The 72089-nt window shown below is 39.7% G+C and overlaps 2 protein-coding genes and 1 pseudogene across 2 annotated transcripts; 2 read left to right on the forward strand and 1 right to left on the reverse strand.

The window, feature by feature from the left end:
- Positions 1 to 12445: 12445 nt before the first annotated feature.
- LOC137288087 (glycine N-acyltransferase-like) lies at positions 12446 to 58254 on the forward strand. Its single transcript, XM_067820463.1, has 6 exons — positions 12446 to 12849; positions 51277 to 51362; positions 54337 to 54453; positions 54733 to 54847; positions 57006 to 57120; positions 57398 to 58254. Exons 1-6 carry the CDS (start codon positions 12762 to 12764, stop codon positions 57828 to 57830), a joined length of 954 nt encoding a protein of 317 aa, XP_067676564.1. The 5' UTR covers positions 12446 to 12761; the 3' UTR covers positions 57831 to 58254.
- LOC137286671 (uncharacterized) lies at positions 22478 to 23845 on the reverse strand (annotated as a pseudogene).
- LOC137287460 (uncharacterized) lies at positions 31650 to 33096 on the forward strand. The gene is made up of 2 exons (XM_067819769.1): positions 31650 to 32522; positions 32705 to 33096. Exons 1-2 carry the CDS (start codon positions 32070 to 32072, stop codon positions 33092 to 33094), a joined length of 843 nt encoding a protein of 280 aa, XP_067675870.1. The 5' UTR covers positions 31650 to 32069; the 3' UTR covers positions 33095 to 33096.
- Positions 58255 to 72089: the final 13835 nt, after the last annotated feature.

The raw sequence follows: 72089 nt of genomic DNA on the forward strand, positions 1-72089 counted from the left end.
AATAAAATGAGAATTAACGTTGATAAAAAGATCCTTCATTGTTTTAACTGTAAAATATTTATCCCTAGTGATGGAGAATTCAACACAGTCAAGCAGAATATGCTTGACCGTGACTCTCTCATCACAAGGGATGCAAAATCGAGGATCCTCACCTTTCAACAGGTATGCATGAGTATATCTAGTGTGGCCAATACGACATCGTCGTAGTATGACCTCTTCAAATCTGGACTGACAACCCAAGTAGGTATAACCAATGTAAGGTTTTATCTCATGTAATTTATTTATACCCACTTGGGTGTCCCACTTCTTCTGCATCAGATCACGGATATAAGATCTAATGATGGCTTTGTAATCACTGTAGGGAATAAGAAGCGGTGTCACAGACTTGTTTAGTGCTGCCTTGGCAGCAAGATCGGCCATTGTGTTCCCTGAAATGCCTACATGGCTGGGTAACCAACAGAAGACGATGTCGTATTGGCCAGTAGCAAGATTATTATATTAATTAATTCAATAATGTCAATTAAAAGTGGATGTTTACATGATAATTTTTTAATCGCCTGGAGACAAGAAAGAGAGTCTGAATAGATTATACATTGTTTACGTTTAGGGTGTCTTTGCATATATTTGAGAGCTGTTAATATGGCGTTAGCTTCAGCTGTAAAAATAGAACTACTATCTGGTAATCTAGAAGATATTGTTCTGGATCCAATGACAGTGGCACAAACCACAGCGCCACCATCCTTGGACCCATCTGTAAATATGGATTTATAATTGCTATATTTATGTTTTAATTGATGATATTTTTGCTTATATTGTAATTCATTAGTCTCTGATTTTTTAAATGTGGTCAATGTTAGGTCTACTTGAGGCCTGACCAACTGCCAGGGAGGAGAAGAAAGAAGACGGGAGGGGGCTATGTTTTCCAGCTGAATCCCAGCAGCAGAAAGAAAAGGGTTAATTCTATGTCCCAGAGGCGGTACAAGAGAAGACTTTTTGTTGTATAAATCCTCATAAAGGGGATTGAAAACACAGTTATATGCAGGGTTAGAATGATTAGAGTATAATTTAGCAATGTATTGTAAAGCTAACTTTATACGGTGCTGCTCAAGAGAAGGTTCATCAGCCTCAGCATAGAGACTGTCAATAGGTGAAGTTCTAAAAGATCCAAGGCAAAGTCTCAGACCTTGATGATGGACAGGATCAAGAAGTTTAAGATTGCTTTTGCAGGCTCCTACGTAAACGACTGAGCCATAATCAAGTTTAGAACGAACTAGTGATCGATAGAGATGGAGAAGGGTAGCTTGATCCCCTCCCCATTTTGAATGTGAAACAACTTTCAACAAGTCAAGTGCTTTCAGGCATTTAGTTTTAAGTGATTTAATAAGTGGTAAAAAAGTTAAATGTGAATCAAAGATTATACCCAAGAACTTGGCTTCCTTCACAACTTTAATGGGCGTCCCATCTAGAGACAGTTCAGGGTCTTTATGTGGTTTATATTTACGACAAAAATGTATGCAGTTAGTTTTCGATTTAGAAAATTTAAAGCCGTTTTCAAGACACCATTTATTTATTTTGTTTAAACAAAGCTGCAGTTGCCGTTCAATTGTATGCATATTTTTCCCACGACAAGAAATATTAAAATCATCCACAAATAACGATCCATCAATTGAATCGTTTAAAACTTTTGATAAACTATTTATCTTGATGCTAAAAAGTGTGACAGACAGAATACTGCCTTGTGGAACACCCTGATCCTGATTGTAATGATCAGACAGGGTAGAACCCACTCGAACTTGAAACTGTCTGTTATTTAAAAAGTTGGCAATAAATTGAGGTAAACGACCTCGCAAGCCGAAGTCATGTAAGTCTTTTAAAATACCATATTTCCAGGTTGTGTCATATGCTTTTTCGAGATCAAAAAAGATAGACACAGCATGTTGTTTATTAATTAATGCGTTTTTAACAAATGATTCTAAACGCACTAAGTGATCGACAGTACTTCTGTTTTTACGGAAACCACACTGTATATCAGTTATAAGGTTATTTGTTTCCAAGTACCAAACAAGTCGATTATTTATCATGCGTTCCATGGTCTTGCAAACACAGCTTGTCAATGAAATCGGACGATAATTGGACGGATCCGTATGATCACGTCCAGGTTTAGGTATGGGTACCACTATTGCATCACGCCATGAAGAAGGAAATTTCCCGGAAGTCCAAATATCATCAAATATATACAAGAGCGTCTCTAAACAGGATTCTGGTAAGTGCTTCAGAAGTTGATAATGTATGTTATCAGCTCCTGTAGCAGTGTCGTGAGCTTGATCAAGAGCAGTATGGAGTTCATGAATAGAAAATGTTTCATTATAATCTTCCCCATTATCAGAATTGAAATTAATACTTTTCTTTTCTTGTTGTTTTTGATACTGCTGGAATTTAGGTAAATAGTTGGAAGAGGAAGAGTGTTTAGCAAGGGTTTCACCCAGTTTATTTGCAATATCAGATTTATCCGTAAGTAACTGATCTCCATGTTTAAGATGATGGACAGTAGATTTAATACCTTTACCTTTAATTTTCTGCACCATGTTCCATAGCTTGGACATGGGTGTCCGAGAATTTATTTTGGATACATAATTTTGCCAAGATTGGCGTTTGTTCTGTTTAAAAGTACGCCGTGCTTTAGCATTTAAAATTTAAAATTTATTTAAATTATGCACCATAGGATGGCGACGGAAATAATGTTCTGCTTTTTTCCTTGCCTTCCTAGCTTGTTTGCATTCATCGTTGAACCATGGTTTTCTTATGTGTGGAACTACAGAGGACATTGGTATACACTCATCAGCTATGGAATTCAGTTCATCAGAGAAGCATTTAATAGCATCGGGAACGTCAATAAAAAGCCCAGGTTGAAGTTTTTCAGCACACAGTGTTTCATATAAAGCCCAGTTAGCCTTTTTAAAATTTCGCCTTGATGATGGAGGAACATCAGATGGAGTTACAGCTTTTAATACAGTAGGAAAATGGTCACTTCCACAGAGGTCATCGTGGACTGACCATTCGAATTCATTTGGTAGTTCTGAATTTGTGAGTGACAAGTCGAGAGCAGAATAGGTCCCTGTACCAGGGTGTAAATATGTGCTGGAACCATCATTATAAATACATAAATCATTGTCAGAACAAAAATCCTCCAATAACTTACCTTTAGTGTTTGTAGCTACACTACCCCAGAGTGGGTTGTGTCCATTTAAATCTCCCATTATAATACAGGGCTTCGGGAGTTGGTCATATAGAGCTTGAAGATCAGTTTTGGCAAACGCCGAAGACGGCGAAATATAAAGAGAGCATAGCGTAAACGCTACATGTAAAGTAACTCTCACTGCAACAGCCTGCATATTAGTATTAAGTGAAACATGGCTTTGAATAACGTTTTGTCTGACTAGAATGGATGATCCGCCAGTGGCCCTATCACCCGGAGGTGAAAAACAATGATATGCATTAAATTGACGAAGGTCAAATGTATCTGTTTGTTTTAAATATGTCTCTTGGAGACATATCGCTGAAGGTGTAAACTCTTGGACTAATAGCTGTAATTCATGTAAATTTGTCCTCAATCCTCTGCAGTTCCACTGTATAATATTATTAGAATAAACTATCTTTTGGGGGGATTTATTGGGGATCTACCCCGCACTCTTTTGTAGGGCGACAAGCTATGTGCCCTAGAATGGACGTTTTCAGAAATGTCCATGTCTTCAAGAGACCCGTATTTATTAAACAGTTGAATTTTGTTCTGTGATCCTTTAGGAGCTCTGCCACTTTGTTGTTTTGAAGCATCAGGCTTTGGCTTCGGTTTACTTTTCACAGTTTGTTGACTATCAGCTATCGATTGAGACTTTGAGTGTGACTGAGATGATGATTTGTGATCAGAAGAAGACTTTGAGGTACTAGGAAGTGATTCCTCAGTCTGAGATGATATGGCAGGGTACAAATGCTGTGGAGAATCACAACTGACCCAAGTCAAGGTAGTTTGGCAGCCTGTGGATGATTTTGTTATTTTAGGGGTAGACTCCAATGAAGTTTTTGCTACTGTAGCATAACTTTCTGGAAGATCAGACCTCTTTACCATTTTTTTTGCATCAGAAAAGGAGATATTTTGAGTAAACTTTATTCTGTTTATCTCCAATTGCTCTTTCCAAACAGGACACTGTTTTGAAAATGAGGAGTGGTCGCCTGAGCAGTTGGTGCATTTTTTTACGTTACTGTCACAATCTTCTGTTGTGTGTGTCTTTTCACTGCAGTGAGCACACACAACAGACAATGTGCAAGTATTGACACCGTGGCCGAACTTTTGGCATTTGAAACACCGAAGGGGATTCGGAATGTACTTTTCCACACTGATATTACAGTATCCAGCTTTAAGTGATGTTGGAGCACTAGGTGATGAGAAAGAAAACAGATAGGTATTAGTTTGAATAGTTGTGTTGTTTTTACGGGCTGTGAAACGTTTGACATATAATACACCCTGATCTTTCATTTCGGAAGCGATATCAAGTTCAGACATGTCTGCCAGTAAGCGATCTCGATCACGTACGATTCCCTTGCTCGTGTTCAGTGTTTTGTGGGCCGTGACAGTAACCGGAGTGCCAACGAAAGTGTCAGTGTTCAAAAGGTTCGTTGACTGTTGCCTTTTGGCGCACTCGATCAACAGTGCACCAGAACGTAATTTTCTAATGTTCTTTACATCACCGGCAATGCCTTGAATACCTTTAGACACCGCAAAAGGGTTTAACTTTAAAGGTGCATTATCTTTGGTCTCAATGACAATAAAACGTGGCCAGTAGTCAATGTGTTTAGACGTTCTGAGGTCATCAACAGGGTCATTTTCAAGAGGACGTTTACTCTTTTTAGTGGGGGTTTCGTAAGCCATGGTGAGTTATTTAGGTTTCACCATCCGAGTTCCCCACCCACCACGGAGTATCACAAGGACAATGCTAAAGCAAGCGGGCCTCCAGCCTGCAGCACCAAGGATACCCGGATGATATATTCCAGCAGAAGAATTATGAATAATTGATCCACCAGATTGGCCCATGAGCCATCGCCTTCTGGGCATACGACTCTAGGCAAAGTTTTGAACGTCAGAATTCAAATCAAACACGTTTATAAAAATAAAACCAAGACCAAAATTACATCAATTTCAAATTATACTTGTGCAATGATAAATATACATAGATTCCATGCACAGGGCTTGGCATGACCAGCCGATTGGTCGAACCGGGCCCATTCGACCACCCGTCTAGGCGAAGTCAGGGCCAAAGTGGTGTATTGAGCAACAGGAACACGGTTGCAAGCTCCTATTGCCCTCAACCACCAGGATCCCTTCCTCCGCCGACACGGGCCGCAACCCACGGCAAACGGGTTGGTGGACCAAATATCCCCCGGGTCCACTACGGGGGTGTCGGCGAGCTCTTAGCGTTACCCAGCACCCACCACGAGGAGGTGGCTCGCCACGGGTGCCGTTGCCCGTAGAGTTGGATGCATAACTTCCAAACAGTTGAGCTATATTGTTGCTTGATAGTTTGCTCTCGGTATGTGCGTTGATGGGCAATCACAGCAGGGTGGAAATTGTCCTGATTCAACTGCCCCCTTACTTCAAATAAGTGGTAGCGTAATTAACTGCCATCCCTTATTAAAGATCCTGAATGCAAGTCATCTGGTGTGAGAAGGTGCTATCTTGCATCTGAACATAGACGCTTAAGTCTTAGCCAGCTGAGAAGACTAACAGAGATCACCACGACTTTAGTCACCAGAATCACCATCTGATTTACTTTTGTCTAGGTACTATTTATATTTGTATGGTCAGCGGCATTAGGTGCTCTTGGTCCATATTACGTTTAATATAGCATAGTTTTCTCCCGAAGAACTATAGTTAAAGCACCCAGATGCTTATATACCTGCAAGGTTCATTTGTCTGCCCAACTGGAATGTCTGTTGAAACTGCAGTGTATGACTCAGAAAAGTATGTGTCCAATTCACAGCGGCCAGGTGCGAGAGCCATTCGCGTTGTGTGATTATTGTGTGATACGATATAAGCTACTATTAACTGTCGGGCTTTGCTAGATAAACAAAACAGGCAAAGGTGTTGTTGATATTGACATGACAGGTATGTATAAGAGCCATCGATTTACCACACCTGTATATCCTATCTGGTGGGCGGTGATACTACATGATTCCACAGCAACATGAAAAGGTTGGGTCATTCGTTACGGGGAGGTCTCAAAGTGAACCTTGTTGTTGCAGTACTTGCTGGCACTGAACGACAGTGTCCGGTGTAGAGGGGTTGGTAACGAAGACTTGTCACAGCAATGTCTGCATGATCACTGTCCAAATGTAAATTAATAGCTGTATCAACGTGCTCACAAATGAACATCTATAACTGCCTCAAGACTAACATTGCAATTTTCTCAGTTTTTTTATGTAATGGCTGTTGTTCTGACCAACCAGCAACTGCCCCGTCTTATGACGACTCTACAAAACATTCGGGTGGCGTATCAGGTGAGAAAGTTTTAGTCTACTTAGCCTTTTTTGTTTGTTTGTTTGATAATTGTACTTTTACTTTCTGAAAATATTGCACAATGGTCTACGATATGAAGGACTGTTTTTATATTGTCAGTGATGACCAGAATTCCTTTCATACGCATGTGTGTGTTTAAATGTAAACATTAAAGTACCTTGTTATGGGTCAACTGGCCTAAACTGAATATTTGAACTGAACTGAATTGAGTATTGCCAATGTATATCCTTTCAATAGATACAAGGTGAAATATTGTCAAAACTCCATTCTGTCATAACTGATTACGACTTCATCGTGGATCGCTGGCCAGATTACAGAGCACTGGTTGTGCGTGCTGATCCTGCAACTGCAAAGGTGACAGAAATTATTAATGTTCCCAGCAAAGCAAGATCTTTTAGCTTGAACACAGATGTGTGTTTATATACTGTCATAAACATGTATGCACTGCCCATTAAAGTTACAGTTTATTGTTTCATTTGAAAACTATACTTTAGACAAGTTGAATGACAAATTTACAGTTTCTACAGTCAACATATCGTATATCACGAAAGCTGAAAGCTAAGATATTATTCATCAAATTCAACATTCTCCGGATTACCTAAACCACGGCAGTCGTGACAACTTGAAGGCTTCATGCAGACCTGTGTTTCAGCACCCTGTCTTCCTAGGCAACCGGACACATGTTTATACCACAGACAAAGACGCCCTGGAAGTGATGCTTCAACAGCCTGGCGTCGCACAGTGGTCAGACAAAAGCACTTTTTCATGTGAGCGCATTCTTTTGCCTGTTTCTTGTTTGTTAGACAAAGCAATATTCCAACAACTATATGACGTCGGGCTGTAAGTAATCGCGTCTGGACCAGACAATCCAATGATGAGCAGCATTAGCATCGATCTAAGCAATTGTGATACGGTGATAAGTGTTAATCAGCGATCCTAGCAGTGCATGTGATCGCTTAATGAATGTGTGACTGTTGGGTGGTACCTGTAGGGTAGAGCATAAGCAGCTACAGGTGATAAATGAACGTTTACTCTTTTTGTTCACTGTGTGATTGTTGGCGAGTCCCTACCTGTAGAGCAGAACGTGAGCGCATACAGGTGATAAATGAATTGTAAATCTGTATGTGCATTGTGTGATTGTTGGCGAGCCCCTACCTGTAGGGTAGAACGTGAGCGCATACAGGTGATAAATGAATTGTAACTCTTTATGTGCATTGTGTGATTGTTGGCGAGCCCCTACCTGTAGGGTAGAACGTGAGCGCATACAGGTGATAAATGAATTGTAACTCTTTATGTGCATTGTGTGATTGTTGGTGGGACCTGCTGGGTAGAACTTCAGTGGCTACAGGTGAGTGAGTGATTTTAGTTTTACGCCACACTCAGCAATATTCCAGCTATAATATAAATAATCGAGTCTGGAGCAGACAATCCAGTGATCAACAGCATAAGCATTAATCTGCACACTTGGAAACCGATGACATGTGTCAGCTTAGCCAGTGAGTCTGACCACCCGATCCCGTTAGCCGCCTCTTACGACAAGCATAGTCGTCTTCTAAGCCAAACATGGGTTGCTGAGTGGCTACAAGGTGATAAACAAACGTTTACACTTTGGGTTGCTGAGTGGCTACAAGGTGATAAACAAACGTTTACCCTTTATGTACCTGAAGGATATAACATGATTAACATCATGCCATCGCTGATTTGCAGTTATCCTTTCAGATAAATGTTTGCGCATTGATGCTTTATGTTTACAGGAAGAGGCGTGAACAATTTTAGATTTTATTGACGTTTACGTACATAATGTTCACAGATACATCTATGTTTTAGGCTTTGGCGCTGATGCTTTGTCAACAGTTGTCGATGTGATATGTCAGAGTAACATGACATATGTGGAGTCGTATATTGTCATGAGAGTTACAAAGGACACGCTAAAACTAAAGTAAGATATGATCCTCTTTTGGTGACTTTGGATAAATAGAGGAAATTATGAATTTAGTATTGTTAACATTCTCTCATATGCCAGAGGAGTCTTTCATAATTCTCATCTTTATATTTCGGATATGTATGTTTTGCGCTTATGCCTTCGTACTCCACTTGGACACACGAACATATGACATGACTGTTTTGGATCTTCTGTAACTCAAGGGAAGGGAAAGGGAATTTCGCTGAGCAGGAAAAGAAGTAAGCAATCTCGTTTAACAAAAATCAAAACAATAAATAGATTTCACTAATCTGTCCTTTCTTGTACAAACTGTCCATGGAATTCAGTTTCAAATAGTTGAATAGTGAATAATTCAAAAATATCATTGATAATCAGCGTTTGTTTAAACAATGTGATCGTCCCCAAACACTCCTGTTTCCCCGACTCCCAAAAGCAAATGGCAGCCCATTTTTTAAATCATTCGTTTTGCATGTGCCACAGTGGGTTGTGCTACAAAATATGAAGCCTTCCTTCATGTTGCAGAAACATTCCAACGGCATATACGATGACAAGCCTTGTTCCAGAAGACGCACATCACGTCAACCGCAGGTGGCCACACAAGGACGGCGAACACTCGGAGACTTACATTAGAGACCTCATCAGCAAACAACCATCCCGTTGCTTGTACAACGACAAAGGTTCCTTGATAGGGTACGCCCTGAGATACCAGAACGGGACTCTTGGCTTTCTGCATGTCCTGGAAGAACACCGAGGGAAGGGGTACGCCAAGGTGATCATGTCTCACCTTGCCAGTTTATGCCTACAGCGTATGGAAGAGGTTTATGCCGAGGTCCACCAAAGCAATATAGCGTCTATCTGTGTGCATGAGGGCATTGGGTTCCAGTCCCTCTCACACCTCGGGCCATTGTGGTGGATAGAGAGTCGAGGATCTGAATGCTGAGAATACAATAGTATTTAATGCAGGTTCCGTTCCATTCCCTGTAGTTGTAAGACATGTTGATAATTCCAAGGCAAAACTCCTTCAGCCGGTGACAAAACAGTTGTACCTACAGTACTTACCTACTTGCGTGCACGCAAGCGCACCTGTTCCACTAAACTGGCATCAATTCACTACAACGTGGCTTCTCAATGAAGTCTAGATTTGGCAGTGGGGAAGGACATGGTGACATTTTTCACAGTTATTCATAAACCTGTGCTTTGGACACATTTGAGATCTGGTTTAATCAGCTGTTTCTTGTGATTGTGGTGATTTGGTACGTTTTAAGGAAGCACTGAAAATGATTCCCGTTATATGACGGGCGTTTACCACCTTGGTTATACCCACAAGCACATGCATCGTGCTGACTGCTGACATATTTAATTATCCGATTCATATCCACAGTCATAGGTTCCTGGTTTGCCAAGGGATGCAACTGTGTGCTATCGTGCAGTAAATATTTGACATGTAAAAAAGATACACGTATATATGCGCATATTTGGGAATAAACTCACTAAAATCACATTTTACTAATTTACTTATATTGACTTATATTCGAGACTCGAAACCACACTCTCAGAGTCAGGCCCCAAATTGCTAGCACACAGCCGTCTAAACCATTCATCCACCGCTGCTTAAACAAGATGCAAGTCGCATTTTGTGTAGCCCTCTGATAAATCTAACTTGGAACGGTTCGAACGATCAAAAGCATTGCCTATTCATATATGACATAGGCAACGATTTTATGCATCTTTTTAACGCCGCTCTTCATAGGAAAAACGTTTACATGTCGATCTGCGTACATCTTAAGTCACTCAACAATAATACACCTATGTGGCTATGGTCTTTAAATAATCGAGTCTGGCCAGACCGGATCTTCAGTCGTCTACATCATGGCACGTAAGGGACATTTTGAATATATTTGGAACGTTTCAAACAGTTATCTTCAAGGACTACCTTGGAAGTATGTGGTGAATCCATAGAGCCTCTACTGAGAGAATATATTTCGTGCAACCCATTAATGAACAGTATCTCTTCAAATAAACTGTCTGGTTTACCTATGTATTAGGAACGCCTCAAGTGCGACGAGAACACAATTTTTACAACCTTGTTAAGTCAACTAACAAGAGTATGATGCTGACAAGATAAGGAAACACAATTACCAGAATCTATTTTTTGGAAATCAAGAAAACTGCGTCATCGCCCATGTGTACCTCAGCTTCTACGTTGCCACAATCGACACAGTTGCCGTTAGCCCCTGCTGTGCTGTCAGTCTGTGTGGGGCACGAGCGAGTACACTGCCCGGGTTGTCCATTGATGCTTGTAGCGATTAAAACTGATACGAACAGAACTGGGATAACTACCATGAAGAATTATACTTGTTGTTTCTAATTCACCTATGCATTTAATCGTGAAACAGTTAATAAGAGCAAAACCAGCTGCAAAACCCGTGTCCTTTACTTTAACTACTTATTGCTAAAAATACATATGGCAACTCTCCCTGGTCGATGTCCGCCATCATAATAGCTATATGTTGCAGCACAAAAAAGAAGACACGTGAAACTGAAACGAAGTAGGATTAATTTTCATGTGCTTTACTGTAACTACTATATCTTGGCAATAGGTGAGATCGGGCTCCAGCTTTCCATAAGGAAACGACCAATAAATGTACCTCTTTGTTGTTGCTGGATTTCATTCATTCATTCTTTTATTCATAATGATTGTTTGATTCATTCATTCATTCGTTCATTCTCAGAAATGGTTGCGCCGTTGAAACTTGAACTTGAAATATGACTGTCTTGCAATATCTAATGATAAATATTTTGTAATATGAAGAATTATTTCTTTTGACAAGAAATGTGCATGTATACATAAAGAAACATAAAATGCATGATATAAATTGCACTGTATATTGCACTGGAAAATATAGAGGTTAATGTGCACACTCATGACATTGTGAAAAGGGTTGATGATCTGTAAATCATGGTAAGGTATTTTCAGCAACACACCATCACAACAATACCATGCCGATGTTGTTATAGTTGAAAAGTCCATTTTAAGTACTCTCCCTTTAAAGTTCACTTTCCCTTAATCAGATATATAGTGGCTTCCTTTTTACAATAATTGTATCCTCCGAGTAATGCTGTGTTAATATTATTGCCATTATCATATTAGAGTTGCCAGTAATGACCATTATTGCTTTCTGTCTGATTATTGTGCAAATGATGAAATAAAATTGAGATACCTAAATGTTCGTAGTATTTGTAACAGACACCAGACATGCCATACCGAAGCATAAGTCACACTAACCTATTCAGTCAATGACCTACTTTTCATCCTATCCGAATTTTCTCGAGTGAAAGTGACTATAGATACCACAAACAACTCTGATTAAACTGAATTCCAATTTCATGTTTCATTAGAAAATGGTATTTACAAATTAATTATAATTTTGAACTTTGATACCACCGTCTTTATAATGCTTTGTGTTGAGTTTCCGGCAGCATACATTAACTATGGAATCACAGACTGCCCCTGTTTGATGTGGTCGTAAAATGATTCACAATATATCTGGCTCACTGGTTACACCTGTTATGTGTTGTTTTTTTTGTGGTTATTCGGCGTATTTCTGTAAAGCAGAATGAGGCTGATGCAATGTTAGTTCCGTAACAGACCGCCAAACCTTTCTAGCGGCAGAGCCTCGTTTTGAGACTTTCACGATTTCCAGGTTTCCGTTTGTCATTTTTCTCTGTACGACGGAGCATGCTGTATGACGTCTTTGCCAGGATTAGAAGGAGCGTAGTGTTGCAATGTACAAGTGCTTAGATTTATCAAATCATACTGATTAATATTTATGCATCCTGTTATATGGCATAGTCTAACAAATCTGGACTGGTTACGGGACTAAGCTGAGCAAAAGACGGAACACAGGAAACAGGAAACGAGACTGTTCTGTAATCAATGTTTGGACAGGAAACGAGACTGTTCTGTAATCAATGTTTGGACAGGAAACGAGACTGTTCTGTAATCAATGTTTGGACAGGAAACGAGACTGTTCTGTATTCAATGTTTGGACAGGAAACGAGACTGTCCTGTAATCAATGTTTGGACATGAAGGTATACATACCTCAGAATAAAAAAAAGGCTTGAGATTTTGTGCCTAATCTCAGAAGTCTAAAGTTATGACACCTCGAGTGTCAGACTTGGTAGTAAGAGTGCTATGTTCCATCGACGATTGACTTCCATCATTATGTGTGTCACTAGCTTCAGTGTGGATGGGTATACAAGCCGTACGTCATAGCAGACAACCTGTTGTTGAGCTTCAGGCCAGTTCAGGACGCAGTGTGTCAATCACCTCCACTTGTGAGTTAATCTGTTCTCTAGTTTCCGAATTTGCTTTGTAAATATGTAAAGTTTACTTAATCTTGTGAATGCAAATGCGAACTATGCATATAAAATAGCTATCGTCACAAACCCGTCTCGTACCTGACACCCGCGTATTCGGTAGTGCTTTGAGTAGCTCTTGTGTGTATTGTATGTTTGTGTTGGAACTTGAGTCACTAAATGTCCCTGCAGGATTTACGTCGAAAGTCTGTTGAAACTACAATGAAGAGCTCAGAAATGATGACAGTAAAATGAGAAAACTACGCCAGCTGACGATGGTGCCGCTTTTTTGATTGGTTAATAATATCCTGTCTGATGACGTCACTCTGAAAATAGATGCACGTCTGTTTCTAACGGCTGTACAATATCTTGGAAACCCCCACGTAGCTATTAATAGGACTACATTCTTTCAATGAGAAGTAGGTCACATAATGACTTGGAAGAGTCAACATGTTATGTGATTCCATATGGAGAGTCGAGAAAGTACTTCTAGTGTTAGCTTATAAATATGGGTTTTGTATCATTATACCTCATTTAACACGTAATCATGCCAGCTGAAGGATGGGAGGACTGTTTGTCCAGTATTTACTTTAATCCAAAACATTCAGCCTCCTTTTCAGGCCCATCAAAATGAGAAGGAAGGAAAATTTGATATAGGTCTACATCGCATAAAGAAGTGGTTAGCTCATCAAGATGCTTATTTTCTACAACGTCCATTGAGATACAAGTTCAAACGCAACAGAGTGGTATCTACAGGTTTGGATTCACGTTGGGACATGGACTTGGCTGATGTATCTAACATAGCCTCAGACAATGGTTGAGTCAAATATTTGCCAATAGCCATGAATGTATTTACCTGGTTTCTGTAGGTGGAACCCCTTAAAAGGGTGCAGTCATTAAAGCACTATGGAAAATATTTTCCAGAGCTAGTCTATCAAATATCATAAGGTCTGATAAAGGTCGAGAATTTGATAACAAGAAAGTGAGATTCTTCCTAGCCAGCGAGGGAATTACCTACTATGTCACACAGAATAATACCAAGTCATCTTATGCAGAGAGAGTCATAAGGACTCTAAAGACTACGATGTACAGATATTTTACTTACGAGCAAACACACCGCTATCTCCATATTTTACAAGAGCTTGTAAGGGACTACAACTATAGACCCCCACAGATCACTGAATAAAAGAGCACCTGCTGATATCAACCAAAACAATGAACCTATTGTTTGGAAAGAACAGTACATTGACCCCCTCATCAAACAAGTCAAACCTAAATCAGAGAAGATGAATGAAAGCAGACGTAAAACCTTCAAGTTTAAAATAGGAGATCAGGTGCGACTGTCACATCTAAGGCATGCCTTTCAACGTGACTATCAGGAGAAATGGACAGAGGAAGTATTCATTATTAGCCGACGATACTACAGAGATGGAATACCAGTCTATAAAGTCAAGGATATGGCTGAGGATCCGAGTACCTTTTATGCGAATGAACTTCAGAAAGTCTACAAAACTGCAGACACCAAATGGCGTGTAGAGGAAGTCTTAAAGAAGAGAAAGAGAGTTGGTAGAAAAGAGGTGTATGTTAAATGGATGGGATATCCAAAGAAATTCAAGAGCTGGATCCCAGAGCAGGACCTCCAGAGTGTATAAATACGGATAGATGTGACGCACTTCTCACTGGATGCAGAACCACCTTGGAGGTAACATGTCCAGATTGTTAGAGACGGTTTTCAAGGAAGGGCGTCATAGGAGACATTAATGAGTATGAAATTCCATCACCACCGCTGCCGCAGCAGCAGCAAAGGCAACAGCAGACACAATTGCCACCCCCACCGCATTTAACATTGCCGCCGCATAAGTGAGTGAGTTAATATTTAACGTCACATCGGCAATATCTCAGCCATATCGTGACAAGAACATTTAATACTAAAATGAAATATATGTCTATTATAAAACCTGTCAGCGAAGGACAGTAAAACAACTAGGATATCACAGAGTAGAATATAAAACTAGTAACTATACCTAAAACAATTTATCTATACAGGACAATAAAATGTAAAAATGGGCTATAGATTGCTAACAACTGAAGGTAGATCACCATACTAGGGACCATGGGGACTTACAGTACTTTTGCTACCTGCATGGACCCTAGCTGGATTTACATCATTCCCTCAGCCGTCAGCAATTTGTGAAATCTAGCCATACAATAAAAAGACGCATATTCTACGACTAAAAACCTGGAAATTTAGAATTGACTTTGACTGTTTGAGGACTTACGTACCCTCTCAGGAGGACAATAATTTTACAATACTTCAACCCCCTTTGAGGGTACAGCCACTAACAATTCTAGTTACAAATCTAAACAACCAATAATTAAAATACATCTATTTACAGAACACGTTTTTCAAAATTCTACCAACAAATCAATTTCTTTTAAAACACCAACGATTAAATGAGAATTAATGTTAGTAAAAAGATCCTTTACAGTTTTGACATTAAAATATTTATCCCTTGTGATGGAGAATTCGACACAGTCAAGCAGAATATGCTTGACCGTGACTCTCTCATCACAAGGGATACAAAACGGAGGATCCTCACCTTTCAATAGGTATGCATGAGTATATCGTGTGTGGCCAATACGACATCGTCTTAAAACAGCCTCTTCAAATCTGGACTGACAACCCAAGTAGGTGTAACCAATATACGGTTTTATTTCATGTAATTTATTGATACCTACTTGGGTGTCCCACTTCTTCTGCATCAGATCACGGATGTAAGTTCTAATGCTAGCTTTGTAATCAGTGTAAGGAATAAGAAGTGGTGTCATAGATTTGTTGAGTGCTGCCTTGGCAGCAAGATCAGCCATTGCGTTACCGGAAATACCTACGTGGCTGGGTAACCAACAGAATACGATGTCGTATTGGCCAGTAGCAAGATTATTATACAATTCAAGAATTTCTATTAAAAGTGGATGTTTACAAGAAATATTTTTAATCGCCTGAAGGCAAGAAAGAGAGTCTGAATAGATTATATATTGTTTACGTTTAGGGTGTCTCTGAATATACCTAAGAGCTGTCAATATGTCGTTTGCTTCTGCAGTAAAAATAGAACTGTTATCTGGAATTCTAGAAGATATTGTTCTGGATCCAATGACAGTGGCACAAGCCACTGCGCCACCGTCCTTGGATCCATCAGTAAATAAGGGTTTGTAATTGCTATATTTATGTTTTAATTGATGATATTCTTGTTTATATTGTAAGTCATTTGTTTCTGATTTTTTACATGATGTTAATGTTAGGTCAACTTGTGGCCTAACCAATTGCCAAGGAGGAGAAGAAAGAAGACGGGAAGGAGCTATGGTTTCCAGCTCAATGCCGGCCGAAGAAAGAAAGGGTTTAATTCTGTGTCCGAGAGGTGGAACAAGAGAACACTTTTTGTTATATAAATCCTCGTAGAGAGGATTGAAAACACAGTTATATGCCGGGTTAGATTTGTTAGAGTATAGTTTTGTAGCATATTGTAAAGATAATTTTATACGTCGCTGAGTGAGAGATGGCTCATCTGCCTCGACATAGAGACTGTCAATGGGAGAAGTTCTAAAAGATCCAAGACATAATCTTAGACCTTGATGATGGATAGAATCTAACATTTTGAGGCTGCTATAACAGGCTCCACCATATACAATGGAACCATAGTCAAGTTTGGAGCGAATGAGTGATCTGTATAAGTGAAGTAGGGTGGTTTGATCGCCTTCCCATTTTGAATTGGAAACAACTTTTAACAAGTCGAGTGCCTTCAAACATTTAACTTTAAGGGATTTAATATGTGGCAAGAACGTCAAGTGGGAGTCAAATATAAGACCCAGAAACTTGGCCTCCTTAACAACTTTAATAGGTGTGCCGTTTAGATACAGTTCAGGGTCCTTATGTGGTTTGTATTTACGGCAGAAATGTATACAGTTAGTTTTAGGCTTAGAAAATTTAAAGCCGTTTTCCAAACACCACTTATTTATCTTGTTCAGACACAACTGCATTTGCCGTTCAATAGCATGCATGTTTGTACCTCGACATGAAATGTTAAAATCATCCACAAAAAGTGATCCATTAATTGAATCGTTTAAAACCTTTAATAAACTGTTTATCTTGATGCTAAAATGTGTAACAGACAAAATACTGCCTTGTGGTACACCCTGATCCTGACTGTACTGATCAGACAGGGTAGAACCCACACGAACTTGAAACTGTCTATCATTTAAAAAGTTGGCTATAAATTGAGGCAATCGGCCTCGCAATCCGAAGTCATGTAAATCTTTTAAAATCCCATGTTTCCAAGTGGTGTCATATGCTTTTTCGAGATAAAAAAAATCGACACTGCATGCTGTTTATTAATTATGGCATTCTTAACAAAAGATTCTAAACGCACTAAATGATCGACTGTACTTCTGTTTTTGCGGAAACGACACTGAATATCTGTTATTAGGTTATTTGTTTCCAAGTACCAGACAAGTCGAGTATTTATCATGCGTTCCATGGTCTTGCAAACACAGCTAGTAAGTGAAATTGGCCTATAATTGGAAGGATCCGTATGATCACGTCCAGGTTTAGGAAGGGGAAAACGATAGCATCACGCCACGACGAAGGAAATTGTCCAGATGTCCAAATATTATCACAAATATGTAACAGCGTCTCTAAGCATGTATCTGGCAAGTGCTTCAGGAGTTGATAATGTATGTTATCAGCTCCTGAAGCAGTATCATGAGCCTGATCAAGAGCAGTATGAAGCTCATGTAACGAAAAAGTTTCATTATAGTCTTCCCCATTATCTGAATTAAAGTTAATAGTTTTCTTTTCTTGCTGTTTTTGATATGTTTGGAACTTACGTTCATAATTTGACGAGGAAGAATGTTTTGCCAAAGTTTCACCAAGTTTATTAGCAATATCGGTTTCATTAGTTAATAACTGGTTTCCATCTTTAAGGTGGTGAATACTAGATTTGGAGCCCTTACCTTTGATTTTTTGGATCATATTCCAGACTTTAGATATTGGTGTACGTGAATTAATGTTTGATACATATCGTTGCCAAGATTGGCGTTTGCTTTGTTTAAAAGTACGCCCTGCTTTCGCATTTACAATCTTAAATTTATTCAAATTATGCACCATGGGGTGTCGACGGAAATAGTGTTCTGCCTTTTTCCGTTCCTTTCTAGCTTGTTTACATTGATCATTGAACCATGGTTTGCGAATATGTGGAGTGAGGGAGTGAGTGAGTTTAGTTTTACGCCGCACTCAGCAATATTACAGCTATATGGCGGCGGTCTGTAAATAATCGAGTATGTGGAACTGCAGAGGACTTTGGTATACACTCATGAGCAATAACATTCATTTCATCACAAAAACGTTGAATAGCTTCAGGAACATTATTAAAAAGTTCAGGTTTAAGCTGTCAACACACAGAGTTTCATATAAACGCCATTTAGCCTTTTTGAAGTTCCATCTTGATGATGGAGGAACATCAGATGGATTCACAGGTTTTAGTAATGTTGGGAAATGGTCACTCCCACAGAGGTCATCATGAACTGACCATTCAAATTCATTTAGAAGGCTTGAATCACAAACTGATAAATCAAGGGCTGAATATGTTCCTGTGCCAGGATGTAGATATGTGTTCGACCCATCATTGAAAATACATAAATCATTTTCGGAACAGAACTCCTCTAGTATTTTACCTTTAGCATTTGTAGTTGTACCACCCCAGAGTGGGTTGTGGCCATTTACGTCTCCCATAATAACACAGGGTTTCGGGAGTTATACAAATTTTGAAGTTCGGTCTTCTGAAGTGTTGAAGACGGTGAGATATATAAAGAGCATAGTGTGAGTGCAACGTGTAAAGTAAGTCTCACGGCAACAGCCTGGAGACCAGTATTAAGAATAATAGTGCTCTGAATAATATTCTGGTTTATAAGGATAGAAGCTCCTCCAGTGGCCCTCTCGCCCGGGGGTGAAAAAGAATGGTAAGCATTGAAATGGCATAGGTCAAAAGTATCCGTCTGCTTTAAATATGTCTCCTGCAGACAGACTGCTGATGGAATAAAGTCCTGGATCAATAGCTGTAAATCATTGGAATTATTTTTTAGCCCTCTGCAGTTCCACTGTATGATATTATAAGAAGAAACTATCTTTTGGGGGGATTTATTGGGGATCTACCCCGCACTTTTTTGGAGGGTGACAGGCTATGTGCCCTGGGATAGAAGTTCCATGGCCTCAAGCGATCCGTATTTATTAAATAATTTTACAGGATTTTCTGAACCCTTCTGGGGTCTGCCACTCTTTTTTGAAGATTCTGTTCTTGAGTCGGTTTTACTTTGAACAATATTCTTCGAGCTTGTTTTTGATCGTGATTTGTGAGTTGGCTGAGACAAAGATTGTTCTCCAGATACAGATGAAGTCTGACTACAGGACTGTGACCCGGCTTTAGATACCACCTGAGTGTTGACAGAAGATGTCAAGGTTTGAGTAGACTGTTCGGGTGCAACGAACTGAGCATTATTTGGTTTAACCCACGTCAAATCTGTCTGGCAATGTATCGACGAGGTAGTTACGTTTGAGGTATATTCAGGAGTTCTTACAACTGATGCAAATGTTTCAGTATGTGCTGCAGATTCCACATGTTTCTTTGCGTCAGAAAAGCTGATGTTCTGGGTGAATTTAATTTTATTGATTTCCATTTGTTTTTTCCAGACTGGACACTCTTTGGCGAAAGACGAATGATTTCCCGAACAATTTGTACACTTTTTATGGTCACTGTTACAGTCTTCTGTGACATGAGTATTCTTACTACAGTGGGCGCATGTTATGGGCTTGGTACAAGTGTTAACACCGTGCCCATACCTTTGACATCTAAAACATCTCAAAGGATTTGGGATGTACACGTCAACTGAAAGACTACAATAACCTGCTTTAGCAGACTTCGGAGGATTTGGCGATGAGAAGGAGAACAGATAAGTATTTGTTTGGACCGTTTCATTGTTTCTGCGGATCGTGAATCTTTTAACATAAATCACTCCCTGATCTTTCATCTCAGAAGCAATATCTAACTCTGACATATCAGCAAACAATCCATCTCTGTCTCTGATTATGCCTTTACTGGTATTCAGAGTCCTGTGGGCAGTGATAGAGACGGGAATTCCAACAAATACTTCTGCTGACATGAGGTTCTTTGCTTGCTGTTTTCTGTTGCATTCAACCAGCAGAGAGCCTGAACGCAAGCGTCTAACGTTTTTAACCTCACCTGCAATGCCATGTATACCCTTGGAAATGGCGAAAGGGTTAAGTTTCATTGGCGTCTTGTCTACAGTTTCTAGAACTAAAACTCGTGGCCAATAATCGATTGAGTTGGAAGGTCGTTGGTCGTCATCATCGTTGTCAAGTTGACGTTTATTGTGTTTTTGGGGGGTTTGGTATTCCATAGGTAGTATATGTTTCATCATCCGAGCTCCCCACCCACCACGGAGTATCACAAAGGACAATGCTAAACACAAGCGGGTCTCCAACTTGCAGCACCAAGGATACTCAGATGATATACTCCAGCAGAAAAACCAAAAGATTAATTCTTCCACCAGATTGGCCCATGAGCCACCGCCTTCTGGGCATAAGACTCTAGGCAGAATTCATGTAAACAAAATTCAAGTCAAATACTATTCTGAACAAAGGGTGCCAAGACTAAAGTTTAAACAATTCCAAATCAAATTTTGTGCAATTACATATTATCTATGCACAGGGCTTGGCATGACCAGCCGATTGGTTGAACCGGGCCCATTCAACCACCCGTCTAGGTGAAGTCAGGGCCGAAGTGGTGTATTGGGCATTAGGAACACTGGTCCTGCTCCCATGCCCTCAACCACCAGGATCCCCTCCTCCACCGACACAGGGCCACAACCCACGGCAAACGGGTTGGTGGACCAAATATCCCCCCGGGTCCACAACGGGGGTGTTGGCGAGCTCTTGGCGTTACCCAGCACCAACCACGAGGAGGTGGCTCGCCACGGGTGCCGCCGCCGCATAAGTATAACCAACAGCAAGACTACAACCAGTTCAATGATAGAGAACATTTCAAGTTTGCCATCCCCTCTAATGCAGTTGTTGTGGGTCCTACAGGCAGTGGTTCATCTATGTTTGTTTACAACCTTCTCATGCAAGGGTGTATACAGCCAGCACCTAACCGTATTCTCTGGTGCTATACCCAATGGTAACCCCTGTACCAGATGATCAGTGAACACTTACCCCATATGAAGCTTGTGAAAGGAATTCCTTACAATGTACTTGACGATACCTTATTGGATGCCAGAAATAATAACATGATGGTGTTGGATGACATGATGCCTGAAGCTAAGGATGACAAACGAATCTCACAGCTTTTTACAAGAACTTCCCATCACAAAAATGTCATCATATTCTTACTGTTACAAAATCTGTTTCCACGTGGAAAAGACTCATGTGATATTGCTCTGAATTCCACTATGTGACCCTTTTTAATACCACAGTGGATAGGCTGCAGGTCCAGTTGTTTGCCAGGCGCATCTACCCCAACAATGTTGAAAGTTTTTTGTCAGCCTGTGAGACAGCTGTTCAAAGACCCTACGGCAATCTGAGAATTGACCTACGACCCACTACTCTTGAATCAGAAAGACTACATCCTAATGTACTCTCTCAAATTGGTGTGCATTCAGCCTCAAAGATAACATCAGGGCACCTATCAAATCTGCTCCCACAGTCAGGACAAACCCTGACCGGCATCAACTCTATAAAAGAGGAGCCAAATGAGTCCTTGAATGAGTTGCCAGCAGACACTCAAAGGTCAACATCTCTGACCCTGTTGATACTGACAGCCTTGACGACAACCTTGAAGACGAGAGCATGACCTCCTGTGACGAGTGTGGGATTGTATTTGAGCACAGCCATGACCTCCAGTGTCATGTAAGAACTTGGTGTCCTGAGAATGATAGTGAACCTTTAAGGAAACGGACAAAAACTGAATCCCTCAATGAAAGTAAAGATGACATCCTAAGTCCTATTGAAGCATCTATAGCCACTGATATTGGCAAAGAGAGAAGTGAAAGGTATAATTGAATACATATGGGATCAGACACTGAAAACCTGTAAGGGCGACATCTTGAGATAGAAGGAGGTATATGAAGATTAAGGCAAGAGTGAGAAATGGAGAACAAACTGAAGAAGTGTTGGGAACAGACATTTTTGGAAAGACGTGTAAGAGCCATCAGGTTCGCCAGCTATTTTGGTTATGGACCGCTCTTCAAGTTTATTTTTAAGAAGGAGAGAGCTCTGGACCCTGACATGGATCATGCAAATATGGATGCTAAAAAGACAATAGTGAAAGGCATCCTCTCCAAGGTGGACATATCCATGGTTGAAGATACAGAATTTGATGAACAATCTGACAATGAACCTTCAGATGATGAACTTTGATAACTCATGAAAATACTTGTGGTTGTATATAACGCATATGTACACAGAATATCTAAGCACTAACAAGAATGTATTTATGTATATGTATGTTTGTATGTATCCCTCTGTTGATGCCTTTATATGTTAAAATGTGTAAATACCACTGCACGGTCTCTTTTCCTCCTGATTCAACAGTAATAGATCTACTGTTTTATCACACAAGAGCTTACTGACACGTAGAGGAAACACACCATCCTTCTCCTCATAACCATACACATACACAGAAATATTGTTTTCTTTTTCAAATTTTGAAATTTGAGACAATGGGACAGACATGTCAATCCCACACTTCTGATTCATAGACAACATATTATGAAACTCTGTTGGACATGATCTTTGAATGATAATGGGTGCAAAGCTGCAAGAATAGACCAAACAAAACATTTCTGACCATTGGTTTGAATATTCAAAATAGCCGTTTTGCTTTTCAAGTAATTTGCTAAAGGAATGAAACTGGATGCCGACAGGGGAACATACTCAGGTGTGTTTATCTTCTAGGTGTTTGATGTGATCTAGGATCCACCCACTCCTCTCAGCCTGAAATTCCTGAGCAGAAGAGTACAACTCGGCTAACTGCTCATTGACTTCTGCTAAGTTTGTTACCCCAAAATTTGTCGTTCTCAGAACAGGCTCAGCCAAATGAGTTTCAGTATTTTCGTCATATTTGATATAAATTAATTTGAGGGTGAGGAACCATTTCATACCTTTCTTCTCCAACAAAAAATCATGAAGAATATCGACAATGTTTGTCTCTTCATCTGCGAGATCATTAGTTTGGTGTGGAGTCAGTGTTGACGTCCTCAGTGTCCCCTCTAAAGCTGACCTTTGACCTCCTCCGTACTGGTTAACACGTCTGGCTCGATACCTCTCACGCCGTCTTACGCAGGAGTCGCATTCGTGAACATTGGTACCGAAAAAGCGTTCACCCAAAGGCCTCCGACATTCCCTTCCATTATGTGGACAATATTCACAAAATAGTTTCCCCGGCAGTAGGCACTTAATGTGCCCACACCAAATACAGGTGTCAAAACGTGCTGGAGGGAAGGTTTCCCCTGACTGCAGACATGGACGTTTAGCTGCAGGCCCTGATGAAATTTGTTTTCTCTTCAAAGTGGACTGCTGACTGCTATGGCCTTGAAGTCCATCGTGGCGAGAATAAGACTTCTTACACTGCTCGCATTGAAATCGCTGGTTATCACGTACGGTGCAAACATGACGCAAAAGGGATTTATTCTGTGTGAATGTTCTATTACACAGATGACAATGGTGCAGCATGGAATGTGTAGGTTGCTGTTGAGTACACTGCTCTGACGTTTTCACACTTCGGGTGGCTAACAGTTGAATGCGTTTTAGGTTCTCTTCGGGATCATTTGTACAGTGGTGATTTGAAGCCCATATTTCCAGTTCTTGTAAGGATTTCACCGTGTTGAGGACATCTTGCTTCTGGTCCATCTAAAAGGAATGTGAAAATAATTGGTGAAAATGTGCACTTTTCTCAAAACAATATTATGTCAGTACATTTGCTAATATAGAAACTATATTATTATAGTACTAAGTGAGGTACATATATAAATATTACAATATATATGTGAAGTTTTACTTTGAATATACAGTTGAAACTAATCGAAGGAAATAGACTGACTCTTTCCTTTAATTGACAGGTATCAGTTGTTTCTGTGAGAGCCGTTCAAAACGTCAGAATTTGTCAACTGTTGGGTTATAGAATTAAATCTTTATCTTATGCAAGCCTTTTTATACCAATTGTAATGGGTGAGTTCATTTTATGCAATATCATCAGTTATATAGATTTATCTTATAGTACCATATCTTACAGAAAAAAGGAAGCAGTATTTTACCCCCTCCATTTAACAATGGAATCGCCATCAAAATACTATTATGGCCTAATTTAGTTTAGCTACCTTAAAACGGAATAATAGTGTAGAATAAACGTTCATTTTAAACTAGTTGTACAGTATGGTTCAAAATTATTGAGAATAGCTAAAGCATTTCATATTATTAAACGAGAACAAATCAGATAAAATTGAATGTATTGTGAAAGTGAACTGACCTTTTCATGTTGTGTAGGTAACAATTTAATATTTTATCAAGTCTCCTTGAGCTTCACGGCACAGTCTAAGACGGGTAGGCATACTTCCTATCAGAGAGGTTAGTGTCTCGTGAGTTATGCTGTCCCAGTATCGGACCACTTCTCTCTTCATGTCTTCAATTTTTGTCAACCCCTTTTGATTCACACATTCCTTCATCATCCCCCAAATGTTCTCAATGGGATTTAAGTCAGGACTATATGCAGGAAATGGTAATGCAGTCACATTTTTCTCCTGAAACCACTGCTTGGCATGTTTTGCGGTGTGTTTAGGATCATTATCTTGCTGCAAAATCCAGTCATTTCCATAAAACACATGTGCACTTGGAAGGAGAAAATTATCTAATATGTTAGTGTAGCGTTGACTTGTCAGATTTCCCTCAAACACACACAGCGGGGTCGTTCCTAATAAGGATATCCCTCCCCATACATGAAACTTTGGGCTGTATTTAGGTCGTCGATACAACGGTGCTGACGCAGACTTTGTCCATATTTTCACATTATTGGGATATACCCATATTGAGCTTTCATCAGTAAAAATCACATTTTCCCAGTCAAAGTTTTCATGTGCCAAACACCACTCAACACGCCTGTCTTTATGTTCTTGTTTCATGAGAGGAGAAGGAATTCCAGTCTTTTTCTATTATCCAAGATCAATCAAATTTCTTCTAACTGTACATTTTGATACAACTGTTGATCTCCTTTCTATCATTTCATACCTGATGTTGGAGATGCTTGCCCTTTGCTTTTTAGACGCTAAAATTCCCAGCCGGACGCGATCTGAGAAGTCCAATTTTCTGGGTCTCCCTGCTCCTTTCTGGTGCCCCAAATCCTTTCCCTCTTTAAAATTCTTCCTAATCCTATACACAGTAGAAAGAGGAGTTCCTGTTCTCTCTGCCAATGTATTTACATCATCAATTCCTTGATTACACAACTCAAAAATCAACCTTTTTTTATCTTCAGCAGACATTGTTGACAGTGCTGAGGAAAATGACGTCTGCTACAAATTCAGGGGAGGTAACTCTAATTGTACTATACTCAGTAGGCCAAGATGAGTTACCTCCCTTATACCATTACTTAGTTTTAAGTATCAGTGAATCAGTTGAGGTGTTAGGATAGCTCAAAGTAAGAAGAAAAATTCTCAATAATTATGAACCAGACTATACACTCATGTAAATGTTGATGCTTCTATAGGTTAGATAAACTCACTTTATGCACTCTACGATATAAAATTAGTGGATCAAGACTTGACTGGACGATAATTTTGTAAACACACTTGGGCTACAGGCACCCGTGAACGGCCACCTCCTCGTGGTGGGTGCTGGGTAACGCCAAGAGCTGTTCACCCCCGTCGTGGACCTGGGGAGATATTTGGTCTACCAACCCGTTTGTCGTGGGTTGCGGCCCTGTGTCGGTAGAGGAGGGGATCCTGGTGGTTGAGGGCAATGGGGGCCTGCAACTGTGCTCCTGTTGCCTAACACACCACTTTCGCCCTGAATTTACCTAGACGGATAGTTGAACGGGCCCGGTTCAACCAATCGGCTGGTCATGTCGAGCCCTGTGCTTTACTTGTATTTGCACAACTCATGTTCTGAGCTATGTTGTTAATGTTAGGCCTCGAATCATTTGGTCTCTCAAACACTACTTGATTTGAAATTTGCTGTGATTAATTTGCGTAGAGTCTAAATGCCCAGAAGGCGATGGCTCATGGGCCAATCTGGTGGGATCTATCTTTTGAAGATACTTTCCTGCTCGAGTATACCCTCCTAATATCCTTGGACCCGTGAAGGTTCCGGGGTAGAATAGGCCTTCAGCAACCCATGCTTGCCATAAAAGGCGACTCAGCTTGTCGTAAGAGGCGACTAACGGGATCGGGTGGTCAGACTCGCTGACTTGGTTGACACATGTCATCGGTTCCCAATTGTGCAGATCGATGCTCATGTTGTTGATCACAGGATTGTCTGGTCCAGACTCGATTATTTACAGACCGCCGCCATATAGCTGTAATATTGCTGAGTGCGGCGTAAAACTAAACTCACTCACTCCCTCACTCCACATATTCGCAAACCATGGTTCAATGATCAATGTAAACAAGCTAGAAAGGAACGGGAAATGGCAGAACACTATTTCCGTCGACACCCCATGGTGCATAATTGGAATAAATTTAAGATTGTAAATGCGAAAGCACGGCGTACTTTTAAACAAAGCAAACGCCAATTAAAGTGTGGAATATGATCCAAAAAATCAAAGGTAAGGGCTCCAAATCTAGTATTCACCACCTTAAAGATGGAGAAACCAGTTATTAACTAATGAAACCGATATTGCTAATAAACTTGGTGAAACTTTGGCAAAACATTCTTCCTCGTCAAATTATGAACGTAAGTTCCAAACATATCAAAAACAGCAAGAAAAGAAAACTATTAACTTTAATTCAGATAATGGGGAAGACGATAATGAAACTTTTTCGTTACATGAGCTTCATACTGCTCTTGATCAGGCTCATGATACTGCTTCAGGAGCTGATAACATACATTATCAACTCCTGAAGCACTTGCCAGATACATGCTTAGAGACGCTGTTACATATCTGTGATAATATTTGGACATCTGGACAATTTCCTTCGTCGTGGCGTGATGCTATCGTTGTTCCCCTTCCTATACCTGGACGTGATCCGACTGATCCTTCCAATTATAGGCCAATTTCACTTACTAGCTGTGTTTGCAAGACCATGGAACGCATGATAAATAATCGACTTGTCTGGTACTTGGAAACAAATAACCTAATAACAGATATACAGTGGGGTTTCCGCAAAAACAGAAGTACAGTCGATCATTTAGTGCGTTTAGAATCTTTTGTTAAGGATGCCATAATTAATAAACAGCATGCAGTGTCGATTTTTTTTATCTCGAAAAAGCATATGACACCACTTGGAAACATGGGATTTTAAAAGATTTACATGACTTCGGATTGCGAGGCCGATTGCCTCAATTTATAGCCAACTTTTTAAATGATAGACAGTTTCAAGTTCGTGTGGGTTCTACCCTGTCTGATCAGTACAGTCAGGATCAGGGTGTACCACAAGGCAGTATTTTGTCTGTTACACATTTTAGCATCAAGATAAACAGTTTATCAAAGGTTTTAAACGATTCAGTTAATGGATCACTTTTTGTGGATGATTTTAACATTTCATGTCGAGGTAAAAACATGCATGCTATTGAACGGCAAATGCAGTTGTGTCTGAACAAGATAAATAAGTGGTGTTTGGAAAACGGCTTTAAATTTTCTAAGCCTAAAACTAACTGTATACATTTCTGCCGTAAATACAAACCACATAAGGACCCTGAACTGTATCTAAACGGCACACCTATTAAAGTTGTTAAGGAGGCCAAGTTTCTGGGTCTTATATTTGACTCCCACTTGACGTTCTTGCCACATAATAAAACCCTTAAAGTTAAATGTTTGAAGGCACTCGACTTGTTAAAAGTTGTTTCCAATTCAAAATGGGAAGGCGATCAAACCACCCTACTTCACTTATACAGATCACTCATTCGCTCCAAACTTGACTATGGTTCCATTGTATATGGTGGAGCCTGTTATAGCAGCCTCAAAATGTTAGATTCTATCCATCATCAAGGTCTAAGATTATGTCTTGGATCTTTTAGAACTTCTCCCGTTGACAGTCTCTATGTCGAGGCAGATGAGCCATCTCTCACTCAGCGACGTATAAAATTATCTTTACTATATGCTACAAAACTATACTCTAACAAATCTAACCCGGCATATAACTGTGTTTTCAATCCTCTCTACGAGGATTTATTCAACAAAAAGTGTTCTCTTGTTCCACACAGAATTAAACCCTTTCTTTCTTCGGCCGGCATTGAGCTGGAAACCATAGCTCCTTCCCGTCTTCTTTCTTCTCCTCCTTGGCAATTGGTTAGGCCACAAGTCGACCTAACATTAACTACATGTAAAAAATCAGAAACTAATGAATTACAATACAAACAAGAATATAATCAATTGAAACATAAATATAGCAATTATAAATCCTTATTTACAGATGGGTCCAAGGACGGTGGCGCAGTGGCTTGTGCCACTGTCATTGGATCCAGAACAACATCTTCTAGATTACCAGATAATAGTTCTATTTTTACAGCAGAAGCAAACGCCATATTAACAGCTCTTAAATATATTCAAAGACATCCTAAGCATAAACAATACATAATCTTTTCTGATTCTCTTTCATGCCTTCAGGCCATTAAAAACCTAGCATGTAAACATCCACTTTTAATAGAAATTATTGAACTTTATAACTATGTTGCGACTGGCCAATACGACATCGTCTTCTGTTGGTTACCCAGCCATGTTGGTATCTCTGGTAACACTTTGGCAGACCTTGCTGCTAAGGCAGCGCTAAACAAATCTGTGACCCCACTTCATATTCCCTATACTGATTATAAAGCTACCATTACATCTTACATCCGTGATCTGATGCAGAAGAAGTGGGACACCCAAGTAGGTATCAATAAATTACATGAGATAAAACCGTATGTTGGTTACACCTACTTGGGTTGTCGGTCCAGATTTGAAGAGGTCATTATACGACGATGTCGTATTGGCCACACAAGGTATACGCATGAATATCTTTTGAAGGGTGAGGATCCTCCGTTTTGCATCCCTTGTGATGAAATAATCACGGTCAAGCATGTCTTGCTTGACTGTGTTGAATATTCCATCACAAGGGACAATTATTTTAAATCAAGAACTATGAAAGACCTTTTTAGTGACATAAGTTCTCATTTAATTATTGCATTTTTAAGAGAATTGAATTTATTGACTGACATGTAAATAAAGACGTATTTTATGATTGGAAGATGAATTAGTAACTGAGATTGTTTGTGGCTGTATCCTCGAGGGGGGTTGAAGTACCGTAAAATTATTGTCCTCCTGAGAGGGTACGTAAGTCCCAAAACATTTGAAGTCAAATTTAGTCTTCCATCGTTTTAGCCGTAGTATTTCTGTCATTTTAATTTGTGGCTAATATTGCATACAATCACCAGCAGCTGAAGGGATGGTGTAAATCCAGCTAGGGACCATGCAAGTAGCAGAAGCACTGTAAGTCCCCATGGCCTCTAGTATGGTGACCTACCTTCAGTTGTTGGTGATCTATAGCCTGTTTTTACATTGTACTGTCCGAATGGTGATATTGGTTTTAACTTTTCATGCTAGTTTTGATTCTTATTGTGATACTCTTAGAGTTTCCCCTAGGATTTTTTAGCAGGGCGCAGCGCCCTGCCCTTTTTATTTTGCGCCCTGCCCTTTTTCTAAGACGCCCTGCCCTTTTCCTAAGTCACCCTGCATTGCTGTTCACGGCCTCGCCAGTTTGACACGTGTCACTCGGTCCGGATTTTAAGAAAAACAATAGAGTTGCTCCCCTTCGCAAGTTGAAGGTTTTCACAACAATTATTTGTCACTGACGATGGTTTACTCACGCCATTACTTGCAAATGTGCGTTATTTCACAATGCCAACTAAGGGAAAAATCCAGAGGAAAAGGGAAGAGGCTGCGAGGCTCGAAGCCAGGAAGTGTCGACGACTCCGTGATTTCTTCGCGAGGTAGATGGCTATGTGCGGTTAATTTCGTTATAAAACATATCTGTAATAAATTGCATGTGACAAGAAAAGATGACTCAGGCTTTGGTAGTAGTACAAAGTATTTAGCATTAGTTTTTTACATTGGCTGTTGGTTAGATATTTCAACGAAATTTGGGTTTGTTTCGACTGATTACCCAAGCGGAAGTGTCCGCCATTTTGTTTCATTTTACACGGATATTTATAAAACGTATAACGAACACAGTTTTGTGTGTATATAAACATTTTAGACTATGCAACAATGCTTAATCAATAATTTATAAAGCACAGCTTTAGAACTTATTGTTATATTTTGAACTGCTTAGTTCAATCGAAAATAACTACGAAGCCATTGTCAGGGTCGCGGTATGGGTTTGGAAATGCGAAAACAAACATACTTATATGAGTGATTTAGTAATAATCTGTTTTCATTCGAGCGTTTACATTATTCCATAACGTGATTCACAATGCTTGCAGAAATATTTTGGTATTTTCTCGTACTGCCAAATTAAACAAAAACTATGATCTGAGTAATCGTGACACTGCAGCCACATTATAGTCACATTTTCTTTATTTGTAACGAGTTTGTGTACTCTGAACTACTGCATTTACATTGCAATCAATGTGGTTTTGCTTTTGTACTTACACTGCTATAAACATAATGCTTAGTAACTTATAATAATTTCAGGCCAAATCTGGAGGAATCAGAAGTAGTTTCCTATGAAGAAAGGATTTCTTCATCAAAAGAATCCGAAACACCTGAAGTGACAGAAAGCAGAACAGTTTCCTTTCACAAGAAAGAGAGAAAAGATGCAGGGCACAAACTGACATTTGAACCCACGTGGCAAGAAGGCAAGCCTTGGTTGAAATATCAAGATGACCAAAATGAATATGGCGTAAAAAAATGCATGATGTTTTGTACTCTATGTCAGAAGTGGAATACAAAAGGGAGAAATGGATCCATGGTATGGAATAAGGAAGGATGCGAGATCATTAGACTTGACAAAGTGTCGTTGCATGAAAACTCCCCTATGCATCAAGATGCAATTTCTTATGGGAAGGATGAAGCAGTTTCCGTTAAGAATGCTTTCCAGAACTTTTCAGGACAAGAAAAATCTGCCCTAGTAGATGCACAGAAAGTCCTATATTTTCTTATAAAGCATAACTTGCCCCATACCACACTCTTTGGACCTTGATTGATTTATGCATTGAACATGGAGCTCCAAACATTGCCAACCTTTACTGTGGTAAGAATGCATCATACAAGGGTCATAGGACAATACAAGAGTTTGTTGAATGCCAAGCTGAAGTAGTGGAAGAGGAAGTGGTGAAGAAAATGAAGGAGAGCAGTTCATTTGGACTCATGCTTGATGAGTACACGGACGTATCAACAAGGAAACATCTTGCTTTTGTTGGGCGGTATGTTGAGGATGGAGAGCCCAAGTTAGCCTACCTTTGTGATCAAGAAATCCCAAATGGTACTGCAGACACAATAGTTGAGTCTGTGAAGGGATACATGGCAGAAGCAAACCTCAATCCCCAAAAGATGACATGTTTTGCTAGTGATGGACCAGCAGTGATGGTTGGAAAACGAAAAGGAGTGGTCACACAGCTGAAGAAAGAAAATCCTGCAATGATTGATATCCACTGCATTAACCATCGACTACAACTTGCCATAAGTGGTGCATTTAAATCTGTGACAGCTATTGGATGTGTTGATGAACTGTTGATGGGTCTGTTTAAATATTACCACTTCAGCACAGTTAGATCTAAAAGCCTGGAGAAAATGCAGGTTTTGACAAAAGAAATGGAACACTCAGAATCTGGAAATCCCACCACAATCAAGAAGGCAGTGCATACCAGGTAGTTGAGTCATGAGAGAGCAGTACACACAGTTAGGCAGTGTTACCCAGCAATTCTTGCAGATCTGGAAAATGCAGTTGGGATGGGAAATGACAAGAGGGCTGGTGACAAGCTTAGTGTAACTGCTGAAGGACTGTACAAACAGCTGAGGTCATATGATATGTTGTACTTTATCCTGCTCCTTTGTGATGTCTGCACCATGTTGGCTAACTTGACAAAGTTGTTCCAGAAGAGAGATTTGGACCTGAGTGTTATTGAACCACAACTTCGCAGCAGTGTTGCTTCACTGAAGAGAATGAAGGAGAAGCCAGGTCCGTATCTCTCCAAAGTTGACCAGCTCACTTCTCAGTATGGTCTAGACATGACCATGAGCAGACAGATGAATGTACAGTCTTCCAAGGATACCTTCCTTGACCTACTGATTGGGAACTTGGAGTACAGACTGCAAGCTACACCAGTCCTCACAAGTCTGTCAGCCCTTGACCTGAGGAAAGCTGGAGATTCCTCATTTCTCACCTTTCATAGAGATGCTGAGGTATGCTTGTAATGCATGATATTCTAAATTCAGTAGTTAGAGTTCCTGAAAACCGACTCAGAAAGTATGCCATTTCATTGTTGATATGAACATTCAATGTCAATCATTTGTAACACATATTTATTATGTCTTCAGTATTGTTAATAGTACAACTAGCTATTTGTATTTTATCTCTTTTACAGGTGTCAGACCTTGCAGAACAGTTCAAGTTGGATACAGACCGAACTCTTCTGGAGTGGAATCAAGTGAAGGAACTCTTCTCCAATGCTCTTGACACTAGCTCCCCTGCAGCCATGCTGAAAACACTGACAAGCCTGAAATCACAACTGGGCATCCTGTATCCATGTATAGTCAAGCTACTAAGTGTTTATGCTACAGTCATCCTGTCAACATCGGAAGTGGAGAGGGTTTTCTCAAAAGTGAAGCTCATTGTTACTGACCACAGGAACAGACTGTGTGTGAAGAACTGCAACAGACTCCTGATGATAAGCATGAACACATCTTCCACAGCTGACATTGACATGGACAAGGTTGTTGCAAAATTTCTGTCCAGGAAGAACAGAAGAATCTAAGTCTGAACATTTACTGCTTTTTACAAAGATTTCTGTACAAAGAATACAATGATGGATATCAACGCTAGACTATTTCGAGTTTTCATTTTTGTGAAATAATTGTGATCTGTTGTGAGCTGTTAAGAACCATATGCATTCGTAAACTACAACTTGGAAGTCTGTCTGTCATTACATGCCCCTTTTGTGAAAAGGGTGCCCTTTTTGACATTTTGTTGCCCTGCCCTATTTTAATCCTGGGGGAAACACTAACTCCAGCTGTTTTACTGTCCTTCGTTGACAGGTTTTTACCATATGTATAAATTTCCTTTTTCCAAGAATGTTCTCGTCACGATATGGCTGCAATATTGCCGATGTGACGTTAAATATTAACTCACTCACTCACTCTAACCCCAATCCATTAAGGTGCTATTCTTGCCACAAATATGGTCACGGATCTAAGTCTTGAAACAATCCAGCTGCATGCCAAAGATGTGCTGGACCATGCGTACAGTAGCGTGTACAATAAAACACCTGTTTGTGTAAACTGTTCGGGTTGTCATCCATCTGCATCCAAGGAATGTCCTTCCTTGAAGTTGCAGTCGAAAACCTCGCGAGTGAAACAGAAGCGAAACGTGTCATTCTTTGAGGCAGGTGATCAGGTCCGTCTTACGCTACCACTGTTTCTGCTTCGACTCAGGTCTCTCAATCCAAACATGTTTCATGTACTTCCGTAAGTTGTCAAACGGACTATACATGGGCTAGAACATCGGCTCCTACATTGCTATCTGCAGAGGTTCAAGCGACACCTACTAAGGTTACTTCCAGTGCACAGACAATGTCTTCACAAACAATAATTCAGGCAAGGCAAGATACATCTGCATCTCAAAAGCAACCATCTAAGTCATCAGACATTAATGTGAAACTACCAGTAAAAAATAGATCCAAACCAAAGTGTGACAACAAAAAGAATCTGAGCAACAGAGCCCCAAAGGGGTTGAATAACCAGGTCCACCTTTTAAATGAGTTTGGATCTCTTGAGGACATGAATGTGTCCGACCATTCTCATTGTAGAACACATAGCTTGTCGCCCTAAAGGAAGGTGAGGGTTAGATCACATGTTCATTCTCCAAAGAAATAATGTTTTCACCAATTATCCAGTGGAATTGTAGAGGAATTAGGACTAATTTAAATGATTTACAGTTATTAGTCCAAGATTTTAAGTCATCATGCGTTTTGCATTCAAGAACCTTATCTGAAGCAGACAGATCATTTTGACCTACGTCAGTTTAATGCTTATCATTGCTTTTCTCCTCCTGGTGATAGAGCTTCAGGTGGATCATCTATCCTGGTGAGACAAAATGTTATCCACAGCCTAAATCCACTTAAAACAAATCTCCAAGTCTTTGCAGTGCGACTTACATCACGGGTTGCTTTTTCTTTATGCTCCTTATACGTTCCATTGTGAGGCCATGGGCAGAGTTAACAGTTAGCCTTACTGTTCAGTTCAGCTCCACCTGATGAGGGGGCTAGGATAAGCCCCGAAACGTTGTGAAAATAAACCCAAGAAGTTGCTATCCATAAGCTTTGTCCTGTATTACTACTTCCAAATGGCTTTGAAGAATCATACTTTAGCTCTTGATTTGTCACTAACTGACTCCATTGAATGACTGACCTATTGAATGAATTTGAATGGTCAGTCCATGACGACCTCTGTGGAAGTGACCATTTCCCAACAATACTAAATCTGTGAATCCATCTGACGTTCCTCCATCAAGATGGAATTTTGAAAAGGCTAACTGGCCTCTGTATGAAATTCTGTGCGCTGAACATCTTAAACCTGAACTTTTCAATAATATTCCTGATGCCATTAAATGTTTCTCAGATAAGCTAAATATCATAGCTGACGAATGTATCCCAAAGTCCTCTTCAGTTCCTCACATACGAAAACTATGGTTTAAAGATAAATACAAACAGGCTAGGAAGGCACGGAAGAAAGCCGAACATTACTTTCGTCGCCTTCCTATGGTCCACAATTTACATAAATTTAAAATTGTGAACGCCAAAACTTGGCGTACTTTCAAGCAAAGTAAACGCCACTCTTGGCAAAACTATGTCACAAAAATTAATTCGCGCACGCCGATATCAAAGGTGTGGAGTATAATCCAGAAAATCAAGGGTAAGGGATCTAAATCTAGCATCCATCATCTGAAAGATGGGAACTAATTATTGACTATAGTAACTCAGATATTGCAAATAAATTTGGTGAAACGCTGGCCAAACACTCTTCCTCATCTAATTATGTACCTGAATTCCAAAATTATCAAAAACAGCAGGAAAAGACACCTATTAATTTCAATTCAGATAATGGGGAAGACTACAATGAAACATTTTCTATACATGAACTTCACACTGCTCTTAATCAAGTTCACGATACTGCTTCTGGAGCTGATGGTATACATTATCAACTCCTGAAACACTTGCCAGAGTCATGTTTGGAGACACTGCTATATATTTTTATAACATTTGGACAAGTGGAAAACTCCCTTTGTCGTGGCGTGATGCCATTATTGTTCCCATCCCTAAACTTGGACTTGACCATACTAATCCTTCTAATTATAGGCCCATTTCCCTAACTAGCTGTGTTAGCAAGACCATGGAGCGCATGATAAATAATCAACTTGTTTGGTACTTGGAAACCAATAACCTAATAACAGATATACAATGCCGTTTCCGTAAAAAACAGAAGTACTATAGATCATTTAGTGCGTTTAGAATCTTTTGTTAAAAATGCCACAATTAATAAACAACATGCAGTGTCAATGTTTTTTGATTGAGAAAAAGCGTATGACCCAAAATGGAAACATGGAATTTTAAAAGATTTACATAACTTTGGATTACGAGTTCGTTTACCTCATTTTATATCCAGCTCTTTAAATGACATACAATTTCAGGTCCGAGTGGGTTCAACCCTGTCTGACCATTACAATCAGGATCAGGGTGTTCCCCAAGGCAGTATTTTGTGTGTCACACTGTTTAGCATTAAGATTAACAGTTTATCCAAGGTTATAAATGATTCAATTGATGGATCGCTTTTTGTGGATGATTTTAATATTTCTTGTCGCGGTAAAAATATGCATACTATAGAACGGCAACTACAGTTGTGTTTAAACAAAATAAATAAATGGTGTCTCGAAAATAGCTTTAAAGTTTCTCAGTCAAAAAATAATTGTCTACACTTTTGTAGAAAATATATGCCACATAAGGACACAGAACTCTTTTTAAATGGCACTCCCATCAAAGCGGTCAAGGAGGCCAAGTTCTTGGGTATAATTTTCGATTCCCATTTAACTTTTCTCCCACACATTAAATATTTAAAACATAAATGCTTGAAGGCTCTGGATTTACTAAAAGTTGTTTCCAATTTAAAATGGGGAGGGGATCAAGCTACCCTCCTTCACCTATATAGATCATTGGTCTGCTCAAAGCTTGATTATGGGTCCATCGTATATGGGAGAACCTGTGAAAGCACTATTGGATTCTGTCCACCACCAAGGTCTTAGACTTTGTCTCGGATCCTTTAAAATCTCTCCCATGGACAGTCTTTACGTCGAGGCAGATGAATCACAATGCCATATAAAATTATCCGTACAATGTATTAAAAAAGTTTTTCTAACATGTCTAACCCTGCATTTAACTGTGTCTTTTATTCCGTCTATGAGGATTTATATACTAAGAAATCTTCTCGTGTTTCACCTCACCAGGGGATCCTGGTGGTTGAGGGCAATAGGGGCCTGGAACCGTGTTCCTATTGCCTAACACACCACTTTGGCCCTGACTCCACCTAGACGGGTGGTAGAATGGGCCCGGTTCTATCAATCGGCTGGTCATGCCAAGCCCTGTTCATAGCTCACTTTTTGCACATTCAACATATTGGGTATTGGTTCTTCTGATTATCAATTTCAATATACAAATCTTTGTTACATTTAATTGCCTAGAGTCTAATGCCAGAGGGCGGTGGCTCATGGGCCAATCTGGTGGTATGGACCTCTAAATTCTGAGTTTCTGAGGACTTATGTCATGGGCCGAACCAGCCTGGCATTTGATCTTTTAGATTTCTTAGCTATTTATGTCCTTATTTCTGGAGTATAACATCCCTGTAACCCTGGTGTTGCAGTCTGGTTTCCGCTGCAGCATCGTCCATGTTGACACTCGATGGCGGGTGGGGAGCAGGGTTGTTGAATAATATTCTAATACCATGGCTCAAAATATGCATTCTGGTTCACCAAAGACGTACAAGCAGAGACATCTTTCTTCGTCATCCGATGAGGAGGTATCCCCTTCAGTGAATGATTCTTGGCCAAGGTTTTTGGTTATTGCAACTGATGATGGGAGTCCACTTAATATAAACCCTTTTGCTGTTTCCAATGGCATCCAGGGTGTCTGCGGAGAGGTAAAGAATGTCACTCGCCTCAGAAATGGTTCCCTCTTGGTAGAATGTATACGACGACAACAATCTGTCAATCTGCTGGGCTTGCAGCATTTTGTTAACAAACAGGTTCATAAGACACTGAATACTTGTAGAGGCATTGTTAGAGACAGGTTTCATTGTTTGTCAGACATGTCGGAAGAGGAAATTGTGGCCGAGTTGAAAGACCAAGGTGTTACTTCTGTGACTTCAGGATTCAAATGTGGTCAAAACTAACACCTACCTTTTCACTTTTTGTATGACAGTACTCCCTAAATCTGTTAAAGCAGGATACTGTAATATCGGAGTGGAAGTCTATGTACCGAATCCACTCCGGTGGATACAGGCCAGTCTGTATGCTCACATTGCAGTGGACCTCATGATTGCACTGATACCATCAAGTGCGCCAACTGCAGTGGTGAACATCTGGCTTCGTCTAAATCTTGCCCAAAGTTTGAATATGAAAGCCAAGTTCTAAAAATCAAATACACAAATAACATCTCTTATTTTGAGGCAAAGAAATTAGTAAATACTCGATCTAAATCTTCTACTGGTCAAACATATTCAGCTACAGTTTCTTCGTTTGCTCCAACATCTGGTAAGAAATCAGTTTCAACATCCTGTCAGACTTTAATATCTTGGGTGAATGCATTTCAGATAACCTTGGATGACAATCCTCCAATATCATATGAGTCTCAACGCTCCTCATCGTCCCAGACAGAATCTCAGCCAGAAGCCATGAATTCAACACAGGCGACAAAAGGCGTTTATCATATTTCTAGCAAAGAAAAGAAAAAAATGAAAAAAAAAGACCAGAGCTCTTCACCATTTAGAAGAGTCACCATCAGGGATGGTTCAAAATCAGTTTGAAGCGCTTGACATGGAGATCACTCTTTCACAAACAGGGTGCAGAAGTGGCGCTACCAAACACGCACGGTCTCCAGTTGAACCTCCCTAGATATTTTTATGACATTAGTACAATGGAATTGCAGAGGCCTTAGGAACAATTCTAACGACCTACAATTATTATCACAAGATTATACACCATCGGCGTTTAGTTTACAAGAGACTTATCTGAAGAGTACTGATAAATTTGAATTGCGCCAGTATAATTCATTTCATTCATTCTCACCTGAAGGTGATAAAGCCACTGGCGGTGCTTCTATTCTTGTGAGGCATGATGTAATCCACAGCTCAGTTCCCCTTAAAAGTAACCTTCAGGCTGTTGCGGTCCGGCTTACTTTGCAGATAACCTTTACGCTTTGTTCTTTGTACATCTCTCCTTCTTCAGCTCTTCAGCAGTCGGATCTTCAGGATCTATTCGACCAGCTTCCTAAACCATGCATAATCATGGTTGATCTTAATGCCCATAATCCTTTGTGGGGAAGTGCCGATACCAACAATAAAGGAAAAATTCTTGAAGATTTCATTGCAAATAATAATTTGTGCATATTTAATGATGGATCTGTCACACATTTACACCCTGGTTTTGGAACCTATTCTGCACTCGATCTGTCGCTCACAGATGCAAACATATGTAACGAATTCGAATGGTCAGTCCACGACGATCTTTGTGGAAGTGACCATTTTCCCACAATACTTTCAGCTATAAATCCGAATGATGAACCCCCTGCAACAAGGTGGAATTTTGATAAAGCTAATTGGCCATTAGTCCAGACACTATGTGCTGACAACTTACAACTTGACTCTTTTCTCAATGCCCAAGATCCGATTCAGTTGTTCTCTGAAACTATTCCTAAGGCTTCTGCTAAACCACATATTCGTAAACCATGGTTTACTGATGATTGCAAACAAGCTAGAAAGTGTACTAGGAAAAAGGCAGAGAAATACTTTCGCCGCCATCCTACTGTTCACAATTTTAATCATTTCAAAGTTAATAATGCTAAGGCTCGACGTACTTTTAAACAAAGTAAACGTCAGTCTTGGAAGACCTTTGCATCAAAGATTAATTCACGTACACCAATGACAAAGGTGTGGAATATGATACAGAGAATCAAGGGCAAAGGTAGAAATATTAGTGTTCATCATCTTAATGATGGACCAAATGTATTAACTGATAAACTTGCCATTGCAAACAAGTTGGGGAAAACTTTAGCTGCACATTCGTCTTCATCCAATTATAATCCAACGTTTCAGAAATATAAAAATCATCAAGAAAAGCAAAAACTGAACTTTCATTCTGATAATGGCGAAGACTATAACGAAGTATTTTCACTACACGAGCTGAATACTGCTTTAGCGCAGGCTCATGATACCGCAACAGGCGCTGATAATATCCACTACCAGCTCCTGAAACATTTACCCACTGTATGTCTTGAAACACTTGTGAACATTTTTGATCATATTTGGACAACAGGGCACTTTCCTCCTTCGTGGCGTCATGCCATTGTTGTACCAATACCTAAGCCTGGTCGTGATCATACAGATCCATCGAACTATAGACCGATTTCACTAACTAGCTGCGTTTGCAAGACCATGGAACGCATGGTCAATAATAGATTAGTATGGTTTCTTGAATCTAATAACCTTGTTACTAACATCCAATGTGGTTTTAGCAAAAATAGAAGCACTACTGACCATTTGGTTCGACTAGAGTCGTTTGTTAAAAATTCCATAGTCAATAACCAACATGCTGTTTCAATATTTTTTGACCTGGAGAAAGCCTATGATACCACATGGAAACATGGTATTCTAAGAGATTTACATGAATTTGGTTTGAGAGGCCGTTTGCCAGATTTTATATCCCAGTTTTTAACAGACAGACAATTTCAAGTTCGTGTTGGATCAACCTTGTCTGACTATTATAATCAGGATGAGGGGGTTCCTCAAGGCAATATTTTGTCTGTTACTTTATTCAGTATAAAAATCAATAGCCTCTCAAAAGTTTTAAATGACTCAATAGATGGCTCATTGTTTGTGGATGATTTTAACGTTTCATGTCGTGGTAAAAATATGCATAAAATTGAGAGACAATTACAGATGTGTTTAAATAAAATTCATAAATGGTCACTTGAGAATGGCTTTAAATTTTCACAAATAAAGACCAAATGTATACATTTCTGTCGGAAATATAAGCCTCATAAGGATTCCGAACTGTTCTTGGATGGCTTTCCAATTAACGTTGTAAAGGAAGCCATGTTTCTGGGACTGGTTTTTGACAAACATTTGACCTTTCTACCACATATTAAGTATCTTAAGAATATATGTCTGAAGGCATTAGATCTATTAAAAGTCGTGTCCAGTTCAAAGTGGGGAGGGGATCAGACTACCCTCCTTCATTTATACAGATCACTCATCCGGTCGAAACTTGATTATGCCTGCATCGTATATGGTGGAGCCTGTAAAAGCAACCTAAAGCTATTAGATTCTGTCCACCACCAAGGCCTGAGGCTTTGTCTTGGGTCTTTCAGAACATCTCCCATTGACAGTCTCCATGTTGAGGCCGATGAGCCGTCTTTGAAACTTCGCCGTATCAAATTGTCTTTATAATATATCACAAAGTTATTTTCTAATGAATCCAATCCTGCTCATAACTGCGTTTTTAATCCTCTTTATGAGGATTTGTATAATAAAAATCTTCACTTGTTCCACCTCTTGGGATAAGAATCCAACAATTCATTTCTGCCGCCGGCATTCAGCTGGAGAATATTTCTCTTTCCCGGCTTTTTTTTCTTCTCCTTGGCAACTAGTGAGGCCACAAGTTGGCCTAACACTAACAAAGTTTAAAAAATCAGAAACTAATGACTTACAATATAAGCAAGAATATAGTCAATTAAAACATAACTATAGCAATTATAAATCCTTATTTACAGATGGGTCCAAGGGCGGTGGCGCAGTAGCTTGTGCCACTGTCACTGGATCCAGAACAATGTCTACTAGAATACTAGATAACAGCTCTATATTTACTGCAGAAGCAAACGCCATATTAACAGCTCTTAAATATATTCAGAGACACTCTAAATATAAACAATATATCATATTTTCAGATTCCCTTTCTTGTCTTCAGGCTATTAAGAATATGTCTTGTAAACATCCACTTTTAATAGAAATTATAGAATTGTATAATGATCTTGCTACTGGCCAATACGACATCGTCTTGTGTTGGTTACCAAGCCACGTAGGCATTTCTGGTAACGCAATGGCTGATCTTGCTGCCAAGGCAGCACTCAACAAATCTGTGACACCACTTCTTATTCCATACTCTGATTATAAAGCTACAATTAGATCGTATATCCGTGATCTGATGCAAAAGAAGTGGGACACCCAAGTGGGTGTAAATAAATTACATGCAATAAAACCTTATATTGGGTATACCTACTTTGGTTGTCAGTCCAGATTTGAAGAGGTCATCATGCGATGATGTCGTATTGGCCATATGAGATATACTCATGAATACTTATTGAAAGGTGAGGATCCTCCATTCTGCATGAAATTCAAAGTCTTCGCTTTTTTAATCGTAGTATATGTGTCCTTTTAACTACATGGCCAGATGTGCCTAAATTGCTAGCGACTGAGGGGATGATGTAAATCCAGCTAGGGTCCATGCAGGTAGCAAAAGTAATGACAGTCCCCATGATCCCTAGTATGGTGATCTGCCTTCAGTTGTTGGCAATAGATAGCCCATTTTTACTTTGTATTGTCATCTTTAGTTAAACTGTTGTAGATTTAATTACTAATCTTAAATGGAAATCTGTGATATTTACTGTTCTTCGTCAACAGGGTTTTAGTTTCTTACATTTGTTAAATCGCGGGTTTGGGGAATCAGCTCTCTTGGCAGCTCGGAGGTGTAAATACACCAACCCACACACAACACAAGAACCTGAGTAAATAAACAAGGAGTTTATTACGCCAAAGTCACCGGATCATCTTTACATAATTAGTCACAATAGTATAGGGTACAAATAATTATTAGAACATATTGACAATCAGTAATCAGTTGCCAAAATGCATTATTATTATATGCCATAATCATCATACGTCGATATACACGACACATACTACATAAATCAAGATACATTTTCTAACACATAACATCACCCCAATTTCCGTTGATACATTTTATAATATATCCAAGACAACATTACGCAGTACCTAATGAAATACACAGTGTCGAAAACACTCTATACATTGTACCAGTATCATTCAACACGGGAAAGTATTCCCTCATAATACAATAATTGAAACAATACACGACACGCTCCACGGCAGCCACGAAACCACTATTATCAAATAGACAAAACATGAACAGCAATACGGGGAGCGAGTTGGGTTTTACACCGATCTTAACAATATTTCAGCAATAGCTTGGGACACCAGAAATGGGCTTTACACTTTGTGCCCACGTGGGGAATCGAACCCGGGCCTTCAGCGTGACGAGCAAACGCTCTCACCACTAGGGTACCGAGGGTACCGCTCCTGAACAGAGCAATAGAGAGTATTTTCAGCTTCAACTATCCCTAAGCGAAACATGATATATCCCTGAATAGCAAGTCTAGATCCTAGAAAAGGCTCCTTTTCAATATTGAAAAAATATTATATATATTTTGTGGTATGTAACGTATTATAAGTGATGTCAACAGATAATCGATATACATGAAATCATAAAGATACACTCGTTTTCCTGTTTAAATATCAGAGAATTATTATAAACTTTGTTGCATTATTCAACACTTTTTCAGTGTATCATTATGTTATAAGATAGATACCTATGTTATAAGATACATACCTAACACCTTACCTTGTTTCTAATATGAAAGAGATTTGCTGTTATTTTTAAGAATAACATATTTCCAGCATCAAGATATATTTTCCTTATAATGTTAACATTTAAGGTAAGCTGTCTAACACTAATGAGTGAGTCACGTCATAATGAGAAACCCCTTAGTCACTGAGAGCTGGTTTCAGTAACTCTGTTCAAGATGCATTGCGAACATCAGTGACCAGGTTCTCGCATCATTTGAATGGGGACACTTTCTCATTTACCATGACTTACTCAATTCGAAGTATGCAGGGAGCGACCTCCATATGAGACATTTACACTTCCATTATTCTCATACAGTCGGGTTTAGAACCATCAGTCAGCCTCCCTAGCCAGTGAATGAACAAAAAAATAATTCCCACCCGCTAGCAATATATAGTAGCTAAGTGTGAATGTATAACTTAAAACAGATAAATACATTAGTTTTAAAGCAAAGGAGATAATTCATTCATACCAAGCCGTAACACAAAGCCGAGTTTAACCTGTCTCTTGCTAACGGTAGGAGAGAAGCTGTGAGCGACGATGTATCCGACCGAGAGCTTGAAAAAAACGCGTCCTGCTCGAGCGGCGTCAGCTGATGAAATGACAAACAAGGCAGGTTTTCTGATACAATGTCAGCGCAGCGAGTTCTCTTCTTACGTCCTATTCGGCGCACATCTATGGCAGGCCGTTTTCACATTTATTCAGGAATTACAGATATCTTCAATTGTTTTAAAGATATCTGCATTATATTTTAAGATATCTGTAATGATTGAAAGACATCTCTAAATAATTGAAGATATCTCTAATTAATTTCACATATGCAAAATAAAATTACTGATATCTCAAAATGTTATAGAGATATCAAGCTAATATTTCGTGATATCTGTAAAACAATTACGATCATAATGTACATAATTTTATTAGAAATTAATTCAAGATATCTTGAATTCAATTCAACATATATGGAATTTAGTTCTAGATATCGTAAGATGATCGTTACATATCCACAAATGTATTACAGATATCTTCAATTCAATTATAGATATCTTTAATTCAATTATTGATATCTTCAATTCTTACTATTACTCATATCTAAAATTGTTTTACAGACATCTTGAATTGATTTGAGGATGTCTTGAATTGAATTAGAGATATCTTGAAATGAATTAAAGATATCTTGAATTGTAACGGTTTCAAGATATCTTCAAATACTTCCGGCTACATATCCGTAACTACTTCCGGTCGGAAATGGTTGCGACCATGCATGTACACCTCTTACATGCCGAGAGCCGAGATGCGGTCAAGACGTGATCCTGTATCGCGGCCGAAAACACCGCCTGTATGAATTCTACCAAGATACTCGTGTTTTATTACCCCTCGTAGTTTTTTGAGTGAGTTCTTGTATCAACGCTAGCGAGCTAACACATGTGACAATGCGCCACATTTTATAGTCTGCTTCTGATTGCGTTCTACAGTGGCGGTGCGCAATGTTCATTCGAGCTTTCATTTTCGTCGTTTTTTCACTTTAAAAGAACGAATAGACTTTTTGGGTTTTCATACACTTTTAACCATTAAAATATAAAAGACTTCTGGTTACTTTTGTGCGGAACACGAAATTCATTCTTTGAACAACTTGTGGTTAGCTAATACCAAGCGATTAAAAGTAGCCAAAAAGTCGTCTGCTTCCCTCTCGCCCGCTAACGAAACCACAAACAGGTTACGTACATCTGTCGCCATAGCACTTCAGCTTTACACATGTATATAAAATTTGTAACAAGTCCGCAATTTTGCTGATTTCTCGACGTCAACAAAAACATGCAATCATTGCTTTGCCCTGAATCCAGGGGTCAGGGGACGGTGTCACTATGCACGAATATCCATCGGACCCGCAGTTAATGCTTAATGGGTTGTTTGAGAAGCGCGCGTTGGAGAAGCCAGTGGTATATTTTAAGTCCCATAGCTGGACCCTCCCTTGCTTAAAGATAGAAAATGCTAATTAAGAGTTGTTTTGATCACGAAGAAATAAAAACAAAAGTACTTACTATAGTCTGGTTCATAATTATTGAGAATTTTTCTTCTTACTTTGAGCTATCCTAACACCTCAACTGATTCACTAATACTTAAAACTAAGTAATAGTATAAGGGAGGTAACTCATCTTGGCCTACTGAGTATAGTGCAATTAGAGTTACCTCCCCTGAATTTGTAGCAGACGTCATTTTCCTCAGCACTGTCAACAATGTCTGCTGAAGATAAAAGAAGGTTGATTTTTGAGTTGTGTAATCAAGGAATTGATGATGTAAATACATTGGCAGAGAGAACAGGAACTCCTCTTTCTACTGTGTATAGGATTAGGAAGAATTTTAAAGAGGGAAAGGATTTTGGGCACCAGAAAGGAGCAGGGAGATCCAGAAAATTGGACTTCTCAGATCGCGTCCGGCTGGGAATTTTAGCGTCTAAAAAGCAAAGGGCAAGCATCTCCAACATCAGGTATGAAACAGTTGTATCAAAATCTACAGTTAGAAGAAATTTGATTGATCTTGGATGGGAGAAAAAGACTGGAATTCCTTCTCCTCTCATGAAACAAGAACATAAAGACAGACGTGTTTAGTGGTGTTTGGCTCATGGAACCTTTGACTGGGAAAATGTGATTTTTACTGATGAAAGCTCAATATGGGTATATCCCAATAATGTGAAAATATGGACAAAGTCTGCGTCAGCACCGTTGTATCGACGACCTAAATACAGCCCAAAGTTTCATGTATGGGGAGGGATATCCTTATTAGGAACGACCCCGCTGTGTGTGCTTGAGGGAAATCTGACAAGTCAACGCTACACTAACATATTAGATAATTTTCTCCTTCCAAGTGCACATGTGTTTTATGGAAATGACTGGATTTTGCAGCAAGATAATGATCCTAAACACACCGCAAAACATGCCAAGCAGTGGTTTCAGGAGAAAAATGTGACTGCATTACCATTTCCTGCATATAGTCCTGACTTAAATCCCATTGAGAACATTTGGGAGATGATGAAGGAATGTGTGAATCAAAAGGGGTTGACAAAAATTGAAGACATGAAGAGAGAAGTGGTCCGATACTGGGACAGCATAACCCACGAGACACTAACCTCTCTGATAGGAAGTATGCCTACCCGTCTTAGACTGTGCCGTGAAGCTCAAGGAGACTTGATAAAATATTAAATTGTTACCTACACAACATGAAAAGGTCAGTTCACTTTCACAATACATTCAATTTTATCTGATTTGTTCTCGTTTAATAATATGAAATGCTTTAGCTATTCTCAATAATTTTGAACCATACTGTAGTTATAGTAAATGCTTGATGACCAAAAGGAATTTGAAACTCACCTCGCTTCCAAGAGTGAAATTGTTATCTTTTAATCAATGTCCTGCAAAATCTTATATGACACCAATCAAATACGTATTTTACTACCAGTAGAAAGTACTTTAGATTTTGTTACTCTGTGGAAATACACCTTATTGGCATTTATTCTCAGACTGGAGGATGGTAGCCACTGGGTGCTGCTACATTTTTTTTTAAAAATCGTGGCGTCACGGGTTAAATTAAATTTGAGAAACTGGGTTTAGACAAACCAGTAAACAAGACAAATTGTCCTCGGAAATCTACATGCATTGTACAGTGCCCCACATAGGCATAAACATTTTAAGTCACGGAGGCCGCCCCTCTGATTGTTTGAATCGCGAGACAAAATTTGTCAAAAAGGAAAAAGGTCTATTTAAGGCATTTAAATGTCGAAATGAGTAGTTTTAATGACGGGTTTCATTTGTAACGATGCCAATAAATGATTTATACAATTGTAACACTTCCCCCACCCTAACACACACACACTATATATATGTGTGTGTGTGTGTGTGTGTGTGTGTGTGTGTGTGTGTGTGTGTGTGTGTGTGTGTGTCTTTTTCTGATGCACATTTTCACAAGATCTTTGTATATGTATGTTGATTAGTATACACCTAAATTTGTCTTGTGATTTGGCACAAGGGTCAGTGAAACTGTAATGTAAACACCCGGTGTGTCTATCCAGAGAAATGTACTTTATAACTGTAATAACAGTTACTATTGAATTGCTTATCATGAATTTAAGTTTGCTTGGATTTTGAAATCTAACTTTGGTGAATATTTGCTAGCATTGCGTGCCGCCAATGCCGACCACATGCAGAAATGGACTATAGAAACTTGGCGCATGCGCACAACATGTCAACAAGCCAGTTCGCTACCGTTGATACAAGAATTGAACGGTTTACCGGCCTATTATTATCTAAATTCATGGTCATAATATATGATATATGGGGGTACGTCGATATCAACGTTTTAGTCAAAACCCTCGGGAAATATTTCTAGAACGTCACTAGAAAATAGGGTTGTGGTGACATTTTTTTGCGTCGCACTGGCATTATTTCGACCATATAGCGACGAATCTGGATAGGATGTATAAAAACGGTGTTCTCGGCCGCGATGAAGGATCATGTCTTAACAGTACAGGACCGCTTCTCGGCTCTCGGCATATGCGAGGTGTACATGTATGGTAACCCGCCATTTTCCGAAACGGAAGTATTTACGGATATGTAGCCGGAAGTATTTGAAGATATCATGAAATTGTTTCTATTCAAGATATCTTTAATTCATTTCAAGATATCTCTAATGCAGTTTAAGATATCTTCAATTCGATTCGAGATATCTTTAAAACAATTTCAGATATCAGTAATCCCTTAATATAATTTCTCTATTTGAGATATCTTAATTATTTTCAAGATAGGCACCCGTGAACGGCCACCTCCTCGTGGTGGGTGCTGGGTAACGCTGAGAGCCGTTCACCCGCGTTGTGGACCCGGGGGGATATTTGGTCCACCAACCCGTTTGCCGTGGGTTGCGGCCCTGTGTCGGCGGAGGAAGGGATCCTGGTGGTTGAGGGCAATAGGGGCCAGTAACCGTGTTCCTATTGCTCAATACACCACTTTGGCCCTGAATTCGCCTAGACGGGTGGTAGAACGGGCCCGGTTCTATCAATCGGCTGGTCACGCAATGCCCTGTGCATAGTGAATATTTTGTGCACATTTTCGTCGTATTTGGGTGTTTGCCTCTTTACTTTCCATTGTTCAAATTATTAATATGTTGAAATGCCTAGAGTCCTATGCCAGAAGGCTGTGGCTCATGGGCCAATCTGGTGAGGTTGACCTTCAAATTCGGTGTGTTTCCAATTACTTGTCACTGGGCTGAACCTCCCTGGCATGTACTTTGGTATACACATACTGCTGTTTGTGTCATACTCACTGGAGTATAACATCCCTGTATCCCTGGTGTTTGTATTCTGGAGACCCAATGCAATTAGACACCGTCCTGGTTGACACTCCGTGGTGGGTGGGGAGCAGGGTTGTTGAAGCACACTTTTTTCATTATGTCTCAAATACACTCCGGTTCAAAAAGACGGCATTTGGATGCAAGTTCGTGTGATGATGATCATGGCATTAATGTAGATTCCTGGGCTCGATTTATCGTTATTGAGGCTTTAGATCACAATCCAATTAAACTGAACCCTTTTGCAATTTCAAAAGCTGTCAATGGATATTGTGGCGAAGTGAAAAATGTTACTCGCCTGCGCTCCGGCTCTTTGCTAGTGGAATGTTTACGTAAACAAAGAACTGCAATCGCAACACTGTGTGCTCTCGCTGCAGTGATGCTCATGACAGTTCCACATGCGCTACAGAAACTTTAAAGTGCGCAGACTGTGACGGAAAACATCTGGCCTCTTCCAAATCATGTCCAGTTTTCGAACATGAATCAAAAATTCTTCAACTTAAGTGCAAAAACAACATTTCATATCATGAGGCTAAAAAGTTATTGATGTCACAATCATCTGTATCTTCTTCGTCAACTAAAACTTTTTCAGCAGTTGTATCAACTCAACAATCTAGACCAGCTCCGGTGACAGTATCTGTAGCTTGCCAAACAACACTTTCCTGGGTCGAACAACAAGTTACACTAGACACAGTAGCTCCAAATCCTCAGCATGAGGCTAAAACGTCAACATCAGCATCTCAAACTGATACTATGCCAGACAATACATCCAACAAGGCAGTTCAGGGCGCAGCCCAGTTATCCAGAAAAGAAAAGAAACAAATGGGAAGAAAAGCCAGGTCCCTCCAGCACTTGGAGGTACCTTCTTCACTTCCAAATACTGTTGAGGTTCATAATTCATTTGAACCTCTTGACATGGAGATTAGTCCCTCGCACATTGTGAAGGATAGCAGACCTCAATCCCGATCTCAAATTAAGCCCCCATCAATGACTCACATATCATTCAGTGGAATTGCAGAGGACTGCGGAATAATTTTAATGATTTACAATTACTTATACTTAAACCTTCAGTGTAGTATTTGTGTTATTTTAATTTTGGCTACAATTTCTTACAATTGGCTGAGGGGATGGTGTAAATCCAACAAGGGACCATGCAGGTAGCAAAGGTACTGTAAGTCCCCATGGTCCCTAGTGTGGTGATCTACCTTCTGTTGTTAGCGATCTATAGCCTGTTTTTATACTGTATTGTCCATATAATGATATCAGTTTTACCTTTCCACACTAGTTTTAATGCTAATTGTGATATCCTAGTTGTTTTACTGTCCTTCGTGGACAGGTTTTATAATGGACACAATAGTCGTTTTTATTGCTGAATGTTCTCGTCACGATATGGCTGAAATAGTGCCGATGTGACGTTAAAAATTAACTCACTCACTCACTATTTTCAAGATATCTCTAATTCAATGCAAGATATCATCAATTCTTCGTAAGATATCATTAATATGGTTCAACATATCCTTAATTCAATTCCCGATGTCTTTAATTTTATTCATCAATAATTATCTCAATTCAAGATATCTTCAGTTCAGTTTAAGATATCTTTAAAACAATTCAAGATATCTTTAATACCTTAATAAAAGTGGAAACGCCTTGCCATACACATCTTCAGCTGGAGTGATACGAAAAGAGCATTACCTTTCACAAAAGCCGTCGAAGGGAAGGTTCATTTCAGCCAGGAGGGTAGCGAGGTTGCATTCATTCATAGCGCAAGCCTAGTCACGTTAAATGGGTCAATGAATCAAACCTTTTTCACTAACTCGGCCAACCGTTACTCAAAGCTGCGCTCTGTGGAGCCAGTGGAATGTCTTGCGAGAAATATCTAGATCACACGTTATCATAGCCATTCAGAGGGTTTGTTTATCAAACGTTGGCGCACTCACCGAACAACCATACAGTTCACACATCGCTGTATATAGGTTTGTGGTCTTTTAGATAATATACTGAACTATTTCAACAATATTCACAATCTTGAATCATCTTGAAGTTGTATTCGTGTATGCATCAAGTTGTCATGGTTGTTTACTTTGCTCGGAAACACTAAATAACTGCTGCATATTCTTTAATACACTTCCGACATGGAAGATTATAGCAATGTTTAATTCTATGATATCATTGAGTAGACTGATATTAAAAGGTCTGATATTGTTTCCTCTTTGCTGTTCACTCAACCCTTTGTAGACGTGTATTGCTATAGACAAGTGATGACTTAGTGTAGCGATTCAAATGCAAGCTCCTTAGTGCGACCTACATTTTAAATTTGGCTACACAACCGTTGTGTTGTTATAATAGTGGATTCATTTTCAGCTAATTGTCTTCTCATGTAAATGTCGATATTTCTATGGCTTAGATAAACTCTTCCTATCATTGTTGAGCTTGATATGTGTTAAAGACCACATTTATTTTCGTGTGACGTCATCAGGCAGGATATCATTAACCAATCAAAACAATGGCACCACCGTCAGCTGGCGTGATATCAGCTGCCTTAAAATGCACATGCCAGGACTTCAATAACTAACTCAGGTCTTACATCGAATATTTGTTCTTGTTTTGGGGGTTTGGTTGAGTTTTCAATTTTTACAGGTTTTTGTGTGATGGCTATTGTTCTGGACAAACAGCACCTGCCCCATCTTCTAGCGACTCTAAAAAACATTCAGAGTGCGTATCAGGTGAGAATGTTCAATTTACTTATATTTTGTACTCCTTGATTATTGTTCTTTTAATTTCTGAAAATATGGCACAAAGGTTCAGTTTACCTATCTTTTGTACTGTTTCTGAACATATGACACAATGCTTGAGGTATTGTGGATCACTAATGTATATTGTCGCATGCGTGCAAACGTTAAAGTCATAGTTTCTTTGATTCCGAAGATTCCGAAGATACTTTTAATACTTTTTGTGCGTATCTTCCATACAATTAAAATAAATACTGTGCAATGGAGGCGCAGAATTTGTTGTTTTTCTACTCCGTCTGGACACTGGGAAGTCGGCCATACTACGTGGGCGCCCGGTATGAACTTCGCGTGCTGTGTTTGTCTTGTGCTCGTGGTGAATCTGGGTCTGGGAACTGCTGGAAATAACTGCTCCGAACACATTAGTGAGTTCTATCAAATCTTACTTTTCACATGAATAAACTCCTTGGATACCATGTGCTTCAGACTCTGAACATTGAGCACGACTTGCCCGGATGTCGTACCACTGACCCAGTTTCTAGGGGACGGCGTGTTTACAAAGGGATGGCAACGTCCAAAGTAACTCGGGATCAACACACCAAGCAATTCACCTACTGTTCACGCGTTATCTGAACTTACAAAACCAATAGCTGAACTAAATAGAAACATTTCATTCCAACAAACGGAAATGACAGATATTCGTAAGGAAGTGGGCAACCGTCTAGATCGTTACGAAAGTGAAAAGGATGGAGTAGATTCATGAATCAGACCGGAATGTGCCAACAGAGGCTGAGCATTCTCTTGGCAGATCTGAAACATATTCTCGTAGGAACAATTGTCTGTTCTGTGGTATCCCTGGTGATGTTATAGAGACCAAAGCGGTCTCTCAGGATCATGTGAGATATTGTATCTATAATACTCTAAAATACCAGATACATCCACAATAACAGTTGACACGGTCCACAGACTAACATATAAAACTTAACCGCCACCTATAATTGCCAAATTTGTGTCTCGAGATGATAAAGAAACTGTTTTAGCTGTAGCTAGCCTCCCAGTAAGTTGACCGATCGAGTGCGGCTGCAAGAAAACTTCTCACACCATTTATAGCTGAAGCAAGAGATGATGGGAAGATTGCCTACTTATGTGAAGACAAACTCACCATCGACAAGGAGACGTACAAATATGATGACGCCAGCCGTACAATAACTGGGTGCACAGGAACATCCAGGCCGTGACATCGATTTACCCACACCATGCCAGCTAATGGGGAAACGGCCTTGAGCCTGAAACGCAGATGCTACGGATGCTTCGCCTCATCTTTGATAAAAACTTCCCTTACTTCAACCCACTGATATCCTGTAATGCCAATGGATTATATAACAAGTAACATGTAAGTAATCATACAGTTCCTGCCTCTTAAATTATACTTACGGCCAAAAGAAACTTTACAAACGTAGACATGAAATGATTGAAATGAAATGTCGTTTGTACGACAAAACCAAACCAAGAAAACGCCTCGCTAGAACACAGCAGCCAGGGACGCAGTGCATGAAGCGTGTTTTACATGTAAAGATGTGAAACTGAGTGAGTGAGTGAGTGAGTTTAGTTTTACGTCGCACTTAGCAATATTCCAGCTATATGGCGACGGTCTGTAAATAATCGAGTCTGGGCCAGACAATCATGTGAAACTGCGAAAGGGCCAAAATTACATGACTTATTCAGTACGGTGGGTATTAAAAGGGTTTTGGAGTTTTGTCCATCATTCACTGGAACAGAAAAACTCAAGGCAACACAACGTCTTAGAGCTGCAGAGCTAGAACGAGCCTTCGGGATGATCCTGGTCGGGGTCATCCACGCCCGCATGACGAGTCCACCAACCCGACCCTGACCACCCGATCCCGTTAGTCGCTACTTACGACAAGCATGGGTTACTGAAGGCCTATATTCTAACCCAGTATTTAGACATTATGGTTAGACCTGAACTGGTATGGCCAATAGCCTGTACTACTTAAGCACAAGAAGCCAACAAAGCTCTGTTGCCCATAAAACGTCTTATTCGTAAACATGACATAAATATTCGTAATGCATTCAAGATACTTGAAGATGGTACTAATATTGATGTGTGGAAACGAAATGCAGGGCTATAAAGACAAGGGTCAACTAGACATAGTACACCTCTTATTTTGCAAATGCGTAACTATCAAATGTCAGAAACTCCTTCCTACATATTGCTATGTACGGATAATATGGAAATATCTCTTGTGTGTCAATTCTTATAAGAACTGTATCGATACTGGCTAGGATTAAATGTCATGTCATCATACTGACATCCAAAACAATACTATCTTATGATGTTGAAACAAACGGGTAATAGAAAACGTGCAAACTGGGATTTTGATATTCACTATTCACTTGCGGGTTTGGTCATGTCTAGATACAACAAGGTGCAGGGGATGTTGAGTTATTTGTTAAACTACTTCAGGAAGGATTCATTGACTGTCAAATCCACGTTCCGATTTTATTCTACTATGAAAATCATCATTTACTTCAAGATTGTAACATCAATGATCGTAATAATTTACAATATCGGATGGCATATTTTTAGAAGCTTGTACAATCCTCAAGGAATATAATGTATTAGAAAAGGTTTTTGTGATTATGAAAGTCCTATTTTAGATGTTCTTTATGTAATGTAACTGTAGATGAATCCATATTATAAATTATTTTTTCACGGTGATGAACCACTTATTTTCAAACACAACAAAAATGGTTTAAGAAATTTAATGAATTCTAATGATTATAACTTCGCTGTTAATAAAATGCCTCTACGATGTGTTTCATACACATGAGCATTCCTTTTTATACGAATGTGTCTATTTAAATGTAAATATTAATGTACCGTATTATGGATCAACTAGCCTTGAAAATAATAAACCATTGAATTGCCGATGTTGTTTCTTTTCAACAGATCCGAGGTGAGCTATTGTCAAAACTCCATTCTGTGATAACTGATTACGACTTCATCGTTGACCGCTGGCCAGATTACACAGCACTGGTTGTTCGTGCTGATCCTGCAACTGCAAAGGTGACAGTAGATAGTTATGTTCCAAGCATAACAACATCTTTTAGCATTAGTGCAGATGTATGTTTATATACTATCACAGACGTGTGCACTGCCTATTAACGTTATAGTTTATTATTTCATTTCTAAAATTTACTACAGAACATTTAAACGATAATCCAACAGATCCTAGCGCTAACTTGCATGAGAAAGCTAAACGATATTTTTCATCAAATTCAACATTCACCGGATTACCTATACCACTCCAGTCGTGAGAAGTCTTCATGAAAACCTGTGTTTCAGCACCCTGTCTTCCTGGGCAACCGGACACATGTTTATACCACAGACAGAGACGCCCTGGAAGTAATGCTTCAACAGCCTGGCGTCGTACAGTGGTCAGACAAAACCGCCTTTTCGTGTGAGTGTTTGTTTGTTGTTTGTTTGCCATACTCAGATATATTCAGGTTACATGGCGGCGATGTGAAATTAATCCAGTCCGGAACAGACGATCCAGGGATCAACACAATGAATATCGATCAAAGTAGCTTGGACACGATGATGTGGAAAAGTGGAGAGTTACAAGTACGAATGAATACCTAGCGCACGACGCATAGAAAGAACTGATTAATGGTGAACCTTTTGTACAAATTTTATTCAGCAAATCTTAGCTTGACACGAAAAGCCGTAATGAAAATTAGGAGTATGTCACTAGTGAATGATGTCCCTCCAAGTGGGGTTACAGTACTGTTTATGAATGACAGGGAGAGCATTGAAGTCAAACTCCATTACTGAAGACCACTGAAGCAACAGAGAGAACACCTTCCACTATGGAGAACGAGAGAACACATTCCATTGTGGAGAACGAGAGAACACATTCCATTGTGGAGAACGATAGAACACATTCAACTATGGAGAACGAGAGAACACATTCAACTATGGAGAACGAGAGAACACATTCCACTATGGAGAACGAGAGAACACATTCCATTATCATAGCAGCTCCATGGTGTAAAATCAGCTTCATTCTGGTCATAGCCACATGTACCGTGAGAATCCTCTTCGGTCTGAATCTGATCCACGAGGGTTGCTTCAGCGATGAACCAACAACATCCAACGGGGAAAACGTGATATCACCACACCAATACCTGATCTAACTCCCTCAAACTTCCAAACTCACAGCTGTGGAGAACGCCTTTTACAGTCTAGAGACGGACCAAACAGGACAATGGCAATAGTTTTCCATCGAGGACGGAGATGGTGGATATGTTTTAACCATTCCATTTCAGAGTAAAATATCTCACCTGTCGCCATCATTTCAGACACACTGTGTGAAGTGCTTCCGGTAGGGTTCAACATGGATACCCTTTTTGCAAACACCTGTTGTCCCGCTGATTCTCAGAAGTCCATTCCTATGACCTTCACAGCTGTTGAACCCTAAAATAGAATCTATTTTTGAGGACAGTGCTGGTATTCTGCCACACAAATGTATACAATATACTTGATAAATGCTTCTGATTTCTGTTACAAGCAGAAGCTCTGCGCTTGTACAGAGCAGACGAAAGTCAAAATTATGATACAGTTGATAGTTACAGCAATATCAGTGGACTGCCTGATCTATCTCTGTTTATTAGCAGTCAGAAATGTTTTATTGATTTACAACTTCTTTATTAGTAAAGTAAGCGGCGTTTCGGCATATTTGCAAACACCGTTGCCAAACAAGAAGTTCTTCCTGTCTGGACAAGAACTGATAGTTTGAGTGACTGTGGGGCTACTATCATCCTCGATATCTCCAGTGTATACTTTCCGACAAGTCGCCACTATACCCTGGACGCATCTACGGCTCTCTACCCGATGAATTTATTACCTCCCTTGGCTGGCTTTTTATCCAATTAGGTGTAGAGGCTGAAAAGTTGAGCGAACCAATCACAACTCCCTTTCGCTTTTTAAATTACCTAACCGATTAAGCTTGGCAACGCAAACCACGCAGAGGTTCTCTGAAAGAGGTAAAAGGAGTCCTTGCTTATATGGTTTTAATGTTACAGATAATTTTTTCTGTATGATTTCCCAAAACATCCTTCTCAAACCTTCGCATTTGCGACCGCTACCTTTGTTGACACTGGCAAGCTCGGCCATAACGGTGGCCTAGCTGATTTAGCTACTGTGAAAATGCGGAGCCAGCAATGGGAGGTAATAAAATTCTCGGGCCGACCCGTAGATGCGTCCAGGGTATAGTGGAGACTTGTCGGAACGTATACCCTGGAGATATCGAGGATGGGCTACTATATGTGATTAAACAAACGTTTACACTTTACGTACACTGTTCGAGTGTTGGGTGCTCCCTGGACGGAAGAACATGATTACACTTTTCGCGAACGTCTTGTATCATCACCCATATTCAGTTCTCACTATTTTACTTTTACGCCCAAACGAATAATCGACACTAATTATACTTGATATTTTATATTTACAGGAAAAAGCATGGCCTCCAAATTAGGAACTTTTTCCTGAAGATGATGTTTTTCCTTTGACTTTTACCCAATACGTACATAACGTACTCTGATACATCCCTGTTTTAGGCCTTGGCGCTGATGTTTTGTCAACAGTTACCAATGTGATATGTCAAAATGACAGGACATATGACCTGGACTCGTATGTTGTCATGAAAGTTACAAAGGACACGCTGAAACTAAGGTGAGCCATTTGGGTGAATGTTTCGACAACCGGGGGAACCTGCGGACTCTACATTGATGAAACTTGATAACTCTCCACCTGTCAATGTGTTTTCACATTGAATCATTGCAGAGAAATGTTTCGTAATTCTGATTTTCATATTTCGGACATGTAGTTGTTGTGATTGTTATTCCACATGGGCACACGAACCTATGTTTTGGCTGTTTTGGTCGTCTACAGGTAAGGGAAAGGATGGGATGCTTAGGCTACAAATGTGATGTCTTCCTTCACGTTCCAGAAATATTTCAAAGGGATACACAATGACAAGCCTTCATCCAGAAGATGCATACCATGTCAACACCAGGTGGTCATATAACGACGGCGGACACTCGGAGACTTACATTAGAGACCTCATCAGCAAACAACCATCCCGTTGCTTATACAACGATGAAGGCTCCTTGATAGGGTACGCCCTGAGACTCCAGAACGGGACTCTTGGCTTTCTATATGTTCTGGAAGAACACCGAGGGAAGGGGTACGCCAAGGTGATCATGTCTCACCTTGCCAGTTTGTGCCTACAGCAGATGGAAGAGGTGTATGTCCATGTGCATAGAAACAATATTGCATCCATCTGTGTACATAAAAACATTGGTTTCCACTGCCCCTCAAACCTGGGTCCATTGTGGTGGATACAGAGTCAAGGATCCACTTCCAGGAGAAGTATTGTGTGACTTTAGTTTAATGCCACTTTTAGCAATATTCCAGCAATATCATGACAGCGGACACCAGAAATGAACTTTACACATTGCACCCATATAGGGAATCGAAATGAGGTCTTCGGCGTGATGCGTGAACGATTTAACCGTTAGGCGACCCCCACCTAATTATTGTATAGATAGTAATATCATATAGTGGCATATATGATCACAATAACAGGTTCCGGTTTTTGTTGCATCTATTTCCTAATTCTGTGTTTGTACGATTCCATAAGCATATTGGTATTATATCGGATTCTTGGAGTTCCCTTGGTATTATATCAGATTCAGCCGTCATTTTGGGTCTTTTTGTTTAGATTTCGTTATATTCAATCATAGCATTATGTCAAACAGCTCGACTTTTAACCGATATAAAAATGAATAAAGAAATATTCGTAAACAGGCTTCGGTCTTTATTGGTGCCAGGGGCTTGCATGACGTTTCCACAGGAATCCAGAAGTGGGCCGTGGGTGTCTTCTTCGCGAACACCATTTGCACCAATCATGACAACTGACACAAATGCAAGTTACAGTATGATTCCTGTAAATACCAGTAAATATGTCCCATGTAAATCCCCTACTCCATCGTATAACCTGTTCCTTGACATCGAATGTGCGCGTTCATAATGCTTATACAGGCTTAGTCTAACCAAATGCAAACACAAACATGTCTGCTGATACTTTCAACAATACCAACGAAAACACTTTCCATAAGAACATAACAAATGATGATGCCAGTTATGAAAGGTATCATTTCTCTGATAACGACAATCTATGACGATCTGGAAGAATAAACTGGCCCTGGTTCAACACTGAATGTGGGAATGTGTGTAGAAATTTTCGTAAAGCTCAAACTGACCTTAGAAAAGCCAAAACTACTTTACATGGACAGAACGTCCCGTGCTTATAGAAAACGTATGGATAATTGTATCAAAATGTTTTTAAGTGTCGGAATGATATTAAACATTTCGGAATGAAAGTAAACATTCCCCGAAAGAATACTGGAAGATACTAAATAAGTGTGATGGTGGAAAAACAAACCACTTACCAAACATTCATGTCTTTTTTCAATATTTTAAGAAATTAAATGAAACGTGGTGATGAAGTCCTCACTGTGAATGACGATTGTGATAACGTTTGATACAAATATTCTCAACGATACCATTAAAAGTGAAGGAATTGCCTTTGCAATAAAGAACCTAAAAGAAATCAAGCATCTGGAACAGATTTAGTAGAAAATAGTTTAGATAATCCCGCTTCTCACTACTTTGGTTATCTTGATATGAACATCAGTGGCTACAGGTGAGTGAGTGATTTTAGTTTTACGCCACACTCAGCAATATTCAAGCTCTAATATAAATAATTCAGTCTGGAGCAGACAATCAAGTGATCAACAGCATGAGCATCTATCTGCGCACTTGGAAACCGCTGACATGTGTCAACCATGTCAGTGAGCCTGACCACCCGATCCCGTTAGTCGCCTCTTACGACAAACATAGTCGAATTCTATGGCAAGCATGGGTTGCTGAGTGGCTACAGGTGATAAACAAACGTTCACTCTTTATGTACCTGAAGGATAGAACATGATTACCATCATGTCATCACTGATTTGCAGTTATCCTTTCAGATAAATGTTTGCGCATTGATGCTTTATGTTTACAGGAAGAGGCGTGAACAATTTTAGATTTTATTGACGTTTACGTACATAATGTTCACTGATACATCTATGCTTTAGGCTTTGGCGCTGGTGCTTTGTCAACAGTTGTCGGTGTGATATGTCAGAATAACATGACATATGTGGAGTCGTATATTGTCATGAGAGTTACAAAGGACACGCTGAAAATAAAGTAAGATATGATGCTCTTTCGGTGACTTTGGATAAACAGAGGAAATTATGAATTAAGTACTGTTAACATTGGCTCATGTGTCAGAGGAGTCTTTCATAATTCTCATCTTTATATTTCGGATGTGTTTTTTTTGCGCTTCGTACTTCATTTGGACACACGAACATATGATATGAGTGTTTTGCATGTTTTGTAAGTCAAGGGAAGGGAAAGTGAATTTAGCTGAGCAGGAACCAATCCCGTTTAACAAAAATCAAAACAATAAATAGATTTCACTAATCTGTCCTTTTTTGTACAAACTGTCCATGAAATTCAGTTTCAAATAGTTGAATAGTGAACGACTGAAAAATATCATTGATCATCAGAGTTTGTTTAAACTATGTGATCGTCCCCAAACACTCCTGTTTCCCCGACTCCCAAAATCAAATGGCAGCCCATTTTTAAATCATTCGTTTTGCATATGCCACAGTGGGTTGTGCTACAAAATATGAAGCCTTCCTTCATGTTGCAGAAACATTCCAACGGCATATACAATGACATGCCTTCTTCCAAAAGACGCACATCACGTCAACAGCAGGTGGTCACACAAGGACGGCGAATACTCGAAGACTTACATTAGAGACCTCATCAGCAAACAACCATCTCGTTGCTTGTACAACGACAAAGGCTCCTTGATTGGATATCCCTGAGATACCAGAACGGGACCCTTGGCTTTCTGCATGTCCTGCAAGAACACCGAGGGAAGGGGTACGCCAAGGTGATCATGTCTCACCTTGCCAATTTATGTCTACAGCGTATGGAAGAGGTTTATGTCGAGATCCACCAAAGCAATATAGCGTCTATCTGTCTGCATGAGGGCATTGGGTTCCAATCCCTCTCACACCTTGGGCCATTGTGGTTCCTGGTTTGCCAAGGGATGCAACTGTGTGCTATCGTGCAGTAAATATTTGACATATGTAAAAGATAAACGTATATATGCGCATATTTCGGAATGAATTCACTAAAATCACATTTTAGTGATTTTGTTGGTTTGAATTATATTTGAGACTCGAAACCATACTCTCAGAGTCAGGCCCCAAATTGCCAGCACACAGCCGTCTAACCCATTCATCCACCACTGCTTAAACAAAATGCAAGTCGGACTTTGTGTAGCCCTCTGATAAGTATAACTTGGAACGGTTCGAACGATCAAAAGCATTGCCTATTCATATGTAGGCGCTTCATAGGAAAAACGTTTATATGTCGATCTGTGTACATCGTAAGTCAGTTTTGCGCCACACTCTACAATAATACACCTATGTGGCTATGGTCTGTAAATAATCGAGCCTAGCCCAGACCAGATCTTCACTCGTCTACATCGTAAGGGACATTTTGAATATATTTGGGACGTTTCAAATAGTTACCTTCAAAGACTACTTTGGAAGTATGTGGTGAGTCCATAGAGTCTTTATTGAGAGAATGTTTCGTGCAACCCATTAATGAACAGTATCTCTTCAATTAAACTGACTGGTTTACCTATGTATTAGGAACGCATGAAGTGCGACGAGAACACAACCTTTACAACCTTTTTAAGTCAACTAACAAGAGTATGATGCTGACAAGATAAGGAAACAAACTTACCAGAATCTAATTTTTTGGAAATCAAGAAAACAACTTGGCTTCCTGGTCATCTCAATACCAAGAGAAATATGATAGTTTGCGCTACTTCTGGCATCAACCATAATAGTCCAAGCGTTTTCTCACTATTACCATGACATGGCAATGGTAAGCCATGAGATACTGACACACTCAGTGATGCAGTTACCGTTGTGGACCGGTGTTATAGTTAAGTGACTCCTGCTAACTGTTCCTCTCGGGTCACTCACTGCGTCATCGCCCATGTGTACCTCAGCTTCTATGTTGCCACGCGTACCTGCTGTGCTGTCAGCCTGTGTGGGGCACGAGCAAGTACAACTGCCCGGGTTGTCCATTGACGTTTGTAGCGATTAAAACTGGGATACGAACAGAACTGGTGTAACTACCATGAAGAATTATACTTGTTGTTTCTAATTCACCTATGCATTTAATCGTGAAACAGTTAATAAGAGCAAAACCAGCTGCAAAACCCGTGTCCTTTACTTTAACTACTTATTGCTAAAAATACATATGGCAACTCTCCATGGTCGATGTCCGCCATCATAATAGCTATATGTTGCAGTGCAAAAAAAAAAAAAAGACACGTGAAACTGAAACGAAATAAGATTAATTTTCATGTGCTTTACTGTAATTACTATATCTTGGCAATAGGTGAGATCGGGCTCCAGCTTTCCATAAGGAAACGACCAATAAATGTACCTCTTTGTTGTTGCTGGATTTCATTCATTCATTCTTTTATTCATAATGATTGTTTGATTCATTCATTCATTCTCAGAAATGGTTGCTCCATTGAAACTTGAACTTGAAATATGACTGTCTTGCAATATCTAATGATACATATTTTGTAATATAAAGAATTATTTCTTTTGACAAGAAGTGTGCATGTATACATAAAGAAACATAAAATGTATGATATAAATTGCACTGTTTATTGCACTGGAAAATATAGAGGTTAATGTACACACTCATGACATTGTGAAAAGGGTTGATGATCTGTAAATCATGGTAAGGTATTTTCAGTAACACAAAAATCACAACAATACCATGCCGATGTTGTTATAGTTGAAAAGTCCATTTTAAGTACTCTCCCTTTAAAGTTCACTTTCCCTTAAGCAGATAACGGCTTCTTTTTTACAATAATTGTATCCTCCGAGTAATGCTGTGTTAATATTATTGCCATTATCATATTAGAGTTGCCAGTAATGACCATTTATTGCTTTCTGTCTGATTATTGTGCAAATGATGAAATGAAATTGAGATACCTAAATGTTCGTAGTATTTATAACAGACACCAGACGTGCCATACCGAAACATAAGTCACACTAACCTATTCAGTCAATGACCTACTTTTCAGCCGATCCGAATTTTCTCGAGTGAAAGTGAAAATAGACACCACAAACAACTCTGATTAAACTGAATTCCAATTTCTTGGTTCATAAGAAAATTGTATTTACAAATTAATTTTAATTTTAAACTTTAATAACACCGTATTTACATACTTTATGTCGAGGTTCAGGCAGCATACATTAACTATGGAATCACAGACTGCCCCTGTTTGATGAGGTCGTAAAATGATTCACAATGTATCTGGCTCACTGGTTACACCTGTTATGTTTGTGTGTGTGTGTGTGTGTGTGTGTGTGTGTGTGTGTGTGTGTGTGCACGCGCGCGCTTGTGTGTGCTTATTCAGCGTAGTTCTGTAACGCAGAATGAGGTTAATGTAATATCAGGTCCGTAACAGACCGCCAAACCTTTCTAGCGGCAGAGCCTCCTTTTCCAGGTTTCCGTTTGTCATTTCTCTCTGTACGACGGAGCATGCTGTACGACGTGTTTGCCAGAATTAGAAGGAGCGTAGTGTTGCAATATACAAGTGCTTAGATTTATCAAATCATACTGATTAATATTTAAGCATCCAGTTATATGGCATAGTCTAAAAAATCTGGACTGGTTACCGGACTAAGCTGAGCAATAGGACGGAACACACGAAACAGGACACGAGACTGTTCTGTAGTCAATGTCTGGACAGGAAAAAAGACTGTTCTGTAATCAATGTTTGGACAGGAAGCGAGACTGTTCTGTAATCAATGTTTGGACAGGAAGCGAGAGTGTTCTGTAATCAATGTTTGGACAGGAAACGAGACTATTCTGTAATCAATGTTTGGACATGAAGGTATACAGACCTGAGAATAAAAAAAAGGCTTGAGATTTTGTGCCTAATCTCAGAAGTCTAAAGTTATGACACCTCGAGTGTCAGACTTGGTATTATGACTGGTATGTTCCATCGACGATTGACCTCCATCATTATGTGTGTCACTAGCTTCAGTGTGGATGGGTATACACGCCGTCTTAGCAGACAACCTGATGTTGAGCTTCAGGCCACAGACTTCAGGACGCAGTGTGTCAATCACCTCCACTTGTGAGTTAATCTGTTCTCTAGTTCCCGAATTTGCTTTGTAAATATGTAAAGTTTACTTAATCTTGTGAATGCAAATGCGAACTGTGCATATAAAATAGCTCCGGTCACAAACCTGTCTCGTACCTGCCACCCGCGTATTCGGTAGTGCTTTGAGTAGCTCTTGTGTGTATTGTATGTTTGTGTTGGAACTTGAGTCACTAAATGTCCCTGCAGGATTTACGTCGAAAGTCTGTTGAAACTACAATGAAGAGCTCAGAAAGCATCTGTTATGTCACAGCACCCTACTACGCGAGAAGTCTGTGTTCTGTGGTGATAGTGTGATACTATATAAACTACTATTAACAGGCGAACTTCGCATGATAAACATAACAGCCACAGCAGCTGTGGGCACAGATAGTATTTTCATAATTGTTATGTGGATGAGTAAGAACATCGATATATCACATCTGTATTCCATATCTGACACGCTATGAGGCGACAGTCGGATTAGAAGGTCGGGTCCACACGCAAGTTCTCCACGTGGACGCTGTCATCGGATCTTACATCGAATATTTGTTCTTGTTTGGGGTTTTAGTTGTGTTTTCAATTTTTACAGGTTTTTGTGTGATGGCTATTGTTCTGGACAAACAGCACCTGCCCCATCTTCTAGCGACTCTAAAAAACATTCAGAGTGCGTATCAGGTGAGAATGTTCAATTTACTTATATTTTGTACTCCTTGATTATTGTTCTTTTAATTTTTGAAAATATGGCACAAAGGTTCAGTTTACTTGTCTTTTGTACTGTTTGATAACTGTAATTTTACTTTCTGAACTTATGACAATGCTTGAGGTTATGTGGATCACTTATGTATATTGTCGCATGCGTGCAAACCTTTAAGTCATAGTTTCTTTGCTGTCCCGAATTTCGCCCACATCTTAGATTCCGAAGATACTTTCAATAATTTTTGTGCGTATCTACAGTATAATTAAAATAAATACTGTGCAATGGGGGCGCAGAATTTGTTGTTTTTCTACTCCGTCTGGACACTGGCAAGTCGGTCATATTGACGTGGGCAACTACGTGGACGCCCGGTATGAATTTCGCATGCTGTGTTTGTCTTGTGCTCGTGGTGATTCTGGGTCTAGGAGCTGCTGGAAATAACTGCTCTGAACACATTGGTGAGTTTTATCAAATCTTACTTTTCACATGAATAAACTCCTTGGATACAATGTGCTTCAGACTCGTGTTTACAAAGGGATGGCAACGTCCAAAGTAACTCGGGACCAACACGCAAAACAACTCACCTACTGCTAACGCGTTATCTGAACTTACAAAACCAATTGCTGAACTTGATAGAAACATTTCATTCCAACAAACGGAAATGACAGATATTCTTATGGAAGTGGAAAACCGTCTAGATAGCCTAGAAGAGACCGTTACGAAAGTGAAAAGGATGAAATAGATTCATGAATCAGACCTGAATGTGCCAACAGAAGCTGAGCATTCTCTTGGCAGATCTGAAGCATATTCTCGTAGGAACAATTTTCTGTTCTGTGGTATCCTTGTTGAAGTTATAGAGGCCAAAGCGGTCTCTCAGGATCATGTGAGATATTTTATCTGTAAAACTCTAAAATACCAGATACATCCGCAATAACCGTTGACACGGCCTACAGACTAACACATACAATTTAACCGCCACCTATAATTGCCAAAGTTGTGTCTCGAGATGATAAAGAAACTGTTTTAGCTGCAGCTAGCCTCTCAGTAAGTTCACCAATCGAGTGCGGCTGCAAGAAAACTTCTCACACCATTTATAGCTGAAGCAAGAGATGATGGGAATATTGCCTACTTATGTGAAGACAAACTCACCATCGACAAGGAGACGTACAAATATGAAATATGATGACGCCAGCCGTACAATAACTCGGTGCACAGGAACATCCAGGCCGTGACATCGATTTACCCACACCATGCCAGCTAATGGGAAAACGGCCTTGAGCCTGAAACGCAGATGCTACGGATGCTTCGCCTCATCTTTGATAAATTCTTCGCTTACTTCAACCCACTGATATCCTGTAATGCCAATGGATTATATAACAAGTAACATGTAAGTAATCATACAGTTCGTGCCTCTTAAATTATACTTACGGCCAAAAGAAACTTTACAAAGACAGACTTGAAATGATTGAAATGAAATATCGTTTGTACGTTTGCAAACCAAAGAAAACACTCGCTAGAACACAGCAACCAGGGACGCAGTGCATGAAGCGTGTTTTACATGTAAAGATGTGAAAATGCGAAAGGACCAAAATTACATGACTTATTCAGTACGGTGGGTATTAAAAGGGTTTTGGAGTTTTGTCCATCATTCACTGGAACAGAAAAACTCAAGGCAACACAACGTCTTAGAGCTGCAGAGCTAGAACGAGCCTCCGGGATGATCCTGGTCGGGGTCATCCACGCCCGCATGACGAGTCCACCAACCCGACCCTGACCACCCGATCCCGTTAGTCGCTACTTACGACAAGCATGGGTTACTGAAGGCCTATATTCTAACCCAGTATTTAGGCATTATGGTTAGGCCTGAACTGGTATGGCCAATAGCCTGTACTACTTAAACACAAGAAGCCAACAAAGCTCTTTTGCCCATAAAACGTCTGATTCGTAAACATGACATAAATATTCGTAATGCATTCAAGATACTTGAAGATGGTACTAATATTGATGTGTGGAAACGAAATGCGGGGCTATAAAGACAAGTGTCAACTAGACATAGTACACCTCTTATTTTGCAAATGCGTAACCATCAAATGTCAGAAACTCCTTCCTACATATTGCTATGTACGGATAATATGGAAATATCTCTTGTATGTCAATTCGTATACGAACTGTATCGATACTGGCTAGGATTAAATGTCATGTCATTATATTGACATCCAAAACAATACTATCTTATGATGTTGAAACAAACGGGTAATAGAAAACGTGCAAACTGGGCTTTTCATATTCACTATTCACTTACTGGTTTGGTCATGTCTAGATACAACAGGGTGCAGGGGATGTTGAGTTATTTGTTAAACTATTTAAGGAAGGATTCACTGACTGTCAAATCCACCTTCCATTTTATTCTACTATGAAAACCATCATTTACTTTAAGATTGGACCATCAATGATCGTAATTATAATATACAATATTGGAAGGCATATTTTTAAAAGCTTCTCTAATCCTCTAGGAATATAATGTATTGGAAAAGGTTTTTGTGATTATGAAAGGCCTATTTTAGATGTTCTTTATGTAATGTAACTGTAGATAAATCCATATCATAAATTATTTTTCCACGATGATGAACCTCTTATTTTCAAACACAACAAAAATGGTTTAAGAAATTTAATGAATTCTAATGATTATAACTTCGCTGTTAGTAAAATACTTCTACGATGTGTTTCATACACATGAGAATTCCTTTTTATACGAATGTGTCTATTTAAATGTAAAAATTAATGTACCGTATTATGGATCAACTAGCCGTGAAAATAATAAACCACTGAATTGCCGATGTTGTTTCTTTTCAACAGATCCGAGGTGAACTATGGTCAAAACTTCATTCTGTGATAACTGATTACGACTTCATCGTTGACCGCTGGCCAGATTACACAGCACTGGTTGTTCGTGCTGATCCTGCAACTGCAAAGGTGACAGTAGATAGTTATGTTCCAAGCAAAGCAACATCTTTTAGCATTAGCGCAGATGTATGTTTATATACTATCACTGACGTGTGCACTGCCTATTAACGTTATAGTTTATTATTTCATTTCTAAAATTTACTACAGAACATTTAAACGATAAGCCAACAGATTCTAGCGTTAACTTGCATGAGAAAGCTAAACGATATTTTTCATCAAATTCAACATTCACCGGATTACCTATACCACTCCAGTCGTGAGAAGGCTTCATGAAGACCTGTGTTTCAGCACCCTGTCTTCCTGGGCAACCGGACACATGTTTATACCACAGACAGAGACGCCCTGGAAGTAATGCTTCAACAGCCTGGCGTCGTACAGTGGTCAGACAAAACCGCCTTTTCGTGTGAGTGTTTGTTTGTTGTTTAACGTTTTACTCAGAAATATCCCAGTTACATGGCGGCGATGTGAAATTAATCCAGTCCGGAACAGACAATCCAGGGATCAACACAATGAATATCGATCAAAGTAGCTTGGACACGATGATGTGGAAACGTGGAGAGTTACAAGTACGAATGAACACTTAGCGTACGACGCATAGAAAGAACTGATTAATGGTGAGCCTTTTGTACAAATTTTATTCAGCAAATCTTAGCTTGACACGAAAAGCCGTAACGAAAATTAGGAGTATGTCACTAGGGAGTGATGTCCCACCAAGTGGGGTTACAGTACTGTTTATGAATGACAGGGAGAGCATTGAAGTCAAACTCCATTACTGAAGACCACTGAAGCAACAGAGAGAACACAGTCCACTATGGAGAACGAGAGAACACATTCCACTATGGAGAACGAGAGAACATGTTCCACTATGGAGAACGAGAGAACACATTCCATTGTGGAGAACGAGAGAACACATTCCACCATGGAGAACGAGAGAACACATTCCATTATCATAGCAGCTCCATGGTGTAAAATCAGCTTCATTCTGGTCATAGCCACATGTACCGTGAGAATCCTCTTCGGTCTGAATCTGATCCACGAAGGTTGCTTCAGCGATGAACCAACAACATCCAACACAGGGAAAACGTGATATCACCACACCATTACCTGATCTAACTCCCTCAAACTTCCAAACTCACAGCTGTGGAGAACGCCTTTTACAGTCTAGAGACGGACCAAACAGGACAATGGCAATAGTTTTCCATCGAGGACGGAGATGGTGGATATGTTCTAACTATCCCATTTCAGAGCAAAATATCTCACCTCTCGCTATCATTTCAGACAAACTGTGTGAAGTGCTTCCGATGGGTTCAACATAGATACCCTTTTCGCAAACACCTGTTGTCCCGCTGATTCTCAGAAGTCCATTCCTATGACCTTCACAGCGGTTGAACCCTAAAATAGAATCTATTTTTGAGGACAGTGCTGGTATTCTGCCACACAAATGTATACAATATACTTGATAAATGCTTCTGATTTCTGTTACAAGCAGAAGCTCTGCGCTTGTACAGAGCGGACGGAAGTCAAAATTATCATACAGTTGCTAGTTATAGCAATATCAGTGGACTGCCTGATCTATCTCTGTTTATTAGCAGTCAGAAATGTTTTATTGATTTACAACTTCTTTATTAGTAAAGTAAGCGGCGTTTCGGCATATGTGCTAACACCGTTGCCAAACAAGAAGTTCTTCCTGTCTGGACAAGAACTGATAGTTTGAGTGACTGTGGGGCTACTATCATCCTCGATATCTCCAGTGTATACTTTCCGACAAGTCGCCACTATACCCTGGACGCATCTACGGCTCTCTACCCGATGAATTTATTACCTCCCTTGGCTGGCTTTTTATCCAATTAGGTGTAGAGGCTGAAAAGTTGAGCGAACCAATCACAACTCACTTTCGCTTTTAAAATTATCTAACTGATTAAGCTTGGCAACGCAAACCACGCAGAGGTTCTCTGAAAGAGGTAAATAGAGTCCTTGCTTATATGGTTTTAATATTTGGGACCTATAAATTTGTCTGTATTATTTCGCAAAACATCCTTCTCAAACCTTCGCATTTGCGACCGCTACCTTTGTTGACACTGGCAAGCTCGGCCATAACGGTGGCCTAGCTGATTTGGCTACTGTGAAAATGCGGAGCCAGCAATGGGAGGTAATAAAATTCTCGGGCCGACCCGTAGATGCGTCCAGGGTATAGTGGAGACTTGTCGGAACGTATACCCTGGAGATATCGAGGATGGGCTACTATATGTGATTAAGCAAACGTTTACACTTTACGTACACTGTTCGAGTGTTGGGTGCTCCCTGGACGGAAGAACATGATTACACTTTTCGCGAACTGCTTGTATCATCACCCATATTCAGTTCTCACTATTTTACTTTTACGCCCAAACGAATAATCGACACTAATTATACTTGATATTTTATATTTACAGGAAAAAGTATGACCTCCAAATTAGGAACTTTTTCCTGAAGATGATGTTTTACCTTTGACTTTTACCCAATACGTACATAACGTACTCTGATACATCCCTGTTTTAGGCCTTGGCGCTGATGTTTTGTCAACAGTTACCAATGTGATATGTCAAAATGACAGGACATATGACCTGGACTCGTATGTTGTCATGAAAGTTACAAAGGACACGCTGAAACTAAGGTGAGCCATTTGGGTGAATGTTTCGACAACCGGGGGAACCTGTGGACTCTACATTGATGAAACTTGATAACTCTCCACCTGTCAATGTGTTTTCACATTGAATCATTGCAGAGAAATGTTTCGTAATTCTGATTTTCATATTTCGGACATGTAGTTGTTGTGATTGTTATTCCACATGGGCACACGAACCTATGTTTTGGCTGTTTTGGTCGTCTACAGGTAAGGGAAAGGATGGGATCCTTAGGCTACAAATGTGATGTCTTCCTTCACGTTCCAGAAATATTTCAAAGGGGTATACAATGACAAGCCTTCATCCAGAAGATGCACACCACGTCAACACCAGGTGGTCATATAACGACGGTGGACACTCGGAGACTTACATTAGAGACCTCATCAGCAAACAACCATCCCGTTGTTTGTACAACGACGAAGGCTCCTTGATAGGGTACGCCCTGAGACTCCAGAACGGGACTCTTGGCTTTCTATATGTTCTGGAAGAACACCGAGGGAAGGGGTACGCCAAGGTGATCATGTCTCACCTTGCCAGTTTGTGCCTACAGCAGATGGAAGAGGTGTATGTCCATGTGCATAGAAACAATATTGCATCCATCTGTGTACATAAAAACACTGGTTTCCACTGCCCCTCAAACCTGGGTCCATTGTGGTGGATACAGAGTCAAGGATCCACTTCCAGGAGAATTATTGTGTGACTTTAGTTTAATGCCATTTTTAGCAATATTCCAGCAATATCATGACAGGGGACACCAGAAATGGACTTCACACATTGCACCCATACGGGGAATCGAAATGAGGTCTTCGGCGTGACGCGTGAACGATTTAACCGTTAGGCGACCCCCACCTAATTATTGTATAGATAGTAATATCATATAGTGGCATATATGATCACAATAACAGGTTCCGGTTTTTGTTGCATCTATTTCCTAATTCTGTGTTTGTAAGATTCCATAAGCATATTGGTAATATGTTAGATTCTTGGAGTTCCCTTGGTATTATATCAGATACAGCCGTCATTTTGGGTCTTTTTGTTTAGATTTCGTTATATTCAATCACAGCATTAAGTCAAACAGCTCGACTTTTAACCGATATAAAAATGAATAAAGAAATATTCGTAAACAGGCTTCGGTCTTTATTGGTGCCAGGGGCTTGCATGACGTTTCCACAGGAATCCAGAAGTGGGCCGTCGGTGTCTTCTTCGCGAACACCATTTGCACCAATCATGACAACTGACTCAAATGCAAGTTACAGTATGATTCCAGTAAATACCAGTAAATATGTCCCATGTAAATCCCCTACTCCATCGTATAACCTCTTCCGTGACATCGAATGTGCGCGTTCATAATGCTTATACAGGCTTAGTCTAACCAAATGCAAACACAAACATGTCTGCTGATACTTTCAACAATACCAACGAAAACACTTTCCATAAGAACATGACAAATGATGATGCCAGTTAATAAAGGTATCATTTCTCTGATAACGACAATCTATGACGATCTGGAAGAATAAACTGGCCCTGGTTCAACACTGAATGTGGGAATATGTGTAAACAGTTTCGTAAAGCTTAAACTGACCTTAGAAAAGCCAAAACTACTTTACATGGACAGAAGGTTTTTTAAACGTCCCGTGCTTATAGAAAACGTATGGATAATTGTATCAAAATATTGCATAAGTTTCGGAATGAAATTAGACATTCACCGAAAGAATACTGGAAGATACTAAATAAGTGTGATAGTGAAAAAACAAACCAGTTACCAAACATTCATGACTTTTATCAATATTTTAAGAAATTAAATGAAACGTGGTGATGAAGTCTTCACTGAGAATGACGATTGTGATAACGTTTGATACAAATATTCTCAACGATACCATTAAATGTGAAGTAATTTCCTTTGCAATGTAGAACCTAAAAGAAATCAATCATCCGGAACAGATTTAGTAGAAAATGGTTTAGATAATCCCGCTTCTCACTACTTTGGTTATCTTGATATGAAATTCCGGAATTG

Source organism: Haliotis asinina, chromosome 6 (assembly GCF_037392515.1).
Source record: "Haliotis asinina isolate JCU_RB_2024 chromosome 6, JCU_Hal_asi_v2, whole genome shotgun sequence".
Classification (NCBI taxonomy): Eukaryota; Metazoa; Mollusca; class Gastropoda; order Lepetellida; family Haliotidae; genus Haliotis; species Haliotis asinina.

Coding starts and splice junctions, on each gene's coding strand:
- LOC137288087 (XM_067820463.1), top strand. CDS start 12,762: ATGGGTATACAAGCCGTACGTCATAGCAGACAACCTGTTGTTGAGCTT. Junction 12,850..51,276: donor TGTGTCAATCACCTCCACTT/GTGAGTTAATCT, acceptor CAATTTTTACAG/GTTTTTGTGTGATGGCTATT. Junction 54,454..54,732: donor CTGATCCTGCAACTGCAAAG/GTGACAGTAGAT, acceptor CCTGTGTTTCAG/CACCCTGTCTTCCTGGGCAA.
- LOC137287460 (XM_067819769.1), top strand. CDS start 32,070: ATGGGAAATGACAAGAGGGCTGGTGACAAGCTTAGTGTAACTGCTGAA. Junction 32,523..32,704: donor CCTTTCATAGAGATGCTGAG/GTATGCTTGTAA, acceptor TCTCTTTTACAG/GTGTCAGACCTTGCAGAACA.